Source organism: Neoarius graeffei, chromosome 2 (genome assembly GCF_027579695.1).
Source record: "Neoarius graeffei isolate fNeoGra1 chromosome 2, fNeoGra1.pri, whole genome shotgun sequence".
Lineage (NCBI taxonomy): Eukaryota > Metazoa > Chordata > Actinopteri > Siluriformes > Ariidae > Neoarius > Neoarius graeffei.
In genome coordinates this window covers 2,705,441-2,777,529 of record NC_083570.1, presented here as the reverse complement: position 1 = coordinate 2,777,529, position 72,089 = coordinate 2,705,441, and the positions used below count along the sequence as shown (strand labels likewise).

The 72,089-nt window shown below is 44.0% G+C and overlaps 4 protein-coding genes and 1 pseudogene across 4 annotated transcripts; 4 read left to right on the top strand and 1 right to left on the bottom strand.

The window, feature by feature from the left end:
• Window positions 1–11,357: 11,357 nt before the first annotated feature.
• On the bottom strand, window positions 11,358–12,705 carry LOC132876066 (trace amine-associated receptor 1-like; annotated as a pseudogene).
• Window positions 12,706–29,129: 16,424 nt separating this feature from the next.
• LOC132876060 (trace amine-associated receptor 1-like) lies at window positions 29,130–30,215 on the top strand. Its single transcript, XM_060913302.1, has 2 exons — window positions 29,130–29,448; window positions 29,521–30,215. The coding sequence occupies exons 1-2, from the start codon at window positions 29,130–29,132 to the stop codon at window positions 30,213–30,215; spliced, it is 1,014 nt and encodes a 337-aa protein (XP_060769285.1).
• A 6,010-nt stretch (window positions 30,216–36,225) lies between these two features.
• On the top strand, window positions 36,226–37,257 carry LOC132876054 (trace amine-associated receptor 1-like). Its single transcript, XM_060913292.1, has 2 exons — window positions 36,226–36,544; window positions 36,617–37,257. The coding sequence occupies exons 1-2, from the start codon at window positions 36,226–36,228 to the stop codon at window positions 37,255–37,257; spliced, it is 960 nt and encodes a 319-aa protein (XP_060769275.1).
• Window positions 37,258–44,096: 6,839 nt separating this feature from the next.
• On the top strand, window positions 44,097–45,128 carry LOC132876047 (trace amine-associated receptor 1-like). Its single transcript, XM_060913278.1, has 2 exons — window positions 44,097–44,415; window positions 44,488–45,128. Exons 1-2 carry the CDS (start codon window positions 44,097–44,099, stop codon window positions 45,126–45,128), a joined length of 960 nt encoding a protein of 319 aa, XP_060769261.1.
• A 19,228-nt stretch (window positions 45,129–64,356) lies between these two features.
• On the top strand, window positions 64,357–65,385 carry LOC132871540 (trace amine-associated receptor 1-like). The gene has a single exon (XM_060905785.1). It carries the CDS (start codon window positions 64,357–64,359, stop codon window positions 65,383–65,385), a length of 1,029 nt encoding a protein of 342 aa, XP_060761768.1.
• Window positions 65,386–72,089: the final 6,704 nt, after the last annotated feature.

Below are 72,089 nucleotides of genomic sequence, written 5' to 3'. Positions count from 1 at the left end.
TCGGAGTAGAGCTGCTGCTCCTTCATGTCGAAAGGAGTCAGCTGAGGTGGTTCGGGCATCTGATTAGGATGTCTCCTGTGTGCCTTCCTTTGGAGGTTTTCTGGGCACGTCCAACTGGGAGAAAACCTTGGAGTAGATGCAGAACATGCTGGAGAGATTATATATCTCATCTCATCTCATCTCATTATCTCTAGCCGCTTTATCCTTCTACAGGGTCGCAGGCAAGCTGGAGCCTATCCCAGCTGACTATGGGCGAAAGGCGGGGTACACCCTGGACAAGTCGCCAGGTCATCACAGGGCTGACACATAGACACAGACAACCATTCACACTCACATTCACACCTACAGTCAATTTAGAATCACCAGTTAACCTAACCTGCATGTCTTTGGACTGTGGGGAAAACCGGAGCACCCAGAGGAAACCCACGCGGACACGGGGAGAACATGCAAACTCCACACAGAAAGGCCCTCGCCGGCCCCGGGGCTTGAACCCAGGACCTTCTTGCTGTGAGGCGACAGCGCTAACCACTACACCACCGTGCCGCCCAAGATTTTATATATATATATATATATATATATCATCTGGCCTGGGAGCGCCTTGGGATCCACCAGGAGGAACTGGAAAGTGTTGCTGGGGAGAGGGACGCCTGGAATATCCTGTTTAGCCTGCAGCCACCATGACCTGACTTCAGATAAGCAGAAGAAAATGGATGAATGGATGGATTAAATCCATAGCAGTAGTCAAATGATAGGCCAATAGCATTATCACCATGCGGAGGCAGAAGTGGGATCGGGTGCTGGGCTGTGAACAGAGAGAGAATCTGCAGGAGGTGAGGAGGAAGGAGTTACACCTGTGACTATTAATGCTAACAAGCATGTTCTGTGTTGCAGTAAGTGGCCAAAGGCATAAAGGAGAGAGCTGAGAACTGTAGGGAAGCCAAGGCCTAATGGTTAGAGAAGCAGCTTTGTGGCCAAAAGGTCACTGGTTTGATTCCCTGGACCATAATGGCTGAAGTGCCCTTGAGAAAGGCACCTAACCCCCAACTGCTCCCCAGGCTGCTCTGCTCTAGGTATATTGTTCATTGGTCTGGATAAGAGCATCTGCTAAACACCTGTAATGTGAGAGAGGAGAGAACTGTACCGTATGTCAGTGTTGAGTGTGTTTTGTGCGAGTGTGTTTCAGACCAGGCCTTCAAAATAAAAAGAGAAATGCTGAACAATGATGCCAGTAGAGTTCCACCCACCTCTTCACTTTCCCAAGTCCAGGAAGTATTTTACACCACAATATCTGTTATCATAAGAGAACTAGCAGATCACGTTTTTCTAGACCAGAAAAACACAAAACTAGGATGCAATATAACACTTCAAAACTAAAGGCTAACTAATGTGATCAATGTATAATAAGACGTTGATACTTGTTGTGATCACTCAATTCAAATTCAATTCAATTCAAATGTCTTTCCTTCGTCGGATAAAAGTACATATCAGATGTAACAAATTAAGAGAGATGAAAAAGATAATGCACAATACTTACAATATTTGTAATGTTGAAAAATACTACAAAATCTAAAAAGGAAAGGAAAAAATATATAGCTAAATTATATTTAAATATTAACCTATTAAAAAAACCTATCCTTAAAATATTGTCTTTATCTTCGGCCTTCTATTTCTAAGGCACTCAGATGATTCTTTATAAATAGTGAAGAAGGATGATATACGATATGCCATATATATGATATCATGATGGTATATGATCCATGTATATGATATCATGACAGCACGGTGGTGTAGTGGTTAGCGATGTCGCCTCATGGCAAGAAGGTCCGGGTTCAAGCCCCGTGGCCAGCGAGGGCCTTTCTGTGCGGAGTTTGCATGTTCTCCCTGTGTCTGCGTGGGTTTCCTCCGGGTGCTCCGGTTTCCCCCACAGTCCAAAGACATGCAGGTTAGGTTAACTGGTGACTCTAAATTGACTGTGAGTGTGAATGGTTGTCTGTGTCTATGTATCAGCCCTGTGATGACCTGGTGACTTGTCCAGGGTGTACCCCGCCTTTTGCCCGTAGTCAGCTGGGATAGGCTCCAGCTTGCCTGCGACCCTGTGGAACAGGATAAAGTGGCTAGAGATAATGAGATGATATCATGACACTCATTTCCACAGTTGTCAAGGTGCATTCAGAGAGCAGGAAGCCATGACGGAGAACTTGGTGCTTCACTTTACAGGAAGCTCTTCATTGGCTTATAGCCTAAAGGTTAGTGAAACAGCTTTGGGAGCAAAAGGTCACTAGTTCAATCCCCTGGACCAGATGAAAAGGCTGAAGTGCCCTTGGGCAAGACATGTAACCTCAACTGCTCTGGGTATGTTGTATGTTGCTCTGGATAAGAGCATCTGTTAAATGCCATGAATGTAATGTAATACACCAAGTCACTATGTCCTTCATTAGCAAAGTGTCCTGTAACATGCAGTGAGTACTACTACCCAAATTCAGCCCCTCTAACACCCACCTACTGTTTGCTCTTCAGTCATTTCCCCTGTTTTTTCATGAGCTCTTTCATGTTTCTTCTAACCCCCAGGCAAAACAGGAAGACTGTGGACACCTTTTAGCTTCAGCGTGCACACTGATTAACTCGGGAAGGGTTGGGCCAGGATGATATATGGATGAGGGTCTCAATGATGGCAACTTTCTTAAGGTTTAATATGGAAAATTTTCAGATCCTGGTAACAAGAAGAAAGAAGGCATACTGCCCAGTGTAAAGGGGGGCTAAGATGGTGTTAAGCGTATTACAATCACAATCACAGTGTAGGCAAAAGCATTCATGCTGTTACAAAAGTGAATACTTGAGTTGTTTAAGTTTTCAGTTACCTGTTTTCAGCAATCTGAAGATCCTACACCTTGTACTGATTTATTTAGGAAAACAGAAACCTTTCGCTCATCTAAAAAACAAACCAAAACTAACAAAAAACTGTCAAAAACTCACCAACACATGAAGACCTTTACATAAAACTGGAACTAGACAATAATATTTAACACAAAAGAGGAAAATCTTTTCCACAACACATCAGCATGTACAAGGTGTTTTATTCATTTATTGCATTGATTCCATTTTACATCGTAGTTTGTTTGTTTGTAGATGTGAATTTTCCCAAAGTATTGCTGAGCATCTTACAGAACCAGACTCAGTTCTTTTCTTCTGGACTCTTTGACTCACGCTTGCTTCTTGTTTTTGCACAAAACCCAGCAGCCTTCATTTCACTGTCTGAAAAGTGTCTCTTATGGAACATGATGCTTTCTTTACTGACATGCAAACTTTTTTTCTGTAACATTTAATTCATGATTAAAAACTAATGTTTGGAATCTAAAATGTTTTTGTGCTGACTCGGATGATGAAGGAGAAGATGTAATAAAATAAAGATCTAAACAAAGTGAATACTAAAAACACAGCGCATACTGTAAATACGGCACAGTACTGTATATTATATATTATATTGAATTCTTTAGAAGATCATGTGTTGTACGGCATATCAGCTTCGTTTTTATAAAGTGATGCACCTTTTACTTCAACATGATAAAAACTTATACAACACCAAGGTAATTATTGTCCTCAAATAGTATAAATTTATATTTTTAAGGTTTTAGTATCATTCTTTCACATGTACAAATGGTTATAAAATAACAACTCAATTTAGATTTAGACTTTTGCACTTAATTTTATGTACAACCCTGATTCCAAAAAAGTTGGGACAAAGTACAAATTGTAAATAAAAATGGAATGCAATGATTTACAAATCTCAAAAACTGATATTGTATTCACAATAGAGCATAGACAACATATCAAATGTTGAAAGTGAGACATTTTGAAATTTCATGCCAAATATTGGCTCATTTGAAATTTCATGACAGCAACACATCTCAAAAAAGTTGGGACAGGGGCAATAAGAGGCTGGAAAAGTTAAAGGTACAAAAAAGGAACAGCTGGAGGACCAAATTGCAACTCATTAGGTCAATTGGCAATAGGTCATTAACATGACTGGGTATAAAAAGAGCATCTTGGAGTGGCAGCGGCTCTCAGAAGTAAAGATGGTGTTAGGGTTTTGCTGGGATTCAAACACAGTTTGCTGGTGTGATAATCCAGCAAACCCCCACTAGGCCACCAGGGTGATGACTCAAATGCAGAGGGGTGATGACTCAAATGCAGAGGCGTGAGGCGGAAGTAGAAAAAGTATCAAAAGGTTTATTTACAATATTTACACGCAAAAAATCCAAAAAGTATAATACAAAACGCTCAGAAGATATAAGGGAAAAAATAAAAAATCCAAAAGTTCAAAGTAAATACAAAAGCCAATAACCAGAAAAGAAGGGGTAAAAATCCAAACGCTCAGAAGATCCAAAAAGTCAAAAACAAAATCCACCAAGTCCAAAAGAAAGCAAAAATACAAAGAACACAAGGACATAGGTGAGGAAATAGGAACAGAGGTAACTGGAGCTAAACATAACAGCACAAAGACTCCATGACAAGAGGACTCAGGGGTATACATACACAAACTAAAATAGGACACAGGTGACACTAATGAGGACTAGGCGGGGCACAAGACACATGGAAAACAACAAACATAAAACACAGAAACAGTGGCGGCCTCTAGAGGCCAAAACAAACATGACAAGGAAATAACAGCGGCCTCTAGAGGCCAAAACAGTCCCAGTCCTAACAGGACCCCCCCCCCCCCCCCCCAGGAGCGTCTCCTGACGTTCCCAGGGCGATCCGGATGGGCCGAATGGAAGTCCTGACACAGTTCTTTATCTAAGACATCCCGAGCGGGAACCCAGCAGCGCTCCTCAGGACCATAGCCCTCCCAGTCCACTAGATATTGAAGCCCGCCGTGGACCCGGCGGGAGTCAAGCAGGTGATGCACGGTGAACACAGTCTGACCCTGGAAGATGCGGGGGGTTCCTAGGGGCAGGGGCATACGTGGACATCAGTACGGGCCGCAACAGGGAAACATGGAAAGTGGGGTTGATCCTCAGAGTCCGGGGCAACTGGAGCCGGTAGGTGACAGGGTTCACCCTGTGCACCACCTTGAAGGGGTCAATGTAGCGAGGAGCAAGCTTGCGGTTCTCCACCCGCAGCAGAAGGTCCTTAGTGGACAGCCAAACCTGCTGCCCAGGGTGGAAAGTGTGGGCAGGTCTTCTATGGCGGTTGGCCTGAGTCTGGTTGGTTCTGGAGGTCTGTATGAGGGTCTTCCTGACCTTGCTCCAGGTCTTGCGACACCGTCTCACATATTGGTTGACCGAGGGCACCCCCACGTCCTCCTCCTGGTCTGGGAACAGAGGTGGCTGGAACCCGAATTGGCACTGGAATGGCGACAGCTTGGTAGCTGATGACTGCAGGGTGTTGTGGGCGTACTCTGCCCATGGCAGCCAGGTGCTCCACGATGTTGGGTTATCCATAGCCAGGCCTTGCAGGGTGGTTTCCAGGTCCTGTTTGAGCCTCTCCGTCTGGCCATTGGACTGTGGGTGAAACCCAGAGGAGAGGCTGGCAGTGGCTCCGATGACCTTGCAGAACCCGTGCCACACTCAGGAGGAGAACTGGGGCCCTCAGTCTGAGACGATGTCCTGTGGGAGACCAAAGACTCAGAAGATATGATTAAAAATAAGTTTGGCTGTTTCAAGAGCAGAAGGGAGTTTGCATAGTGGTATGAAGCGGCAGGCCTTCGAGAATCTGTCGACTATAACCAAAATGACAGTGTTACCTTGAGACTCAGGGAGACCCGTGATGAAGTCGACTGCCACGTGGGACCAGGGATGCCGGGGAATGGTCAGAGGATGCAGGAGACCCTGGGGACGCTGTCATGGGTTCTTGGTTCTGGTGCAGACCTCACAGGACAGGACAAATGACTTTACTTCCTTCTCCATGTTAGGCCACCAGAAGCGTCTTTTCAGGAAGTCCAGGGTCCTCCAAGCTCCCAGGTGGGTGGTGAGAGGGGAAGAGTGACCCCACTGGAGAACCTTGGCCCGGGCTTGATGTGGGACGTACAAGAGGCCCGGTGGCCCCATCCCAGGACCGGGGTCCTGGCATTGGGCTCGTCGGACGGCCTCCTCAATACCCCAGCGGACAGGGGCCACAGTCTGGGACACAGGGATAATAGGCCCGACTTCACTCTCCCTGTTAGTGGCAGAGAACAGCCTGGACAGTGCGTCAGGTTTGTTGTTCTTGGAGCCGGGGCGGTACGAGAGGGTGAAGTCAAACCGACTGAAAAACAGGGCCCACCTAGCCTGTCGAGGGTTCAGTCTCTTGGCTTGCTGGAGGTACTCCAGGTTCTTGTGGTCCGTCCAAACCAGGAATGGATGTTGCGCTCCCTCCAGCCAGTGCGTCCACTCCTCAAGGGCCAGTTTGACCACTAGCAGTTCTCGATCTCCCACATCGTACCAGGACTCCACAGGACTCAGGCGGTGGGAGAAGTATGCGCAGGGGTGCAGCTTTCCTTCCGAACGTTGAGAGAGCACCGCGCCGACACCACTGTCTGAGGCGTCCACCTCCACGATGAATGGTTGGGAGGTGTCCGGGAGGACCAGAATGGGTGCCATGCAGAAGCGGTCCTTCAGGTCTTTGAACGCCTTTTCCGCCTGAGCAGACCAGACATAAGATCCACATGTCCCTTTGCTGAGGTCCAACATGGGTGCTGCTACAGAACTAAAGTTCCTGATAAATTTGCGGTAGAAGTTAGCAAATCCTAAGAACCGCTGAACCTCTTTGATGGACTTGGGAGTGGGCCAGTCCCGGACGGCCAGGGTCTTGGCTGGGTCAATTTGGAGTTGGCCTGTCCGTACAATAAAACCCAGAAAGGAGACCTCGGGAACATGAAATTCACATTTCTGGGCCTTGGCGAACAGATTGTTCTGTAGCAGCCTCTGGAGAACCTGGTGGACATGGTGGCGGTGCTCCTGCACAGTCTTGGAAAAGATAAGGATGTCGTCGAGGTAGACAAAAACGTACAAGTTAATCATGTCCCTCAAGACGTCGTTGATTAGTGCCTGAAAAACAGCTGGTGCATTGGTGAGTTCGAAGGGCATCACCTGGTATTCGTAGTGCCCAGATGGGGTGTTGAAGGCAGTCTTCCACTCATCTCCCTGTCGGATACGGATGAGGTGGTATGCGTTCCGTAGGTCCAACTTGGTGAAGACGGTGGTGCCTTGGAGCAGGTCGAATGCTGTGGACATCAGTGGAAGGGGATAGCGGTTGCACACAGTGATCTTGTTCAGGCCCCTGTAGTCAATACATGGTCGGAGCCCCCCATCCTTCTTGCCGACAAAGAAGAAGCCGGCACCAGCGGGTGAGGTGGAGGGTTGAATGAACCCAGAGACCAGGGCGTCTTTGAGGTATTCCTCCATGGCCTTGCGTTCTGGCTGAGAGAGGGAAAACAATCTGCCACGAGGAGGGGTAGTCCCAGGGAGCATGGCCTTGCGTTCTGGCTGAGAGAGGGAAAACAGTCTGCCACAAGGAGGGGTAGTCCCAGGGAGCAAGTCGATGGCACAGTCATAGGCATGGTGCAGAGGAAGAACGGCGGCCCTGCTCTTGCTGAAAACTTCCTTAAGATCCCAGTACTCTGTGGGAACCTGAGATAACTTGGTGAGATCAGGAGGCTCGGCAGGAGACACAGGAGAGCTAGAGAGCAGACAAGAGGCATAGCAAGCAGGACCCCACTCCACAACCTGGCTAGTGACCCAGTCTATATGGGGGTTGTGGCGGGTAAGCCAAGGGAGACCTAGAATAATTGGGAACTCAGGTGAAGGAATCAGGTGCAGGGATATTTCTTCCTTGTGACCTTGAGACTGGAGGAAGACTGGAGAAGTTACTTGGGTGACTCTTCCGTCACCTAAGGCTTAGCCATCCAGGGCAGACACAGACAGTGGGACTTCAAGAGGTGCAGTCGGGACATTGATACTTTGGGCGAAGTGAATATCCATAAAGTTTCCAGCCGCCCCTGAGTCTAACAAAGCTTGACAAGAGTGGACGGACTCACCCCAGGAGATGGAGACTGGGATGCAGATTCCTTGGCCAGGGAGTATGGGAGAGAGGGTGGGCCCCATCACAACCCTCCCTTGGCTGGACCTTTTCCCGAGAGTTTGGGACATAATGCTCGGAAGTGACCAGGCTTGCCACAGTACATGCAGCACTTGTCCCTCCTTCTGTGCTCCCTCTCAGATGTGGAGAGGCGAGTACGGCCCACTTGCATGGGTTCTGGACAGTCACTGGAGGAGGTAGACAGGCTCCAGGTAGAGGCAGGGGGGCCGGGGAGGCTCAGGACTTGGCGGCGTTCTCTCATTCTGTTGTCCAGACGAGTAGAATGTGGGATCAGTGTTTCGAGGTCACTAGAGCATGCAATAGAAGCCAGACCGTCTTTGATGGGGTCAGACAGACCATGGTGGAAGGCTGACACCAGGGCAGTCTCCTTCCATCCACTTACTGCTGCGAGCGTCCGGAACGAGATGGCGTAGTCTGCGACGCTTCCCCCTTGCCGGATGGACATGAGCTTTCTGGCTGCGTCTTTACTGATGTCTGCTTGATCGAAGACACGCAGCATCTCCTCAGTAAACAGCTGGAAATCAGAGCACTCAGGTCCCTGTCTCTGCCAGATAGCAGTAGCCCAGGCTCACGCCTTACCAGCTAACAGGGTTATCACAAAGGCAATCTTGCAGCGATCCGTAGTGTAGGTGGTAGGTTGAAGCTCAAAGGTGAGTTGACACTGGGTAAGGAACTCTCGACACTCACTCTGCTTGCCGTCATACCTCTGTGGTGCAGGAAGGCTGGGTTCGCGAGGTGAAGAAGGCAGCATGGCAGGAGGCACTGGAGTAGGAGCAGATGGTGGAGCAGGAGCAGAATCAGGTGGAGGAGATGGGGGCAGAGAAGTCAGCTGTGCCAGGGTTCTCCCAATCTGCTGAAGCAGTACCTCGTGGCAAGCAAGGGTCTCACATTGGCTTGCAAGAGTCTGTCCCTGAGTGTCCATGGTGGATCTGAGGCGTGTTAACGCAGCCATCATTCCCTGAAGGTTGGCCAGGTAGACAGATGAAGAAGCCTCTGCTGAGTCGGTCATGACGGAGTCTTTCTGTTAGGGTTTTGCTGGGATTCGAACCCGGTTCGCTGGTGTGATAATCAAGCAAACCCCCACTAGGCCACCAGGGGGATGACTCAAATGCAGAGGCGTGAGGCGGAAGTAGAAAAAGTATCAAAAGGTTTATTTACAATATTTACACACAAAAAATCCAAAAAGTATAATCCAAAAGGCTCAGAAGATATAAGGGAAAAAATTAAAAATCTAAAAGTTCAAAGTAAATACAAAAGCCAATAACCAGAAAAGAAGGGGTAAAAATCCAAATGCTCAGAAGATCCAAAAAGTCAAAAACAAAATCCACAAAGTCCAAAAGAAAGCAAAAATACAAAGAAATAGGCGAGGATATAGGAACAGAGGTAACTGGAGCTAAACATAACAGCACAAAGACTCCGTGACAAGAGGACTGAACTCAGGGGTATAAATACACAAACTAAAATAGGACACAGGTGACACTAATGAGGACTAGGCGGGGCACAAGACACATGGAAAACAACAAACATAAAACAGAAACAGTGGCGGCCTCTGGAGGCCAAAACAAACATGACAAGAAAAGGAAATAACAGTGGCCTCTAGAGGCCAAAACAGTCCCACTCCTAACAGATGGGAAGAGGATCACCAGTCCCCCTAATTCTGCGCCGATAAATAGTGGAGCATTATCAGAAAGGAGTTTGACAGTGTAAAATTGCAAAGAGTTTGAACATATCATGATCTACAGTGCATAATATCATCAAAAGATTCAGAGAATCTGGAAGAATCTCTGTGTGTAAGGGTCAAGGCCGGAAAACCATACTGGGTGCCCATGATCTTCGGGCCCTTAGACGGCACTGCATCACAGACAGGCATGCTTCTGTATTGGAAATCACAAAATGGGCTCAGGAATATTTCCAGAGAACATAATCTGTGAACACAATTCACCGTGCCATCCACCGTTGCCAGCTAAAACTCTATAGTTCAAAGAAGAAGCCGTATCTAAACACGATCCAGAAGCGCAGACGTCTTCTCTGGGCCAAGGCTCATTTAAAATGGACTGTGGCAAAGTGGAAAACTGTTCTGTGGTCAGACAAATCAAAATTTGAAGTTCTTTATGGAAATCAGGGACGCCGTGTCATTCGGACTAAAGAGGAGAAGGACGACCCGAGTTGTTATCAGCGCTCAGTTCAGAAGCCTGCATCTCTGATGGTCTGGGGTTGCATTAGTGCGTGTGGCATGGGCAGCTTACACATCTGGAAAGACACCATCAATGCTGAAAGGTATATCCAGGTTCTAGAGCAACATATGCTCCCATCCAGATGACATCTCTTTCAGGGAAGACCTTGCATTTTCCAACATGACAATGCCAAACCACATACTGCATCAATTACAGCATCATGGCTGCGTAGAAGAAGGGTCCGGGTACTGAACTGGCCAGCCTGCAGTCCAGATCTTTCACCCATAGAAAACATTTTGCGCATCATAAAATGGAAGATATGACAAAAAAGAACTAAGACAGTTGAGCAACTAGAATCCTACATTAGACAAGAATGGGTTAACATTCCTATCCCTAAACTTGAGCAACTTGTCTCCTCAGTCCCCAGACGTTTACAGACTGTTGTAAAGAGAAAAGGGGATGTCTCACAGTGGTAAACATGGCCTTGTCCCAACTTTTTTGAGATGTGTTGTTGTCATGAAATTTAAAATCACCTAATTTTTCTCTTTAAATGATACATTTTCTCAGTTTAAACATTTGATATGTCATCTATGTTCTATTCTGAATAAAATATGGAATTTTGAAATTCCACATCATTGCATTCCGTTTTTATTTACAATTTGTACTTTGTCCCAACTTTTTAGGAATCGGGGTTGTAGCTAAAATAAAAAAATGAGCAGAATATTAACACACATGCCGGATGTTTGAAGATTACACAGATTGTGACAATGCAGTTACAGTAGTTATGATTTTGCTTCACACGATGACTATTTTTTCTTTGTAAAGATAAATCTAATGCATGTAGGTCGTTGACTTGGAAGAAATTTACACATGATACAAATACAGTGTAAGAAAACCCCACAAAAATCATGTGTTACATTGGACAAGAGACAATTGTGTTCCTTGATTTTTGACAAATTTGCAAATATTATGTGAATAATTATGTTAATTCTGACTTTAACATGTTGAATAAATTATGCCAGAACAAACTTTATTTTTATATATTGACAAATATAATGATATAAAACATGTATTAAACATCAGCACATCACCATTAAAATATTTGACTCAATGTGAATAAAGATTAATTCTTGAAGAACCTGACTGAAATATTTTCCCAGATAAAACAGTCCACAGTGCTTTCCTAAACCACCTGTAGAAAAAAGTGTACACGATTGGGTTACAGGTCGAATTTAAATACCCAGTCCAAATTAGCATATTGAACAATCCAGGAGGAAGCATATAACCAGTAAAAGGATTAATAACATTGCAGATAAAAAATGGCATCCAAAGTGAGAGAAACACGCCCATAATCACCGCCAGAGTTTTTGTCGCCTTTTTCTCCTCTTTGCTTATCATCGATTGCACTTTGTTGAGTCCTGAATGGATTTGGCTTGTTTTTTGTGCAACACGGAATATTTTTTTTTATAAATGCTAAGCATGATGATACCTGGGAAATAAAAAGAGAGCAAAGACAAAGCTGTGCTTGAGGTGACGCTTAGGAACAAAATACAAGCACCTTCACAGACAACGTTTTCGTGATAAAAGTCTCCCATGCCCAGGATGTTGAGACCAAGAAATATTATTCCAAATCCAACTGCAAATGAAACGCTCCAGCAAATGGAAATCATAACCAATGTGACAAAAGGTGTAATTATGGTCTGATACAACAATGGATGGCACACAGCATAATATCGATCAACAGATATGAAACACAGGTTTATAATGGATGCGGTGCACAATGTAATATCAACACTGCTGTGAATTTTACAGAAGAGATTCCCCAAATACCAGCAAGACTCGACAGATAGAATCACGCTCAGAGGCATTACAAATCCTCCTAACAACAAATCCGTTACAGCCAAAGACAGGATGAGATAATTCGTTGGCATGTGGAGCTGTTTAAAATGAACAATGCTCAGGATGACAAAAAAGTTTCCGAATACCGTCAGAACCACCACCAAGCCGAAAAAGACATAGAGCGGCACTCTGAGGAGGAGCGGGTAAGCAACTTTTGGGCAGGAGCTGTTGGAAAATGCGTCGCAAAGTGGAATGTTGTCCAATGTCAGTATTTGGCTCGAGTTCATGTCAAAATCCATCTGCTGAGATGTTTTACTTCCTGCAAATAAATAATGAACAAGATACTGAACACAATGAAGGTACAATTTTCATCTATAACAACATTCAGAACACAGTCATCATATCTGTATCCGTAACTCACCATCAATCCTCCCTCACATGGACTGACCAGTCACTATGTCCTGCTTATAACCTTTATAAAAACACTCACACACCACTCTTTTTACCAACACATGTTTTAGTCCCAATGGCCAGTGAAAACCCAGACCAGGCCAGTATTCCCAGTCTAATTAGCTGTCATGGCTGAAAGGTTTTCTTCACCTCTTGCCCTCACCATCTCGAGATCAGTCCCCCTGTGTCACCCAGAGCTCTGGGGGTGAGTCGCGAAAGAAAGATAGGAACCCCATGAGTTCGCAATCTTTATTCACAAGTCCCCCATGAGACGAGAGAATACAGGAGGTTTTATATGTATTATCTATGTGGATGAAGTGACATCACTGTTTGATATCTGTCCATGTGTGTGTGTGTCTGTGTGGATATGCAGCTGTGGGTGTGTCTGACATCATTGCAGACCTTGGCGCTGTTCAGACACATTTCTGATCAATAATACACATTTCATATCAAAATAAGCAGAATGTTCTGATGATATGAAAGCACAGGGCTGTCCCTGATGCACAGCCTATTCTCATGATATGATAGCAATGTTCAGACAGACTGGAATTTTTAAACAAAGATACTGTGTCTAGCTGACCAGAAGGTCATTTTTAACTGAACAGAATAAATCCTTACAAAGGAATAAAACCTTACAATGGCTCATAATGTCCTCATTATTTTCTCTCCATGGATTAAAAACAAAAAGGCAGTAAATCAGGCCGATATGAGGAGCTGGACTTGCTTGTTGCCTCAGGAGGTACATATTTATTCTTTGGCACCATATTTTGAATCTTTTCTGCTCTAATATGTTCACTGATTCCAGTAAAGTAATGAAATCCTAGCAAGGCAAAAGAAAAAATGCATATGATGAACAGCATATTCTACCATGTGGCATCACCATGATGTTTTCTTTTCACTCAAATAACAGTGTCGCGTAAAAAAATCCACGCTTCAACTAGATGACATCATTACTGTGTTCAACTAGATAAACTGCAAGAAATGCTGGGAGAAATAAACACATTTTTCATGCATGTCCTGAAATTTTTGCATTCAGTGAAGTGGCTTTTCTGCTGCTTTCATCGATAAAGCAGAAAAGTTTAGCATTCAGGTGTCTCTTAACTATTGAATAAACTTCCCAATATCGTAAATGTGCAACTCCTAATGTTGTAGTCACAACCACCTAAACTGAGACCAAGTCATGACTGAGACCAGAGTAGATTGAGACCAAGACAAGACCAAGACTTTGAGGGGTTGAGATCAAGTCAAGACCAAAATCAAGGCAGGGCAAGACCAAGTCAATACCAGGACCAGACCAGGGTGTGTGAAGGGGGGTGGGAGAGGGGTGATAGCCATTAACAGAAAGAAACATTTCAAATTAGCAATGACTCACGTTATTGGTCACATTTGAAACAGGAAGTTTTACATACTTTTTTTTTGTTTGTTTCTGTTTCTGGTTGAGAGTACGTCGTGCGCGTTCTGGCTGCCGCTTCTCACCAGAGCTTTTTTTATTTTATTCCTTTTTCTATTTTCATTTTATTTATTTATTTATTTATTTATTTTCTGTGTGTTTGTGTAGTTTGATGTTTGTTTGAGTGTTTTGTCCGCCGGTTGTGGTGTAGCTCCGGACCTAGTTTTGGGCGTCGGTTCCCTCCAGGCCTTGGTTCGCTGTGGGTGATGCCTGCGCTCCCAGCTGTGGACTGCAGTGAGCCTGTTGCTCATTTTACATCATGGTTGTCCAGCGCTCTGTGCTTTAACGCTTGGCGTGATGTTCTGGGCGATGTTGCTCAGTGATGTCGCGGCGGCTGTGCAGGCGGTTTGGGACACACCAGCGATCTGCATGGTGGAGCTTCTCTGCTCGCTTTGTGGATCCATGGCGTGGTGTTCGAGCGATGTTGCTGACGGCGTCACGGCGGCGGTGCTGGAGATGTGGGACTCATTTTTGTGCGCCTTTTGGTGGGACTGTGGCTGCTACACCACTGGAATTACATCCTGACCCCTACTTGGTGGACTTTTTACTTTTTATTTTTTTATTTTTATTTTTTACTTATTATTTTGTTATTATTATTATTTTTTTCCTTGTCTATAATTGGAAAGCATCCTTGGGTTTCTTGAAAGGCGCTATATAAATTTAACTTATTATTATTATTATTATTATTATTATCCGATCACAGTAATGATGTTAATAAATAAATCAGACAATGCACAGGCAATTTAGGGAAATCCCTACATTTGTGGTTGTGACTGGCCTTGAAATGAAATCCTGAGCTCTCTATGTCTGAGACTAAGACAAGACCAAATAAAAATACAGTTGATTCCCACATGAGACCAAGACCTTCAAAAAGTAGTCTTGAGACCAGTCTCAAGTACTACAAAACTAGCAACTAGTATTGTTTCCAGTGACTGCTGCTCCATTTTTGGCTTTGTAGGAAAGCATGAGTGTTTTCATTCTGATACGGGCAGCTACCGGACGCCAATGGAGGGAACGTAGCAGTGGGGTAGTGTGGGAGAACTTAGGAAGGTTGAAAATAAGCCATGCAGCAGCATTTTGGATCAGTTGCAGAGGTTGAATGGTGCTGTTACACTTGTGATGTGGGTTCTTTTTTTTGTGTGCATGTCTCTTACGAGGTACTGCCCTCTCCCCTCCCTCTTCCTTACCATTGCAGTAAGTGATCAATTAAACACAGCTGTGCTGAATTTGCTCATCAGGACCTGGTGGTTAAAAGACTGGGAGAAACATGCAGATGGGGCCAGTGGGCAGCATTCAGGCTGTGTTTTGACTGTAACTCTTATTAACAGTGTTCAAGCTGTGTGTTGTGTGTAAGTGTCGAACCTTTAAGTGTGTTGTTCTGGAAATGATAACATTAAATTTAATTCCCTAGTGGAGGGAGGATGTCTGCCGGTGATGTGGTTGTGTTTAATTTCACATTTAATCTGTTGTATATATTTAATCAGTTTGGATTCTTTTCTTTTAAAATAGTTTCCTGTTGATTTATGTACAAAGTTTTAAGTTGTCAGTAAACTTTTGAGTTATTCATATTCTTCTGGTTACTTTATTCCTTTTCCCCAGGACTAACTTTAATTTGCTATATCCCTCACTCTCTGGACCTGCCAGGACTGAGTTGGAGCTCTGTCAGAACCACTATCATCAAGGAAAATTATTTACTGGTACATTGCAATATTTGCAACAAGTTGTATTTGGCAGGTGCATATGTGGAAAGACTTGGGGCAGGGAGAGCACACCTCCCTGCCCTACCATGTGCCTACATGGAAAGGCAAAAGCAGGGAGAGCCACAGCAAACCCCCCACCCCCACAGAGTACAGAACAGAGCAGGCATCAATGACAACAGAGATGACATTGATTAAGGTCAGAATATGGGACCTCCTTGCCCTTCCACATGCCTATGTGGAAAGCCTTGAGGCAGGGAGAGCACCTCCCTGCCCTATGTCCCTGCATGGAATGGCTAATGCTGGGAGGGTGGCAGCAGCAGAAATAGCATGGATTAGGGGACCTCCCTACCCTTCCATGCGCCTATGTGGAAAGTCTTGAGGCAGGGAGAGCACCTCCCTGCCCTTCCATGTGCCTGCAAGGAATGGCTAAAGCAGGGAGGGTGGCAGCAGCAGAAATGGCATGGATTAGGGGACCTCCCTACCCTTCCACATGCCTATGTGGAAAGCCTTGAGGCATGGAGAGCACCTCCCTGCCCTTCTATGTCCCTGCCTGGAATGGCTAATGCAGGGAGGGTGGCAGCAGCAGAAATGGCATAGATTAGGGGACCTCCCTGCCCTTCTGTGTGCCTATATGGAAAGCCTTGAGGCTGGAAGAGCACATCTCCCTGCCCTTCCATGTGCCTGCAAGGAATGGCTAAAGCAGGGAGGGAGGCAGCAGTGGAAATGGAATGGATTAAGGGACCTCCCTACCCTTCCATGTGCCTATGTGGAAAGCCTTGAGGCAGGGAGTGCACCTCCCTGCCCATTTATGTCCCTGCATGGAATGGCTAATGCAGAGAGGGTGGCAGCAGCAGAAATGGCATGGATTAGGGGACCTCCCTGCCCTTCTGTGTGCCTACATGGAAAGCCATGAGGCAGGGAGAGCACCTCCCTGCCCTTTCATGTGTATGCATGGAATGGCTAAAGCAGGGAGGGTGGCAGCAATGAAAATGCATGGACCTTAGCCTCTATGACAAGGGCCAAATGCAATGGTTAGATGACTGGGTCAACACATCTCCAAATTGTAGGTCATGGGGGTGTTCCTAGGATGCAGTGATTATCATCATCTATCAGAAAGTGGTCCAAGGAAGGACAATCAGTGAACCACAGAAGAACACCTGCACAACTGCTGAAAAATTAATGTTTGCGAGGATCGGTGTTAGAACACAGTGCATCACAGCTTGCTTGTATGGGCTGAGGAAGTGCAGACTGGTCAGGGTGCTCATGCTGATTCCTGTCTGCCAAGGAAAGTGCCTACAATAGACATGTGAGTATCAAAACTGGACCATATGTTACCACAAACAGGTGTGTCTTTGACCTACTATATCAACACAACAACCAGGGAGCAAACCAAACCAAACAAAGACCAGAGACAAGAAAAGGTTAAGTTGTAAAAAAAAAAAAAGTACACTTTATTAATAATTACAAAACTTAGTTAAAATTGACCACGAGTCCAATGTCCCAATATTCAGTCCAGTCCAGAGGTTGCCCCACCCTCCCTCCAAAGATGGTCTACACAGTTCCTGAAAACCGGAGAGAGACAGATGTTAAGGCACACTTATGGACAACCCTCCACACTCAGCCAGTATAAACAAAGCACCCTCCAAACATGCAAACCCCAGGTCACTACCCAGCACACAGTCAATTCAATAAATAGTCACTGCAACGATCCTTATCACACGAGTATGGATGGCTCTCACAATGCATGCGGGTTGAGGTCACACAGTCTAATGTCCACAGCGCACAAAAGCACTAAATGCTAGTGCAGTACCACACAATGTCCAAAAAGACCAAGGGAGGGGGGCTTCCAAAGGTGACTAATTACAGTCTATAAGAGTCTTTACTCCACAGCCAGCAAGTGGAGCTGTAAGATGGAGGGGAAGGAATTTCTGGACAGGGCTGACACAGGTAAAACACAATGGAGGAGTACTTAACGTGTACAAGGGAGGGCATGTCTACTCCTTCTCAGTCTCCACAGCAAGAGCATGGTTTGGCCCAAAGATGGTAGCTGGCCCAGGTGGGGGGGGTCTTCACCACGTGGGGTTCTCCAGGAATCCAGTAGAGCAGATGCCTTTAAGAAGGGTAAACAATTCCACCCCTCAAACTTCCCAGCACCTTGTCCCACCTCAATGTTACTGCCCCATCTGCAAAGCTGCGTTGCCCCCACACGCGCTGGTTGCTAGTGAAAGAGAGGGAAGCGTAGAGGATGACACAGGTTGAGACTTACACTGCAGCTCAATCTCCCAAAGGAAGTTACACAGGTAGTGTTTTGGTACTCCAACAATTCAAACCAAATGGCCACTTATCTGCTGGAGGGGTAGATGATTCTACCCCTCAGTTGTTCCACAGCACCTTCACAAAGACACCACAGTGGCTCCCACAGGGTCTCAGTTGAGTCTTCCACCACTCTGCTCCAGCTCTCTCTCTGTGGTAGTCTTCTCCCCAGCCACAGCGGCTCCCATAGGGTCTCGGTTGAGTCTTCCACCACTCTGCTCCAACTCCCTCTCTGTGGTAATCTTCACAAAGACACCACAGCAGCTCCCATAGGGTATCGGTTGAGTCTCCCACTGCTCTGTTCCAGCTCCCTCTCTGTGGTAGTCTTCACCAAGACTCCACAGCGGCTCCCATAGGGTCTCGGTTGAGTCTCCCACCGCTCTGTTCCAGCTCCCTCTCTGTGATAGTCTCCCCCCCCCCAGCAACCGCTCTACCACCAAGTGAACTGCCTTTATGTAGCCCAACCAATCATCAGTCCCCAATCCGGCTACACCACTAATTAACTGAGACAGCTGAAATGAAATCGTTAACACTAATCTGTTGAGGAATGCCCCAATCATCATACACCATTGTGATTGACACAGCTGAAGTCAATTGTTAACCCAACATCCACTAACTGGCAGCCATCTTGGTACACCTAAAAAAAATGGTTACCACTAAGAATTGTGACACTCCCCACTAAAATTCCAATACAGTTTTAACCACCCTGTGACACATAGAACAATGGAAGAAGGTAGCCTTGATTGGGTTGTCAGCTGGCATCAATGATACAGAAATGACATTGATTAAAGTGAGACAGCATGAAAGGGGAGAAGGTGGGGTGGGGTGAAGGTGGGTTGCAAAATGGTTTGCAGAGGAAGCAGCAAAGGTAGGTAGGTTAAAGCAGCTTAAATAAGGTGCTCTATGAGATATTTGCCATTAGAATGTGTAGAAGGGAATCAGCTGAGCTGACAGCTGCTTTGGGCTGGCTTGAGATCAGCTGCAGTCAGCTGATATAGCTGGGATTGAGGGCTAAGCTTGACTTTGTGGCCTGCCAGAACTACACTACACCCAATTAGTACAAGCCCAAAATTACTTGCAGAGGAAGGGACTTAACAAGCACCTGAGTGTCCTGTGTGGATAGAAATGGACAAAACCTTCTGATGTTGTAAAGGAGAAATCAACATGTACATAACACATTAGCAAGGTGAGAGAAAAAGGTCAGTTAATTGTCCATGGTTACCCCAAGGTTCATACACGTCAACCTATACGGATTGTCTGGAAATTATACGGATTTTAGCTCATTTCAAGGGCGTACGGGTGTATAAACAAAGTCTTACGGATTTTCAGTATTTTCTGACCTAAATTTATTTTGTGTATCTTACTTGAACATCATCAGCTGATCGTTGCAAAAACATACAAAAGCTTGATTTATAGACAAAGAACAGTGTGTATGCAGGGGCAGATAACCCAGACTATGTGAAACCGGATGTTTATTCCTCAAGCCTCGTGCAGTATCGCGACTGCGAGACTTCACTCGTTCCAGTCATGTGCACGATCTGTATTTAAACACGCCAAACGGTCATTGTTCGAACGATTTTCTCATTGTGCAGAGCGACATTGTTTACACCTGAGAGATTTTGAATAGCATCTGCTGAGTGAAAGAATGGGAACACTGAGAAAGAAAATGAGATACGGTGGGCGGTATCTTCCTGAATGGAAGGAGACATTTAATGGTGTCATTGTTCAGGCGAAAAATGAGGAGTACGCGCACTGCACAGTTTGTGTGCGAGATATAAAAGTTGCGGCGTCTGGAGTTTACGACGTGAGGGAACACATGAGGTCCAAACTACATCAGCGAAATTTGCACCAGAAACAGAATCAGCCGCAAATGATGATGTTTGCAAAGCCTAAGACCGATGATCAACCAACAAGTGTAATAAGAGCAGAAGTTACGATCTGTAATTTTATTGCTCAGCCCAATTTGCCGCTAGCCGTTGCGGACCACCTGACAACTGTTGCCGTGAATTTGCACGGACAGTACAATTGCGAAATCTATCAGCTGTAGGTGCACCAAAACAACAAAAATAATCAAAAAGAGCTTGGCCCCCGAAGCAACACCACCGATCATCCAGCACTGCCAGACATTGCCATTTTCCTTGATGATCGACGAATCCAATGACAAAAAGACGGACAAGCGACTGGCCGTTTTGGTGCGGATCTTCAACATAAACAGAGGGGCGAAGTCAAGAATCATAGACATGCCCGTGTGCAATATCGGCACGGGCAAGGTGATTTTCGACATGCTGGACGAAGTTCTCAGGCAAGTTATATTTACTTATTTATTTATTAAGTTTGGTGCGATTCGAAGGCTATAAGGATTTTATGTTGATTTTATGGATTTCTTCCTCTGATACTACAGGTGGACGCCCAAAGGGCTTGACATGTATGAAGGTTGCATGCAGTGACCAAAGGTGAGATCAGAGAGTTTTCCAGGGAGATCACAAGATCCTAATGTGAGTATGAATAACCAGGGATGAACAGCAGTTCAGTTTTGATTGGATTAAATTTCAGATGAGTTCTCATCCATGATGAGCTGTCTGCCCGACATGCTGAGATCTGACTGATACACATGATTGTCTGAGGGAGGGAAGGAGAGGATGAGTTGAGTGTCATCTGAAGAGCAGCGGTATGAAAACATGTGAGGATATGACCTCACCAAGAGATCGAGTACATAGAGGGGATGGGAGAGGACCAAGTACTGAGCCTTGTGGGATACCAGTGTCCCATAAGTAGTCTGCATGCTGCAGGTGTGGATCTCCTCCACATCATCTGATATGACTGACCTTCCAGCTAGGAAGCAAACCATTGCCATGCTGTGCCATGAATTCCAAGACTCATAAGGATGAACAAGAGAGTCTTGTGGTTTACTGTGTCAAATGCTGATGAAAGGTTGAGGATAAAGACTGATGACAGTTTGAATGATCTAGCAGGATGTAAATTCTCAATGATTGCCAGAAGGGCAGTCTTTATGGAATGTGCCACTTTGATGCCAGACAACTGATGACAGTGCATTTGTGGATTTTAGAAATAAATGAGAAGTGATACGAGTTGGTAGTTGCTGATGTCTAAGGGATCCAATGGGCATCAATGGGATTGGATCCAATGGGCAGGTGTTAGGACTGTAGGAAAGATGACTTGCATGATCTACTCTGTTGTTAGATTAAAAAAATGTGCCAGTAAAAGAGAAGGGGAATCCTGAATGTGTAATGTAGGAGTGGGGTTGGAGTGAAAGTGGCAATTTTTTTCAGCAGTCAGGCAGGATGGTGCAAGAGGAGCCAGTGGGTTAAATAGTGAATAAAATATTATGTACCTTGTCAGGTTCTTGTGAAGAAGGTTCCATCTTTTCCTTGTAGGAGGCAGTCATAGCAGAAGTCACTTCAGATGATAATTTGGACAGGAAAGGATTATAAGATGAAGATTATGTTGTGATTTCTTCCACTTTCACTCTGCTGTTCTTAATTCTCTCTGATTGCTGCAGAGCCCATCCAATAGTCAAAGAGCAGGGCAAGAAATCTTCCTGGGTTGAGAAGATACAAGGAAGAGGAGAATCATGGATAAGAAAAGTGAGGAGAGGAGAGTATCTGTGGCTTACTCCAATGGTAGGGAGGAAAATCAGTCAGGGTTTGGAAGGGATGATATGGTGTAGGAAATTACAGATGGGGGTATAGAGTGGAGGTTTTGGTGAGTGGGAAAGAAATACTGATAGCTGATTTTAGGCAAGATAGGGAGGGTGATGATGAAATATACTAAGTATTGATCAAAGATGGTGGGCGGCACGGTGGTGTAGTGGTTAGCGCTGTCGCCTCACAGCAAGAAGGTCCTGGGTTCGAGCCCCGGGGCCGGCGAGGGCCTTTCTGTGTGGAGTTTGCATGTTCTCCCCGTGTCCGCATGGGTTTGCTCCGGTTTCCCCCACAGTCCAAAGACATGCAGGTTAGGTTAACTGGTGACTCGAAATTGACCGTAGGTGTGAATGTGAATGGTTGTCTGTGTCTATGTGTCAGCCCTGTGATGACCTGGTGACTTGTCCAGGGTGTACCCCGCCTTTCGCCCGTAGTCAGCTGGGATAGGCTCCAGCTTGCCTGCGACCCTGTAGAAGGATAAAGCGGCTAGAGATAATGAGATGAGATGAGATGATCAGAGATGTGGACCAGGTCTTGGGCATTTCCTCCCTTGTGTGTGGGAGGGCAGCTATTCAGTATCAGGGAGAAGGAGTGCAGAAAAGGGAGAAGACAAGAGGCCTGGAACTTGTCAGAGGGGAGGGAGAAGTTTCAGAGGACAGTGAGAGGGGTGCTGTCTGTAGGGAAAAGACTGAGGATTATATCCATTTCTTCAAGAAAATCTCCTAGGGGCCCAGGAGGGCAGTAGATGACAATAATGAGAAGGTTGATCAGACAGGTAACTGTAACTGCATGGAATTCAAAGGATGAGATTTTGAGATGACAAGCACCATCATTTGGCGTGAAGCACCATCTCTGACACAACTGTAGACTTGTACCACCATCCCTGCCAGAATCTCGTTGATTGTGAGAGAAAGAATAAGCAGAGGACAGAGCAGCCAGTGTAGCTGAGTTCTATGGTGATATCCAGGTCTCAGTTAGTGCCAGAAAGTCAAAAGAACAATGGGAAGCTAAAGCTGGGATGAAACTAGCTTTCTTCACAGCAGATTGGCAGTTCTGGAGCCCACCTACCATCACTATTTGAGGCTGGGACAATAGTGAAGGGTAGATGAGGTTATTGGTATTTCAGCATCTGGTTTATGGATGAGAGCTTCTGGGTCTGTGAGATGTGATGACAGAGATAGGTTTGAGGCACATGTCCACAGCCTAGTCAGGAGTGAGGTCAATGAATTTAAGTAAGGGTGAGAGGAAACTGGTAACTGTAACTGAACAAGAAGTGGAAACAAACACCATTAACTTAACACTTTTGATCCAAAATTTTGCTTCTATTCATTGCAGAATATGCTTTTGACCATGACAGACAGCAGATAACCTCAAAGATATCTTAGTAAGACCTGCCCACAATTCACACCATAAGAGAGACTGAAACTACTCTTGATTAGCCACCTGAGAGAACTAATTAGGATAGACCACTTTCAAACAACACTATAGAATCAACAATACTATATCTATCTATCTATCTATCTATCTATCTATCTATCTATCTATCTATCTATCTATCTATCAGTCAAGTCAAGTTTATTTGTATAGCGCTTTTAACAATAAACATTGTCACAAAGCAGCTTTACACAATTTGAACGACTTAAAACATGAGCTAATTTTATCCCTAATCTATCCCCAATGAGCAAGCCTGTGGCAACGGTGGCAAGGAAAAACTCCCTCAGATGACATGAGGAAGAAACCTTGAGAGGAACCAGACTCAAAAGGGAACCCATCCTCATTTGGGCAACAACAGACAGCATGACTATAATATTAACAGTTTTAACAAGAAGTCAGTTTTGTTGATGTTATAAACTCTTCATTGATGGAAACTTGAGTGCAAAACTGTTCATGACAACTGCAGTCCTAAAGTTAGCAAGTCAACTGTAGTCCTCAGCCATAAAAGCATTACTGTAAGAGTCCAGAGCATCCTCCAGGTGTGACTTTCAACTGTCCTCATGGGGCCATCCTCCACAGAAGTGATGCGATGAGACTCCAACCAGACACAGGGCACCAGGATGGATCAGGCAGGTCCGAGGAGCAGAAGAGGTTCAACATCTCGATCCCAGGATCAACATGTAACTCAGAGGGACAGATTTGGGGGGGGAGAGAGAGGGAGAGAAAACACAGGTTGTTAGGTATGCCTTCTTGTCCATGCTCTCGCGGAAGGCGGTCGCATTCTCTGTCTCTCCCTTCCCTTATCTTTCCTGCTTCTGCTTCTTCTGTCTCGTCTGTCTAGTATCTAAACTTTTGAGAGACTCTCTCCAACATGTAACTCAGAGGGACAGATTTGGGGGGGAGAGAGAGGGAGAGAAAACACAGGTTGTTAGGTATGCCTTCTTGTCCATGCTCTCGCGGAAGGCGGTCGCATTCTCTGTCTCTCCCTTCCCTTATCTTTCCTGCTTCTGCTTCTTCTGTCTCATCTGTCTAGTATCTAAACTTTTGAGAGACTCTCTCTGCACTGCTCTCCAAACTAAAAACCATGGAATTGATAAACTGGTCTCTTCACGCAATTGACACAATCTTCTTGACGAGAAGCCTGGGTTCGGGGGAACCAGCCTGTCCTGCCGGAACGTTCGCAGCTAGCTACACGATGGATGCGTGGGAGTGGTGGCGGGTCGTGTGCCTGGTGGTTCTTTCTGTGGAGGACATTGAAGACATCTACCTATTCGGAACCATGATTACAGGACTTTTGGTGATTGGATTAGGCATTGCCCTGGTTTATCGAGGAAATCAGAAAACAGTGACAGCTGTTCAAAGCCCCATAAAGCTGCCCGACATGATTGAAGCAGTGGGCAGAGCTGTTGGCACTCAGACTGTGGCTATTCAGAACTTGAACTGCAACATGGATAACATCATGGAGAAGCTTTCAGCTTTGCAGAGAAAAATGGATTTGAGAGATCAGAATAGACAATCAGAGTAGTCATGTAAAGGAATGTGTCTGCTCAACCCAAGACCAAACAAGCCCAATCTTATCTGCTTTCGGCTCCCTCAGACAGCACTGGCCTTGGCCAAGGCCATTACTGGGAAAACAATTCCCCCCAGAGGTCACTGCTGTTAGACTCTCTCGTATTCCTCCCCCCTCTTCCCGCAGTCGCTGCTTCACCCCCAGTGTGACAAGTGGGTGCGTGACCAGCACCATCATGGCTACAGGAGTGGATGGCTGCTTGCTTGTGCTGGGTTACCTCTACCTCCTGACTGATACATTTCATGGATGTTATTCCTATGTAAATATGAGCATAACTGCTGTGCCACAGCTTTTTCAAGGATCTTGGAGATAAAGGGGAGGTTTGATATTGGCTGATAATTGGACAGCTGACAGGGATCAAGGTCAGGTTTTTTAATCAGGGGTTTGATAACTGCTAGTTTAAAGGATTTGGGTACATAGCCAATCGTAAGAGAAGAATTTATTATTTTTAGACGCGGTTCAACTACTTCAGGTATTATCTGTTTGAATAGACATGTAGGTAAGGGATCTAGTATGCAAGTTGAGGCTTTTGATGCTGAGATTAATGAAAGTAATTCAGTTTCTCTAAGGGCAGTAAAACATTCTAATTGCTGATCTGATACAGTTATATTGTTAACTACAGGGTCACTTACATTGTCTGACCTTAAATTAGTAGTTTGAATTTTTTGTCAGATATTCTCAATTTTGTCATTAAAAAAATTAATGAAGTCATTGCTACTACATACTACAGGTGTGCATGTGTCTATAGTGGACTTATTCCTGTTTAATTTTGCAACAGTATTAAATAGGAAACTAGGATTATTTTTGTTATCTTCTATTAGGGAGGAGAGATATGTTGATCTTGCAGCACTAAGAGCTTTTCTATACTTCAGGAAGCTCTCCTTCCACGCTAATTTGAACACTACCAATTTTGTTTGACACCATTTACATTCCAATTTTCGAGTGGTCTGTTTTAATGTGCAAGTGTCATCATTATACCAGGGTGCTAATTTTTTGTCTCTGACCATTTTCCTTTTAAGGGGAGCTACATTATCTAAGGTATGGCAGAATGTTGACTCTAAGCATTCAGTTGCCTGATCAAGTTCTGCAGGGGCTGACAGTGACCCAATCAAAGTTTGATAACTCTGGGAGATCATTTATAAAGCTCTGTGCAGTAGTTGATGCGAATGTACGTTTAATACAGTAGCGTGGTGAGGTGCATATATTATTACTCAGACATAGTTTGAATGAGATGAGATGAGATGATGATCTGAGATAACTTCAGACTGTGGAAGTATGACTATATTGTCTATGTTTAACCCGAATGTTAGTATTAGATCGAGGGTGTGACCACCATTATGGGTCGGTCCGATGACATTCTGATTAATCCCTACTGACTCTAAAATGGACACAAACACTGTTTTTAAAGGGTCTTCTGGGTTATCGAAATGAATATTAAAATCTCCGACAACTAAAGTTTTGTCTAAGGAAATAACCAGATCTGAGATAAAATCTGCAAATTCAGAAAGAAACTCAGAATATGGCCTGTAAATAATAAGTAATGGAATTAACTGGGTAGACTTATTTTTTGAGGCTACATACATTATATGAGTATGAAGAACTTCAAATGTATTAAATTTATAACCAGGTTTTTGTGTTACACCTAGATAATCATTATAAATAACCATAACGCCTCCTCCTCTGCCAGTTAGACGAGGCTGGTGTATATAACTGTATCCAGGAGGACTCGCTTCATTTAATGCTATATATTCATTTGGCTTAATCCATGTTTCAGTTAAACACAGTACATTAAACTCCTGATCAGTAATGAGTTCATTAACCATTAGCGCTTTAGATGTAAGAGATCTAATATTTAATAGGCCCACTTTTAGATCAAAGGTGCTGGCAGCAGCTGTACAGTCAGTATGATCTAATTTTATACTGATTAGGTTACTGGAAAAAAACTCTCTGAATATTTCTACCATTTTGTTTAGCTCAGGGAACAGACACAGTCTCGATGTAGTGGACCCTGAGTGACGACTCTGTGCAGCTAGCAGACAGTCAGTTTAGCCTGTTCATCTGCTCCCTGGCCTTGGCTCTGGATTGTCAGGAATTAACTAGGCCTGTTCTGAGACTATGACCTATGCTGCAGGAAATGAGAGCAGCACCTTCCCGAGTGGGATGGATCCCGTCCCGCCCTAACAGGCCAGCAGTGCCCTCAAAATTAGCCCAATTATCTATAAAGCCCACACTGTTTTCAGAGTACCACCTGGACAGCCAGCAGTTCAGCGACCATAACCTGCTGTAAGCTATATCGCTATGCTGCATTGGGATGGGGCCAGAGCATACTACAGCATCGGACATCACCTTTGCTAATTTAAACACCTCTACAAAGTTACTCTTAATAACCTCAGACTGACGAAGGCATATATCATTAGCTCCTGCATGGATAACTATCTTTGAGAACCTGTGCTTGCCTAGGACCCTATAAGATTGCCTGTTATGTCTGGCACCCTGGCTCCTGGTATACACCTGACTAAAGCTGCTGGTGGACCTAAAGGCTGAGCTAATTTCACGTGCCGTATGATAGAGTCCCCTATAACCAGAGCTTTTTTCAGGTTTCTCAGTGGGTGCATCACTAAAGAGAGCAAACCTGTTCGACACGTGACACAGAGAGGAGTGGTGCTCCAGTGGGCGAGCCTCAGCGGTAGCTTTGGCTCTATGCTTATGCCGCCGAGCCGTCACCCATTCGCCCCGCTGTAAGAGCTCTAATGCTGGAGTTGGGGGATTACTAACTCCACCTCAGGCATCCAGACTTTCCTCTACAGAAACTACACTGTTCTCACATTCACTGGCCTTTTCTAAAGTCTGGACATGCGCTTCTAGCACTGTAATCTTCTCCGTCAGAGAGCTAACTAATCTGCACTTATCACAAATAAAGCTATTGCTAGCGACGGAGGAAGAATGACTAAACATCCTGCACTCAGCACACTGAACAGGCTGAAGGTGTTCAATAATGAAAGGATTCACGTACCTTAATCGAAGATCTGTCGATATTAAAGCAGATCTGATGCGGATGGCCTCCGCTTGTGGTCTTTACGCAGGAGGAGAAAAAAAGAAAAAGAAAGCTTCTGGTCTCAGCGTTCTTCCGAAAAAAGAAAAAAACGGAAAAAGGAAAGCGAAAGTGGAAAGTACAAAAAGGAAACCGACAGTACAATAAAAATGAAGATGATACTGATATCTATCTATCTATCTATCTATCTATCTATCTATCTATCTATCTATCTATCTATCTATCATATCACTACAGTGTCATGGCCACTCAGACAACTGCAGCCATCAAAGTTTCTAGGGAAGAATTACAGTAGTGTTTTCCGTTTGCCTTTTGCTGCATTATTATATAGGATTTCTCCTCTCAACCATTCACACACATGGGCAGTTTAGAGTAGCCAGTTAACCTAACCACGTGTCTTTGGACAGTGGGGTAAACCGGAGCACCTGGAGGAAACCCATGCATACACAGGGAGAACATGCAAACTCTATACAGAAGGGCCCCAGTTGGCTATGAGGTTTGAACCCGGAACCTTCTTGGTGTGAGGTGACAGTGCTAACCCCTGCACTGCCCCTTCAACAATACTAGTGGCAAGAATCTAGATCTAACTGAGTCAAGTAGATAGTACACAAAGGTCTCAATCCTACCTTACTAGTAGCAAAGAAATTCAAAATAGAACACTTTAAAGCACACTTGAAGACTTCCATTAAGCTCAACTTCTGTTACAGAGATATTAGTGTGGGAATACAGGTATTGATATGGGAAGACTGTGTATGACTGTGTATTTCTCCCATTAAGTCCAAGCCTGGGTTTCAGTGTTCCACTGTGATTCCTAGTTTCCTAGACCTTTGCCTGTTACTTGCTTTAGAATTGGGAATATCCTGGTGATCACCCAGTCTGCCTGTGTTTTGAGCACCACTATGAATTCTGACACTGATTTCTGGATTTTCCCGAGTAAATTCAACTGTGAATTGATGCATTTGTGTCTGTCCTCAACTCACTACATTACACCCTGTGTGTATGTGTGTATGTGTGTGTGTGTGTGTAAGTGAGTGAGTGAGTGAGTGAGAAAGAGAGAGATTGATTCTTCAATTAATTTTGTTTGCTGAGCTGTTTTTTGTTCTTCTTCCTCTATCATGTCCCATCAGGGATTCATTTGACAGACGATTGGCTAAGATGGACTATAAATGCAGATGTTCTTTTCTTTTGTTAACTTTCCTCTACATGGTACACAGTGAGGTATGATGAATTATAAATGCAGTCAGTCGCATTCTACACTATTAGAGTGCTTACGTATAATACATCTGTCAAAGTTGTTGGACTGTATGATATAATGCGATTTATTATATTATGTGAATGATGTGGTAATAGCACAGTTTTACCTTGATATTAATTTTCTCCAGATCTGGAAGACATTGTGAAATCTGTAGATGGACGATATCATCAGTTTGGATTTATCAGAGGAGCCTTCACTTTGTTTCAGTTCATTTAACACCTCGTGTTTGAAGATTGATTATCCTGTGCAAGTCCGGGTTTTGCTCTACATCCTCTTTAGCACTTCTTCTCTTCTCACTGTATTTGGAAACCTGCTTGTGATTATAACTGTTGTACATTTCAGACAATTACGCACATCAACTAATTACCTCATTCTCTCTCTGGCTGTTTCTGATCTGCTTGTAGGAGGAATAGTGATGCCTCCCAGCATGATACGCTCTGTGGAAACCTGCTGGTATTTAGGAAACACCTTTTGTAAAATACACAACAGTTTGGATGTCACTGTGAGCACTGCATCCATTTTTAACCTGTGTGTTATTTCTTTAGACCGATATTATGCTGTGTGTCATCCGCTTCTGTATCACAGTAAAATTACTCCTAATACTGTTAGATTAATGATCATAGTGTGTTGGGGCTTTTCTGCAGCACTCGGGTTTGGGATGATATTTCTGGAGCTCAATATTCTTGGAAATGAAGAGTTTTATTACAATAACTTCCTTTGTGAAGGTGCATGCATGATTTTTCAAGCTAAAGCCGCAGCTGTGGTGTTTCCTATGTTCTGCTTTTACATCCCTGCAGTAATCATGCTCTGTGTGTATGGGAAAATCTTTCGCACTGCACGAAGACAAGCTCATGCAATTCAATCCACAAATGCACAGATGAAGACAGCTGAGGGAAAAGCCAGTGTGAGCAAGTCAGAAAAGAAGGCCACAAAAACATTAGCCATAATCATGGGAGTTTTCCTGATTTCATGGTTGCCATTTTTTATCTGTAATTGCTTAGATCCATTTACAGGATATTCAGTTCCTTCAGTTGTGTATGATGTATTACTCTGGGTGTCATATTTCAATTCAGCATGCAATCCGATAGTGTATGCATTTTTCTACAGCTGGTTCAGACATGCATTTAAAGTCATTTTGTCTGGTGAAGTATTCCTGGCTTCTTCTTCACACACCATTTTTTTACAATTGCTTGTTTTAAATGAAACTTTTTGTTTGGCTAATTATCATTTTCACAGGTGAAACAAATCTGTCAGGTATTTAAACATCTGAGGCAAAAAGATATAATCGGCTGTACAAACATGCAAAGGTAATATGTAGTATGTTTTGCAGATAATAATGTAAAATCACAATAAAGAGTAATACAAGCTGGGTGTGATGTTTCATCATTTTTTTAAGTGGAAATTAATTGTTTATATATTTTCACAAAGGCTATTTATGGAACTCTAGCTGAAGATTTATTATTTTGTATTTATCATAACTTGTCATAATTGAGCTGAATAGAGGAGGGTTAATGTCCTTGCTCACAGACCAAAGCCTGACAGCTTGGTGGTACCAGGATTCAAACTCACAACCATATAATTCACAACTCAGTCTGCTGAGCTCGTACTGCCCTAGGCATACAGTACATCCTAACGATCAAAACCGATGTGACATTAGCAAGCAAAAGCACCTGTGTATAATGTTGAAATTGTGAATATACAGGCCCACACCCTCTGTAGGTTTTTGAAGGTTTAAACCACACCTTATCACCCCAACAACTGCAGAATCTGTAATCGTTTAATTATAGTATTCCAGTAATTATATGTAAAGTATTTACAGTGGTGCATGAAAGTTTGTGAACCCTTTAGAATTTTCTATATTTCTGCATAAATATGACCTAAAACATCATCAGATTTTCACACAAGTCCTAAAAATAGATAAAGAGAACCCAGTTAAACAAATGAGACAAAAATATTATACTTGGTCATTTATTTATTGAGGAAAATGATCCAATATTACATATCTGTGAGTGGCAAAAATATGTGAACCTTTGCTTTCAGTATCTGGTGTGATTGCAATAATTGCAACTAAATGTTTCTGGTAACTTTTGATCAGTCCTGCACACCGGCTTGGAGGAATTTTAGCCCGTTCCTCTGTACAGAACAGCTTCAACTCTGGGATGTTGGTGGGTTTCCTCACATGAACTGCTCGCTTCAGGTCCTTTCACAACATTTCCATTGGATTAAGGTCAGGACTTTGACTTGGCCATTCCAAAACATTCACTTTATTCTTCTTTAACCATTCTTTGGTAGAACGACTTGTGTGCTTAGGGTCGTTGTCTTGCTGCATGACCCACCTTCTCTTGAGATTCAGTTCATGGACAGATGTCCTGACATTTTCCTTTAGAATTTGCTGGTATAATTCAGAATTCATTGTTCCATCAATGATGGCAAGCCGTCCTGGCCCAGATGCAGCAAAACAGGCCCAAACCATGATACTACCACCACCATGTTTCACAGATGGGATAAAGTTCTTATGCTGGAATGCAGTTGTGGCAGCCGGGGCATGGTCAAGCATCAGTCTGTGAATGGAGGGTGGAGTCAGGGAAGGTAAGTGGCGGAATCACTGCACCTGATGGGAATTAACCTGTGTTTGTGTGTCTTCCCCAGTGACCGCACCCTATAAGAGGAGAGGGAGAGTGGAGGAAGGGGGCTTCTCCCCAATCTTGATATTGATATGCGTGCATGCGTGCGTGTGAGAGAAATAGTAAGCTGAAACGCTGTAATAAAGGAGTCTGTTGAGAACTCAGTTCTGGCCTGCCGTGCTTCTGTGCTCCACCCACTTAGACACTTGTTACAGTGGTGCCGAAACCCGGGACGGAGCGCAGGAGAGGACAACCCCATGGAGTCCTCCCCCTTCAAGGACCTGATCCAGGCCCTCGCCACGGCCCAACAGAGCCAGCACCAGGCACTGGTCGCCCTCTGGAAAGAACAGGAACAAAGGTTCGAGGCCCTGGTGCTGGCGCAGCAGGAAGATCTTCAGGCATTCCGGCACCTACTTGTGTCAGCGGGGTCCACCACCTCCACCACCGCGGGCCCTTCCCACCTCACCCTAACGAAGATGGGCCCGTACGACGACCCTGAGGCCTTCCTTGCTCTCTTTGAGCAGGCAGCAGAGGTGTGGGGTTGGCCGGTGGAACAGCGCACAGCGTGCCTCCTCCCCCTGCTCACAGGCGAGGTGCAGCTGGCCGCACTACAGCTCCCTGCCGACAGCTGGCTGGTCTACACGGACCTCCACAGGGCCGTCCTCCAGCGCATGGGTCGCACTCCGGAGCAGCAGTGGCAGTGCTTCCGCACACTGTGCCTGGAGGAGGTCGGCTGGCCATTCAAGTTTGGCCAGCAACTCCGGGACACCTGCCGCCTGTGGCTGAGGGCCGACAACCGCGATGCAGAGGAGATCATCAATCTGGTGGCGCTGGAGCAGTTCGTCACTCGACTTCCAGAAGGAACCACGGAGTGGGTCCAGTGCCATCGCCCGGCGTCGCTGGATCAGGCCATTGAGCTGGCGGAGGACCATATGGCGGCCATTCCAATGGCAGGACAGTGTGTCTCCCCTTCTCCCCTCCCCTCTCCCTCTCGCTCCCCTTCTGTTCCTCTCCCTCGCCCCATTCCCCCACCACGGAGGTGGGGGCTGGCTCCACCCCAGCCGGCCTGCTGCACCCGCAGTGTCCTACCATTTCCTACTTCCGTGTCTGTGTCTTCCCCCCCTTCAGGTGAGTGATATCCGGAACACCGGTGCAGAGAGAGAGCCTGGGCCGGTGTGCTGGCACTGCGGGGAGCCCAAACTCTTTAGAGATGGTTTTGTAACCTTTTCCAGCCTGATGAGCATCAACAATGCTTTTTCTGAGGTCCGCAGAAATCTCCTTTGTCCATGCCATGATACACTTCCACAAACATGTGTTGTGAAGATCAGACTTTGATAGATCCCTGTTCTTTAAATAAAACAGGGTGCCCACTCACACCTGATTGTCATCCCATTGATTGAGAACACCTGACTCTAATTTCACCTTCAAATTAACTGCTAATCCTAGAGGTTCACATACTTTTGCCACTCACAGATATGTAATATTGGATCATTTTCCTCAATAAATAAATGACCAAGTATAATATTTTTGTCTAATTTGTTTAACTGGGTTCTCTTTATCTACTTTTTGGACTTGTGTAAAATCTGATGATGTTTTAGGTCACATTTATTCAGAAATATAGAAAATTCTAAAGGGTTCACAAACTTTCAAGCACCACTGTAGCACACATTTAACAAGGGAAACTTGCTGAGGTGTTATTTAGTAACTGTTGAAAAATGTGCTGTCACTGTAGTACAAATGAACAATGATTCAAAACTCCTATTAAGCTAAAACTCTGTGAATGACATGTTTGTTTGGGAGTACATACAGTATATTAAAACAATACAATTTATTTCCCCTCAATTTTGCCCTCAATTAGGTTTAGCATTCACTCAAGTGCTTGGTAAAGAGGTTGGACTTCAGTCTTTGTTTGAAAACAATTATCGTGCAGCACGATAATTTCACTAGTATTAAGTCTTTTTCTCCTCCAATTCATTTTTTTTTTTGCAGTGATGGTTACACAGTTGTACTTTGACTTGATAGGACACAGTTATAGAAGCAAGTTATTTATAATTACGCTATCCGTTATCACCCAGATCAGGATGGGTTCCCTTTTGAGTCTGGTTCCACTCAAAGTTTCTTCCTCATGTCATCCGAGGGAGTTTTTCCTTGCTACCATTACCTCAGGCTTGCTCATCAGGGATAAATTTATTAGAGAGGAAATTTAGCTCAGGACGGCATGGTGGTGTAGTGGTTAGCGCTGTTGCCTCCCAGCAAGAAGGTCCAGGTTCGAGCCCTGTGGCCGGCGAGGGCCTTTCTGTGAGGAGTTTGCATGTTCTCCCTGTGTGCGCATGGGTTTCCTCTGGGTGCTCCGTTTTCCCCCCACAGTCCAAAGACATGTAGGTTAGGTTAACTGGTGACTCTAATGGCCCTTTTTCAGCTCACTTCAGCCCGACATGGCTCGCGTTTCGACTACCAAAAACCAGCACGACTCAGCTCGCTTCAGCCCTGCTTAGCCCCTAAAACTCGCATCGTTTTGGAGTGGGGCTGAAGCGAGCCAAACCGTGCCGAGTGAGGTTGGGGGCGTGAGCAGACACTCCCCTGTGCACTGATTGGTGAGGAGGCGTGTCCTCACACGCCCCGCGAGCACGCTGGGATCTGTAAACACCGCAAACCCGGAAGAATAATAATTACGAATTACGAGAATTTCTGAAGCCTTATGCGCCTCGCCTCATCTATACGCTCTTGCCAGTATCTGTTGGCGTTGTCGGTGACAACAAGCCACAGCACCAAGACCAGCAACACTAACGACTCCATGTCCTCCATGTTTATTGTTTACTATTCGGGTCGTGAGACTACTGCTTAAAAGCTCACTGAATCAGTGACATACAGAGCATCGTGGACGAGTTTTGTGGAGCGCAAGGCTCGTCGTATGCCCTTCAAATAATGCGCGCAGTAGGCTATTGATGTTTTATTATGAGCCATGTACAGTATGTCACCTAATGTTTTTTTGTTTCTGAGTTACATGTTCGTTTGAAGGACTTAATGTACAAAATAACATAGTTGCACCCCGTAGTGTTGAAATTGGTAAACACAGTGCATTCAGTGAGGTTTGCACCGCCCTCCTTTTATTTCTGACTCTTCCTGTCACCGTTGCAACCTCTGAGCGCTCATTCGTATGCCCTTCAAATAATGTGCGCAGTATAGGCTATTGATGTTTTATTATGAGCCATGTACAGTATCCTAATGTTTTTTGTTTCTGAGTTACATGTTCGTTTGAAGGACTTGATGTACTAAATAACATAGTTGCACCCGGTAGTGTTGAAATTGGTAAACACCGCAGTTGCGGACATTTTGTAGCCTAAAATGATGTTATGATAAGCTTTAATAAAGGGCCCGGTCATTTGCCCCGGCCCGGCTCTGACTTGTTCCGCCAGTGTCACTGATGTCACTGTTTGCGCTGCTTAACGACATCACGTGACGTCCACCTACTTTCGCTAACTCCACCCAATGTGTCCACCCACTTCCAGCCAGCACGGTTCAGCGCGGTTGTAGTCGAAATGCAACTCCAACAGCCCCGCTCAGCTCGACTCAGCACGGCACGACTCAGCCGCGTTTGTAGTGGAAAAGCGGCATAAATTGACCGTAGGTGTGAATGTGAGTGTGAATGGTTGTCTGTGTCTGTGTCAGCCCTGTGATGACCTGGTGATTTGTCCAGGGTGTACCCTGCCTTTTGCCCGTAGTCAGCTGGGATAGGCTCCAGCTTGCCTGCGACCCTATAGAACAGGATAAAGCGGCTAGAGGAGATGAGAATGAGAAAATTAGCTCATATATTTAAAGTCTTTAATTTTCTGTAAAGCTACTTTGAGACAATGTCTGTTGTTGAAAGCGCAATATAAATAAACTGACTTGACTTGGATAAGGGCATTTGACAAATGTTGTAAATATTTTATGAGTTTTGCATACTCTAACAGAGCAAACAAAAGACACACTTCCATGGAGACAGCTGGGTTTTTTTTTTCTTCCACTTCGTTCACCAGATATGGTGAGGTGAGAAATAACAGTACAACTTGCAAATTACCACCACAAATGCAGCATAAGCTAGTTGTTGGGGATGGACAAACATAAATTGGAGAAAAAGAAAATTGGTTAAAAGAATTTTCAGGTGTTTAAAAATATGGCTGGTGGATTGTATTTTTATTTTTGGTCTGTGTTTTACTCTAGGCAGAGCATGTGTAATCTGGCTCAAGTGAGACAACAGTGAATGAAACCACATAAATTTTAAAGTTACGGACTGGATCACAACATTATGATATCATGTTCTGAACCTAATTCCCATGGTTTTAAAAATGGAAACAAATGGAATAAGTTAGTGAATCATTCAGTTTCATCATTCACCACCAGGGATTAATCTGGCGTACTACTATCGGCTAAGACAGACTATAAATTCAGAATTTCTTCTCCTTAGTTCACATACATGATGCATGGAGTGGTAAGAAGGATTCTTAAAAAAAAGGATTGTTTAGAATGTAATATATTTGCAAGTTTTTATAAAAGCAATACATCATGGTCCTTTGATGAATATGACTCATTATCTCATTACCTTGTTAATTTTCTCAGATCTGCAAGACATTGTGAAAGCAGTCAATGGACGATATCATCAGTTTGGATTTATCGGAGGAGCCTTTACTTTGTTTCAGTTCACTTAATACCTCGTGTTTGAAGATTGATTATCCTTTACAAGTCCGGGTTTTGCTCTACATCCTCTTTAGCACTTCTTCTCTTCTCACTGTATTTGGAAACCTTCTTGTGATTATAACTGTTGTACATTTCAGACAATTACACACATCAACTAATTACCTCATTCTCTCTCTGGCTGTTTCTGATCTGCTTGTAGGAGGAATAGTGATGCCTCCCAGCATGATACGCTCTGTGGAAACCTGCTGGTATTTAGGAAACACCTTTTGTAAAATTCACAGCAGTTTGGATGTCACTGTGTGCACTGCCTCCATTTTTAACCTGTGTATTATTTCTTTAGACCGATATTATGCTGTGTGTCATCCGCTTCTGTATCACAGTAAAATGACTCTGACTACCGTTAGATTAATGATCATAGTGTGTTGGGGCTTTTCTGCTGCACTCGGGTTTGGGATTATGTATCTGGAGCTCAATATTCTTGAAAATGACGACTTTTATCACAATCACTTCCTTTGTGAAGGTGCATGTATCATTTTACAAGCTAAATCAGCAGCTGTGGTGTTTCCTATGATCTACTTTTACATCCCTGCAGTAATCATGCTCTGTGTGTATGGGAAAATCTTTCGCACTGCACAAAGACAAGCTCGTGCAATTCAATCCACAAATGCACAGATGAAGACAGCCAAAGAAAAAGCCAGTGTGAGCAAGTCAGAAAAGAAGGCCACAAAAACATTAGCCCTCATCATGGGAGTTTTTCTGACTTCATGGGTACCGTTTTTTATCTGTAACTGCTTAGATCTATTTACAGGACATTCAATTCCTCCAGTTCTGTTTGATTTATTCCTCTGGGTTGGCTATTTCAATTCAATGTGTAATCCGATAGTCTATGCCTTTTTCTACAGCTGGTTCAGACACGCTTTCAGAGTCATTCTGTCTGGGGGAATATTTCGAGCCAATTCATCAGACATGAGATTGTTTTGATTGCATTTTTCAAGCTGAAAGCCAATGTTCTTTAGTTTTAATTAACACTGTCATGAAATAAAATGGCACAAAGATTTAGCAGTGAAAAGGGGGATGGCAATAGCTTTCCCATTCCTTTTCTTTCTTATTTCTACTCCTGCCTATTCCACACTACTTTAAGTCTGAAACCTGATCATGAAAATGGATCCCCCTTTTGACGATCAATAATTTTGTTTTTGTTGTTATAAAATCTGAGATTAATATTTAGCTAAATATCAAGATGTGCATTTTGAAATCAACCCAGTAAAGCCTCCTTACTTCAGCTTTCATTATGACTTCATGCTAGACTCATAATATTCCTCACTGGATCTTAGTGATGAGAAAATCAATCTATCATTTTTTTTTTAAATTGAAATTCTGTTTGATTTATTCATCTGGGTCAGATATTTCAATTCAACATGTACAGTATTCCGATAGTATGTGCATTTTTCTCCAGCTGGTTCAGACATGCTTTTAGAGTCATTTTGTTTGGTGAAATATTCCTGGCTGATTCTTCTTACACCATTTCTTTTTAATTGCTTGATTGAAAATAAACTTTTTGCTTGGCTAATTATCATTTTCACTGCTGAAACAAACCTGTTTAAAAATGACTGGTGGTTATAAATCTGAGGCAAATGGGTAATGTTTGCAGCCTAAACTTGCTCCATTCCATATTTACATGTTCACCCTCCCACCTCTGCACAATCATGCAAACGGTGTTGCATCAACTCTGTTAATAATTGATGAAGATGATAGATGAAGATGATATATACATCGTATGATTTGCGTAGAATAAAACACATATAAACACAAAAGAATAAATATAATTCAACCTGGTTGGATATTTCATAATTTTTATTTCAGCTGAACTTCACTGCATAGGACCTTTAATAACAGACAAGGTGGATTTACAGAAATACAGCTGGAGACTTCCATTAATTAATTTGGCAGATGCATTTTTCAAGAAGCACCTTGTGATTGAGCCGAATAGTTGAAGATTAAGGGCCTTGCTCAAGAGTTCAAGTGCAACAGCATGGTGGTACCAGGATTCAAGTGTACAACCTTAAGATTCAGTAATACATAGTCATATCTGCTGAGCCACCACTGTGACATTAGCAAGGAAAAATACCTGGATATACCTGGATATTTCATCAAAAGTCAGGTACAAGAAGTGCTGAACTTCTAGAGAAGACATTTCTAGTGCCAACTGAACAAGTGACAGAATAACACTTAGTATAATATTTTGTTGAAGTATCAGCAATCAGCCAAGGAAAACAAAACAATTCAACCATAAAAATGAGCTGACAAAGTACAACTCAATAGAGAAAAATAAAACCCCAATGGCTAACATCAGGCTGGACAGTACACAGCCTGGGTGAATCAAGTGATTATGTGATGACACAGTGGGCAGAGAAGCAGGGGAGAGGTGCAGCCTGAAGAGGTGAATCTTCAGTCTGCACTGAAGACAGCATGAAGGTGGTCAGGGAGTCAACAGTTCTTATTCAACACTGGATCTTAGTGATGAGGAAATCAATCTATCAGTTTTTTAAAATTGAAATTCTGTTTGATTTATTCATCTAGGTCAGATATTTCAATTCAACATGTATTCTGATAGTGTATGCATTATTCTACAGCTGGTTCAGACATGCTTTTAGAGTCATTTTGTCTGGTGAAATATTCCTGGCTGATTCTTCCTACACCATTTTTTTAATTGCTTGATTGAAAATAATTTTTTTGCTTGGCTAATTATCATTTTCACTGCTGAAACAAACCTGTTTAAAAATGACTGGTGGTTATAAATCTGAGGCAAATGGGTAATGTTTGCAGCCTAAACTTGCTCCATTCCATATTTACATGTTCACCCTCCCACCTCTGCACAATCATGCAAAGGGTGTTGCATCAAATCTGTTAATAATTGATGATGATATATACATTGTATGATTTGGGTAGAATAAAACACATATAAACACAAAAGAATAAACATAATTGAACCTGGTTGGATATTTCATAATTTTTATTTCAGCTGAACTTCACTGCACAGGGCCTTTAATAACAGACATAGTCACAAAGCCGATTTACAGAAACAGAACTGGAGATTTACATTTATTAATTTGGCAGATGCATTTGTGACTCAGCTGAAAAGATGAAGGTTAAGTTCTGTGCTCAAGAGCAACAGTATGGTGGTACCAGGATTCAAACTTACAACCTTAAGATTCAGTAATACATAGCCATATCTGCTGAGCCACCATTGTGACATTAGCGAGGAAATATTCCCCTGTAGAATTTAATGAATAAAATCCCACTTTTGAGTATTTCAACAGGTGTACACTCTCTCTGGGTGTTGTAGGGTTTAAACCATTACATTTCAGGCATTTATCAGACACTCTTATCCAGAGTGATGTACAACAATTGCAAAAGTCAGGTACAAGAAGTGCTGAACTTCAAGACAAGGAATTTCTAGTGCCAACTGAACATGTGACAGAATAACACTTAGTGTAACATTCTGTTGAAGTATGAAGAATCAGCAATCAGCAAAGGGAAAAAAAAAACAATTCATTGATACAAATAAGCTGACAAAGTACAACTGAATAAAGAAAAATAAAACCCCAATGGGCCCTGTGATGACCTGGCGACTTGTCCAGGGTGTACCCCGCCTTTCGCCCGTAGTCAGCTGGGATAGGCTCCAGCTTGCCTGCGACCCTGTAGAAGGATAAAGCGGCTAGAGATAATGAGATGAGATGAGAAAACCCCAATGGCTAACAACAGGCTCGACAGTACACAGCCTGGGTTGGCCAAGACAGCTATGTGATTACACAGTGGATAGGGAAGCAGGGCAGAGTTGCAGCCTGAAGAGGTGAATCTTCAGTCTGCACTTGAAGGTGGTCAGGGAGTCAACAGTTCTAACCACAGTGTGAAGGTCACCAGTGGGGAGTCAGGAGAGACTTGAGTGGGTTGGGGAGGAGCAGAGAGGAGGAGCAGAGCATAGGGTTCTGGCTAGTGTGTAGAGTTGGATCAGCCTCTGGATGTATGCTGGACCTGACCCCTTGACTGCCTGGTAACCTAGCACCTATGTCTTAAATTTGATTTAAGCTGTGACAGGTAGCCATTAAAGGGTGGTACACAGAATGGTAATGTGGGAGGAATGAGGGAGGTTGTAGACCAGGCAGGCTGCAGTGTTCTGGATGAGCTGCAGGAACCTGATGGCAGATGCTGGAAGGCTAGCAAAGAGGTAGTTGCAGTAGTACAAGTGTGAGAGGATCAGCACTTGGACCAGGAGCTGAGTAGAGTGGGTGGTGAGGAAGGGGTAGATAATTCAGATGTTGTAGAAGAGAAATCTACATGTCTGGATCACTGCAGCTTTGTCTGCTGAGGGGGAAAGTCTGTCAGTGAACACCACCCCTAGGTTCTTCACACTGGGTGAAGGTGACATAGAGATGTCCTCCAGAGAGATGACGAAGTCTGGGGGTGGAGAGAATGGAGTGGGAATGTAGATCACCTCCATCTTGCCTGAGTTGACCTTCAGGTGATATTTGTCCATCAAGTTCTGTATGTCATGCAGGTAAGCAGAGATGCAAGCAGAGACCTGTGTGTCAGATGGAGGAAAAGAGAGAAAAAATTGAGTGCCACCAGCATAGCAGTGGTAGGATAGACCATGAGCAGAGATAATTGTCCAAGAGACTGGGTGTAGAGGGACAAGAGAAGTGGACCAAGGACTGAACCTTGAGGGACAACAGTGATAAGTGACCATAGTACTGATACAGTACCAGACCAGGTAACCTGGAAGGAGTGACCAGAGGTACAGGAGTTGAACCAATCCAGGCCTGTCCTGCAGATCCCCAGAGCTGATAGATATGACAGGAGGATATGGTGCTCAACATTGTTAAATGTAGCTGAAACATCTAGGAGGATCAGGACAGAGGAGAAGGAGGTGACACTTGCTGCATGAAGTGCCTCACTGATGGAGAAATGTGCAGTTTTGTTGAGTGTCCAGCTTGGAAATCAGACTGGTTAGGATCCAGGAGGTTGTTCTGAGAGAGAAAAGAGGAAAGTTGGTTAGCAACAGCACATTCAAGCATCTTTGATCGGAAGGGGGGGAAAATAAACTGGGTGGTAGATCTAGATGACAGAGGAGTAAAGGGAGTTTTGTTTTATTTTCAACAGAGGGGTGATGTAGGCCCATTTGAAAAATTGAGGGAAAATATCCAGAGGATAAGCAGGGGTTGACAAAGGAGTTGATAAATGGAAGATTTTCAGGAGTGATAGTTTGGAGGAGAGATGAGGGGACCACTCCTCGTCATCCATGTACTCTGAAACACTAAGTTTTTGACTCACTCTCCTGATAATGCCTGAGAAAATGCACCTGAGCCCCCCTCGTTGGGCTTAGTATCTGCCAGGTTGTGAAAATATAGCTCACTCAGAAGAATACATCTGTTGAAGGAAACCCTGAAGCCATCATATTGGTGATGGAATTTCATGTGACTGTTTGTTTTCAAGCACAGACTGAACTTCCATGTCTTTTAGTCACTGAAGTGTTACTAAAAATCTGGAACTTCAGTCTTTGAAGTCTCACCTGAATCATGGACTTGCCACTCTGTCTTGTGGACCTGCCAGCATGCCTGATGGACACCAGACAAACATGAGCTGTAAACACCAGGACAAAAGGAAAATTGGGTTCATAGGTCATCACAGAGCTTAAATTATATCATACAGTGGTGCATGAAAGTTTGTGAACCCTTTAAAATTTTCTATATTTCTGCATAATATGACCCAAAACATCATCAGATTTTCATACAAGTCCCGAAAAGTAGATAAAGAGAACCGAGTTAAACAAATGAGACAAAAATATTATACTTGGTCATTTATTTATTGAAGTAAATGATCCAATATTACATATCTGTGAGTGGCAAAAGTATATGAACCTTTGCTTTCAGTAACTGGTGTGACCCCCTTGTGCAGCAATAACTGTAACTAAACATTTCCGGTAACTGTTGATCAGTCCTGCACACAGGCTTGGAGGAATTTTAGCCCGTTCCTCCGTACAGAACAGCTTCAACTCTGGGATGTTGGTGGGATTCATACATGAACTGCTCACTTCAGGTCCTTCCACAACATTTCCATTGGATTAAGGTCAGGACTTTGACTTGGCCATTCCAAAACATTAACTTTATTCTTCTTTAACCATTCTTTGGTAGAACGACTTGTGTGCTTAGGGTCATTGTCTTGCTGCATGACCCACCTTCTCTTGAGATTCAGTTCATGGACAGATGTCCTGACATTTCCCTTTAGAATTTGCTGGTATAATTCAGAATTCATTGTTCCATCAATGATGGCAAGCCATCCTGGCCCAGATGCAGCAAAACAGGCCCAAACCATGATACTACCATCACCATGTTTCACAGATGGGATAAGGTTCTTACGCTGGAATGCAGTGTTTTCCTTTCTCCAAACATATCACTTCTCATTTAAACCAAAAAGTTCTATTTTGGTCTTATCTGTCCACAAAACATTTTTCCAACAGCCTTCTGGCTTGTCCACATAATCTTTCGCAAACAGCAGATAAGCAGCAATGTTCTTTTTGGAGAGCAGTGGCTTTCTCCTTGGAACCCTGCCATGCACACCATTGTTGTTCAGTGTCCTCCTGATGGTGGACTCATGAACATTAACATTAGCCAATGTGAGAGAGGCCTTCAGTTGCTTAGAAGCTACCCCGGGGTCCTTTGTGACCTCGCTGACTATTACACGCCTTGCTCTTGGAGTGATCCTTGTTGGTCGACCACTCCTGGGGAGGCTAACAATGGTCTTGAATTTCCTCCATTTGTACACAATCTGTCTGACTGTGGATTGGTGGAGTCCAAACCCTTTAGAGATGGTTTTGTAACCTTTTCCAGCCTGATGAGCATCAACAACGCTTTTTCTGAGGTCCTCAGAAATCTCCTTTGTTCATGCTGTGATACACTTCCACAAACATGTGCTGTGAAGATCAGACTTTGATAGATCCCTGTTATTTAAATAAAACAGGGTGCCCACTCACACCTGATTGTCATCCCATTGATTGAAAACACCTGTCTCTAATTTCACCTTCAAATTACCTGCTAATCCTAGAGGTTTACATACTTTTGCCACACACAGATATGTAATATCAGATCATTTTCCTCAATAAATAAATGACCAAGTATAATATTTTTGGGTTCTCTTTATTATTAGTTCTCTAATAATAACTGGGTTCTCTTTATCTACTTTTAGGACCTGTGTGAAAATCTGATGATGTTTTAGGTCATATTTGTGCAGAAATATAGAAAATTCTAAAGGGTTCACAAACTTTCAAGCACCACTGTGTGTTTGTGTCTATTTTGTGTTTTACTCAAGACAGTGCATGTGTAATCTGCCTAAAGTGGATGAAACCACATAACTTTTAAAGTTCTAGAATGGGTCACAATGATATAGCATTATATTTTGAACTCTTTTCCCATGATTTTAAAAATTGAAATAAATGGAATAAATCAGTGAATAATTCTGTTTCATCATTTACCACCAGGGATTAATCTGGCATACTGCTATTGGATAAGACAGACTATAAATTAAAAATTTCTTCTCCTTGGTTTAGTTCACATACCTGGTGCATGGAGAGGTATGAAGGATTATTTAAAAAAAAAAAGGATTGTTTAGAATGTAATACATTTGCAAGGTTTTTTATAAAAGCAATACATCATGGTCATTGGATTATTATTATTATTATTATTATTATTATTATTATTATTATTATTATTCCCTCATTACCTTATTAATTTTCTCAGATCTGGATGACATTGTGAAAGCAGTCGATGGACAATATCATCAGTTTGGATTTATCGGAGGAGCCTTCACTTTGTTTCACTTCACTTAACACCTCGTGTTTGAAGATTGATTATCCTTTACAAGTTCGGGTTTTGCTCTACATCCTCTTTAGCACTTCTTCTCTTCTCACTGTATTTGGAAACCTTCTTGTGATTATAACTGTTGTACATTTCAGACAATTACACACATCAACTAATTACCTCATTCTCTCTCTGGCTGTTGCTGATCTGCTTGTAGGAGGAATAGTGATGCCTCCCAGCATGATACGCTCTGTGGAAACCTGCTGGTATTTAGGAAACACCTTTTGTAAAATTCACAGCAGTTTGGATGTCACTCTGTGCAATGCATCCATTTTTAACCTGTGTGTTATTTCTTTAGACCGATATTATGCTGTGTGTCATCCACTTCTGTATCACAGTAAAATGACTCCAACTACCATTAGATTAATGATCATAGTGTGTTGGGGCTTTTCTTCAGCAATCGGGTCTGGGATGATATTTCTGGGGCTCAATATTCTTGGAAATGAAGAGTTTTATTACAATAACTTCCTTTGTGAAGGTGCATGTATGATTTTACAAGATAAAGCAGCAGCTGTGGTGTTTTCTATGCTCTGCTTTTACATCCCTGCAGTAATCATGCTCTGTGTGTATGGGAAAATCTTTCGCACTGCACAAAGACAAGCTCGTGCAATTCAATCCACAAATGCACAGGTGAAGACAGCTGAGGAAAAAGCCAGTGTGAGCAAGTCAGAAAAGAAGGCCACGAAAACATTAGCCATAATCATGGGAGTTTTCCTGATTTCATGGTTGCCATTTTTTATCTGTAATTGCTTAGATCCATTTACAGGATATTCAGTTCCTCCGATTCTGTTTGATTTATTCTTTTGGTGCGGATATTTAAATTCAATGGCTAATCCGATCGTGTATACCTTTTTCTACAGCTGGTTCAGACACGCTTTCAGAGTCATTCTGTCTGGGGGAATATTTCGAGCCAATTCATCGCACACCAGATTGTTTTGATTGCTTTCTTCAAAATGTTATTCAGTGTTCTTTAGTTTTAATTAACACTGTGATGCCGTAAAGATTTAGCAGTGAAAAGAGGGATGGCAATAGCTTTCCCATTCCTTTCCTTTCTAATTTCTACTCCTGCCTATTCCACACTGCTTTAAGTTGGAAACCTGATCATAGAAATGGATCCCCATTTTGAGGATCAACAATTAATAATTTTGTTCCTGTTGTTATAAAATCTGAGAAAATGATCAAAGGGACATGCTAATGTGTTCATATTTAGCTAAATATCAAGGTGTGCATTTTGAACTAAACCCAATAAAGCATCTTAGCTTCAGCTTTCATTATGACTTCATGTTAGACTCATAATATTCAACACTGGATCTTAGTGATAAGGAAATCAATCTATCAGTTTTTTAAAATTGAAATTCTGTTTGATTTATTCATCTAGGTCATATATTTCAATTCAACATGTATTCTGATAGTGTATGCATTATTCTCCAGCTGGTTCAGACATGCTTTGAGAGTCATTTTGTCTGGTGAAATATTCCTGGCTAATTCTTCCTACACCATTTTTTTAATTGCTTGATTGAAAATAAACTTTTTGCTTGGCTAATTATCATTTTCACTGCTGAAACAAGCCTGTTTAAAAATGACTGGTGGTTATAAATCTGAGACAAATGGGTAATGTTTGCACCCTAAACTTGCTCCATTTCATATTTACATGTTCACCCTCCCACCTCTACACAATCATGCAAAGGGTGTTGCATCAAATCTGTTAATAATTGATAAAGATGATATATACATTTTTAGATTCGGATAGAATAAAACACATATAAACACAAAAGAATAAACATAATTGAACCTGGTTGGATATTTCATAATTTTTATTTCAGCTGAACTTCACTGCATAGGACCTTTAATAACAGACATAGTCACAAAGCCGATTTACAGAAATGCAACTGGAGCTTTACATTTATTAATTTGGCAGATGCATTTGTGACTCAGCTGAAGAGATGAAGGTTAAGGGCTGTGCTCAAGAGCAACAGTATGGTGGTCTCATCTCATTATCTGTAGCCGCTTTATCCTGTCCTACTGGTTCGCAGGCAAGCTGGAGCCTATCCCAGCTGACTATGGGTGAAAGGCGGGGTACGCCCTGGACAAGTCGCCAGGTCATCACAGGGCTGACACATAGACACAGACAACCATTCACACTCACATTCACACGTATGGTCAATTGAGAGTCATCAGTTAACCTAACCTGCATGTTTTTGGACGTTGGGGGAAACCGGAGCACCCGGAGGAAACCCACGTGGACACGGGGAGAACATGTGTCAGAACCAGAGCCATCCATGTTTGTAGTCCCAGGAGCACAAGTCAAACAGAGTTTAAAAAAAAATAAACAGTTTATTAAATTCACAAAAATAAAAAGACAGAGAAATTGGGCACCTTGAATATTTACATAATAACTAAGAATAAATAACCATTCTCCACACACTACAACCCATGCAGAGTTAGTATACCAGCCAAATAGTATAAATAGCAAAACCAAAATACTACAGACTACTTTCCTTATAACACTAGCATAAATATCTTTCGATTATGTTCATTATGTCTTATATTAAATATAGTTAGTTTTTTTTTCTTTTTTCTTTTTTATCAGACATCTAATTTTTGGGTTTGTTTACCTGACATGTTTCGACGTACAACTTCCATCTTCCTCAGAGTGTCACCGGATGTTAATTGGTGACGCATCTTTTATCAGCTGCTGTTTCTGAAGGCGTGGCCTTCCTGTCTGGTTTGACAGGTCGGTCACGCCTTATACTGTCTGTTCGTCCCCTGCAAGATGTCACTCCAGGTATGGGAGAGCATGTATGCTCCCTCATCCCGGTTGATGGTCCTCGGGCTTCGCTTACGGATCTCTATGGCCTCCCTGATCCAGCGCTGATGTTTGTTATCGTCTGTGCGGATGACTCTGGCATTCCCCCAGTCCATAATGTGATTTTCCCTTTTACAGTGATCTGTTATAGCTGACTTATAATTTTCCTGTTGTGCCTTTTCTTTTATTGTTCGGGTTTGTCTTGTAGCTGTCTCCTTTTCGCACTCTTTCTTATGTTCATGTTTTCTTGTGTTGAAACTCCTTCCTGTCTCCCCAATATAAGTTTTATTGCATAATTTACATGGAATCTCATATATGGTGTTGCATCTGTTGTCCGGATGTATTCTGTCTTTGGGATGAACCAGGATCTGACGGAGTGTTGTGTGTGGTTTGACAGGTGTGTTAACATTGTGTTTCCTCATTACTCTTTGAATGCGTTCAGTTATTCCCCTGATGTATGGTAATGTAACTACTCCCCTGTGTTCTTGTTTGTTAGTTTGTTTTTTCTCTTTCTTCTGTGTTTTGTTGTTCTTAACCTGTTCCACCCCTTTGGATATTGCCCATTGTGGATATTGACATGCCTTCAGTGCGTGTTGTATATGTTGTTCCTCCTGTTCTTTGTCCTGTGGATCTGTAATTATTGCTGTGCGTTCATGTAATGTTCTAACTACGGATATTTTGTGCATTATGGGGTGTTCGGAAGTCCAGTTTAAATATTGGTCGGTGTGTGTGGGTTTTCTGTGTACTTTTATTTTGATGTCCCCATCTTCTGTGTGTTGTATTTTTAAATCCAAAAATGCTATTGACTGCTCCGTTTCTTCTTCATGTGTGAATTTTATATTGCCGGTATTGTCTATGGTGTTAAGATGGTCGGTGAGTTGTTGAGTGTGTCCCCTCTTTACTTTTTCCAATATGTCGTCCACATACCGTTTCCAGAGTGTTGGTCTGTATTCCGCTGGTATTGTAGTGAGTGCTTTCTGCTCCAGATCCTCCATGAAAAAGCCGCACATGATGGCTGATAGTGGGTCTCCCATGGCAAAACCTTCCTTCTGTCTGTAGATTGTATTCCTGAACTGAAAGTATGTGGATGTGGCGATGAATTGAAGGAGCTGAGTGATGTCTTGTACGGTGAGGTTTGTGCGTTTCTTGAGCGTTCTGTCTGTTTTTAATTTGTCTTGTACTATCTGTATGGTGGCTTCCGTGGGTGTTCTGGTGAAAAGAGATATGACATCATGTGAAATGAAAACTTCATCTTGCTGCATTTTGATGTTTTTTAGTTCTTCTGCCAGATGTTTGGAGTTTTTGCAGTGTTGGTCTGTGAGTCCTAGTAATGGTTTAATTATTCTGGTGAGTGCTTTTGATAAGTTGTATGTGACCGAACCAATGCTATCTACTATGGGGCGTAATGGTGTTCCTGGTTTGTGTATTTTTGGTGTACCGTAAATCCTGGGGATGACATTGGCTGTGGGTACTAAATGATTGTAATCCTGCTTATCTATTTTATTTTCATCGAGTAGTGGTTTTAGTAGTGCTTTAAGTTTCTTTTTCTTGTCTTCTGTTGGGTCTTTTTTTAATATTTCAAATGCGTTGTCGCTGAGTAATTCATTCATTTTTCGTTCATATTCATCAGTGTCCATAATAACTGTTGTTCTGCCTTTATCTGCTGGGAGGATTGTGATATCTTTATTTTTAGCTAATGTTCTCATGGCTTTGGCTTCCTGTTTTGTGATGTTACTGGGTGGTGGTTTGGCCGTTTTCAATATACCAGCTATTGCGTTTCTTAGTGCTGCTTTTTGTCCGTGATCCTGTATTTTCTCACATGCTAATTCAGTTGCCAGAATGAATTCGTCGTGTGGTATATGGTTCGATGTGACAGCGTAGTTGAGTCCTTTTGCTAGTATACTGCGTTCTGCTTGTGAGAGTTTGTACCTTGATATGTTATGAATCCATTTGTCGTTGATGTGTGCGTGCTCCGGTTCTGCCTTCTTTTTCTGTGCGATGAGTTTGTCCAGTTTTCGTATTTGTCGGGTTTTTGTCTCTGTGAATTCCTGTTCATGTATGTCTGCCAAGTGTCCGTGTATTGCCATTTCCATTTCCTTGTTCTGGGGAAACCGGCGTTTGAAAGTTTCCGTCTCTCTGTGTAGTTCGCTGTTGATATTATTTAATTTATCCGTTGTGCACCGTATCTGTTCTTTTACCAGAGTCATCTGCACTTTCCTGATCATCTTTTCCGCGTTTCTGGTTGGAATCGGGTTCTTGATGTTCAGGCTGGCCGGTACGACTTCCTCATCCCGGCAGCGCAGATTGAATCTCAGGTGATTCCTGTAGCGTGCCCGTTTCCGTGTCAATCGCTCTAGGCGGCGAAACTCCTTGATGCTTTCGTCTCCGTAACTATTTCTTAATCTTTCGATTACGTTCATTATGTCTTATATTAAATATAGTTAGTTTTTTTTTTCTTTTTTATCAGACATCTAATTTTTGGGTTTGTTTACCTGACATGTTTCGACGTACAACTTCCGTCTTCCTCAGAGTGTCACCGGATGTTAATTGGTGACGCATCTTTTATCAGCTGCTGTTTCTGAAGGCGTGGCCTTCCTGTCTGGTTTGACAGGTCGGTCACGCCTTATACTGTCTGTACAGTCTGTACTGGCTTTTTCATGGAGGATCTGGAGCAGAAAGCACTCACTACAATACCAGCGGAATACAGACCAACACTCTGGAAACGGTATGTGGACGACATATTGGAAAAAGTAAAGAGGGGACACACTCAACAACTCACCGACCATCTCAACACCATAGACAATACCGGCAATATAAAATTCACACATGAAGAAGAAACGGAGCAGTCAATAGCATTTTTGGATTTAAAAATACAACACACAGAAGATGGGGACATCAAAATAAAAGTACACAGAAAACCCACACACACCGACCAATATTTAAACTGGACTTCCGAACACCCCATAATGCACAAAATATCTGTAGTTAGAACATTACATGAACGCACAGCAATAATTACAGATCCACAGGACAAAGAACAGGAGGAACAACATATACAACACGCACTGAAGGCATGTCAATATCCACAATGGGCAATATCCAAAGGGGTGGAACAGGTTAAGAACAACAAAACACAGAAGAAAGAGAAAAAACAAACTAACAAACAAGAACACAGGGGAGTAGTTACATTACCATACATCAGGGGAATAACTGAACGCATTCAAAGAGTAATGAGGAAACACAATGTTAACACACCTGTCAAACCACACACAACACTCCGTCAGATCCTGGTTCATCCCAAAGACAGAATACATCCGGACAACAGATGCAACACCATATATGAGATTCCATGTAAATTATGCAATAAAACTTATATTGGGGAGACAGGAAGGAGTTTCAACACAAGAAAACATGAACATAAGAAAGAATGCGAAAAGGAGACAGCTACAAGACAAACCCAAACAATAAAAGAAAAGGCACAACAGGAAAATTATAAGCCAGCTATAACAGATCACTGTAAAAGGGAAAATCACATTATGGACTGGGGGAATGCCAGAGTCATCCGCACAGAAGATAACAAACATCAGCGCTGGATCAGGGAGGCCATAGAGATCCGTAAGCGAAGCCCGAGGACCATCAACCGGGACGAGGGAGCATACATGCTCTCCCATACCTGGAGTGACATCTTGCAGGGGACGAACAGACAGTATAAGGCGTGACCGACCTGTCAAACCAGACAGGAAGGCCACGCCTTCAGAAACAGCAGCTGATAAAAGATGCGTCACCAATTAACATCCGGTGACACTCTGAGGAAGACGGAAGTTGTACGTCGAAACATGTCAGGTAAACAAACCCAAAAATTAGATGTCTGATAAAAAAGAAAAAAAAAAACTAACTAGCATAAATAGTAAAATGCACACAATACTACATACTACGGTCACAATAGGTTAGTTGAAAATAGAGTGTTCACCACAAATCCAATCTGGACAATTAATACAACTCAAAACAAAAAGATAATAATAAAAATCTCCATGATATAACCAGTCTCGGTCACCACGCACAGCCACAGTTAACGCATCTTTTCCCGGTAGTCCAAAGGGGGCATAGGCAATGCAGGAATTCCCCTCCGGAAGCAGGCGTTGCAACTGAGGTGACAGTGACGACACGAGGGCTCCCGGAAACCAAAAGGGGGTGTGGTCAACACAGGAATTCCCTTCCAAGGGCGGGCATTGCAGCTGAGGTAAGAGTGACGACACGAAGGCTCCCGGAAACCGCTCCAATCGCTGGACCTCGGGCAAATGACAGACCAGGAATTAACAACAGGCCAGGAACTTACAGAATACAATGCTCTATCAACTTCACACTGTACTTCAAGGTACCCAAAACAAAAACAAACACTCACTATGGTGACATTAACTGTAACTGAGTTGCCCCATCTGACATTTACCCCCCCACTTTAACTATAGTCATCCCGACTATGTCCCTGCCTGGTACCTCAGCAGCCGTAGGCCCTGTGTGCTGCACTGGGAGCAACGGAGTCCTGGAGCTTCAGCCGGTTCCTCCATCACATCAGTGGCTTCATGAGGTCCATCAGGTACTGATTGGCTTGTCTCTGCATCATGGGTAGAGCTACTGGCCTGTGAGGCTGGCAGTGTCAAGTTACTGGGTTGTGCACAGGCTACCGGAACTTGAGTATTTGGGCCTGCCCCTTCAGACACAGAGGTGAGGGGGCTGCTCCAGAACACCAAGGGTCGGTACCTGGTGGTGTCCCACTGCCCGCCTGTCTGGGGCTGACTCGATTCTGTTGCAACAGGCCCCTGGTCATTGCAAGTATCCTGTGGGAAAGATAATGGACATACACACAAATTATTCCTATGGGCAGTACAAACAGGACCTTCCTCACCTTCTGGCCTTATCAGGTAAACTGGTTGCTCCGGGCGCAGGCAGGAAACCACCACATACGGGGTCCATTGCCATCATGGGGCAAGCTTCCCCAAGGCCCGATGGTGAAAGTGGCAAAGAAGAACTCGCTCCCCCACCTGCAGTTCTATGGCATTAGCTCGTCGATCCCGACGGCTTTTGTCCTCCTGTTGCTTCCGTCTGGTGTGCTGCTGAACAGCTTGCCAGGTCTGACTTAACACTTGATGGTGGGAGCGGACCCAACCATTGAGGGTGTGTTGGTCAGTGGAAGGCCCAGCCTCGTGTATCCAGTCGACAGGGAGCCGAGCATGTCTGCCGAATACTATATAATAGGGCGTTAGACCAGTGGTACTGTGTGGCGTATTGTTATAAGCTTGTATTAAGGCCAGCAGCCTGCTAGGCCAATGCATCTGTGTCTCTTTGGCCAAAGTTCCCAAGAGTTTTAGAAGGGTTTGTTTAAAATGTTCACAGGCGCCATTACCTTGCGGGTGGTATGCCGTGGTTCTTTTCTTCCGGCAGCCATAGAGCAAGCAAAGCTGCTGGAAGAGTTCCGACTCAAAAGCGCCACCACAGTCAGACAGGATGTATTCTGGGCTCCCATACACCTGGAACAGGTTCTCCCATACTGCTTTTGCAGTTGTCGTGGCTGTCTGGTCCTTGGTGGGGACTGCAATAGCAAACTTGGAGAACAGATCTGTCATTACTAAGACATAAGGTTAAGTGTCTCCCAAACAGCCTAGTGACAAAGTCAATACCAACCATATGGAAGGGGTAGAAAGTCTCAATTGGCACCAATGGTGCCCTTGCTTCAGGTCCCGCTTCATACAGCACACACCGAGGGCAGTCACGGGCCCAAGCAGCTGAGTCACGTCTCATTCCAGGCCAGAAGTAGCATTTCTGGAGAATAGCAATGGTCCTATCGGCACTTGGCTACCCTCCTTTCTCGTGGTACTCTCGCCACAAGGTCTCGGCAGACGCCTTTGGGATCAGGATTTGGCTACAGGACTCAACATGTCCTGCTGTCCGGGCTTCCCTCCGTAGAATCTGTTGTACCAGGGAAATCTTATCCCAGTCCTGCAAAAGCTGCTGTAGGTCTGAGCTAGCGTGGGTGACCTCTGCAGGGGGAGGGGCGCATCCCTGCTGCTTCCATGACATCAGCTGGGCCAGGTCAGGATCTTCCTTTTGTCCAGAGTGCCAATGCAGGAGTTCACTGGCAGCCTTAATCTCCCCCAGCCCCGCATCCACCACTCGAGTAACGGCATCGGCTTGTTCTCTTGGGATTCGGGACAAAACGTCAGCATTACGGTTGGCAGCTCCTGGTCGATACCGAATGGTATATCTGAAGTTGGCCAGTTGGGCAGCCCACCGTTGCTCAACAGCTCCGAGCTTGGCTGTCTGCAAGTGTACTAAGGGGTTGTTATCTGTGAAGACCTCCACCTCCATCCCCCACAGATACTCTTGGAATTTCTCAGTCATAGCCCATTTAAGAGCCAACAGCTCGAGCTTGAAAGAGCTATAGTTCTGGTCATTTTTATCAGCAGGGTGTAAACTCCGACTGGCATATGCAATAACATGCTTCTTGCCCTCCTGTACCTGAGCCAATACTGCACCCAGACCATCCAGGCTAGCATCAGTGTACAGTCGGAAAGGCAACTGGAAATCAGCATATGCCAAAATGGGTGGGCTCACCAGAGCAGCCTTCAACTTCTGTAATGCCTGTTCACATGCTGGGGTCCAGTGGATGGGCGCGGTCTTGGAAACTGTCGCAGTACCCTGTAGTAATCCATGAAGTGGTGCAGCGATCCTCGCAAAGCCCGGGATATACCGGCGGTAGTATCCCACCAGACCAAGAAATGACCTAACCTGGCGGACATTCTGCGGGGCTATCCAGGACTGAATAACTGTGATCTTCCTGGGGTCCGTGGCCACTCCCTCCGCACTCACGACATGGCCCAAATTGGAGACCTAGTGCTGGAACAGCTTGCATTTCCGGGGTTGCAACTTTAACCCATGCCCATGCAGCTGCTGAAAGACTTGGTCCAGATCTTGAAGGTGTTGGTCGAAGCTGGACGAGTATACTATGACATCATCAAGATATAGTAACAGGGACTCGTTGAGGAATTCCCCTAGGCACTGCTGCATAAGTCTTTGGAAGGTTGCAGGCGTGTTGCAGAGGCCAAACGGCATGCGTTCAAATTTGTACAGTCCTAACGGTGTTACAAACACCATCTTCTCTCAGTCACGCTCGTCCACCTCCACCTGCCAGTAACCACTGGCCAAGTCCAGTGTGGAGTACCACTGGGCACCCTTCAAGCTGGTCAGTGATTCCTCAATGCGGGGGAGGGGGTATGCATCCTTGTGGGTGACTGCGTTAAGCCTCCGGTAATCTGCGCAGAAGCACCACAAACCATCCTTTTTCTTGACCAGTACAATCGGCGCTGCCCACAGACTGGAGCTCTCCCTGATAACCCCGCCTTCAGGCATGTTCTTGAGCAGGCTCTTGAGCTCCGGATACAGCGTCAGTGACACTGGTCGGTAGCATTCACGACTAGGGGGCGCCGTTCCCGTGGGGATCTGGTGTTTCACTGCGCTGGTCTGCCCGAAATCTTTGTCATGTTGAGCAAAAATGCCCTCCCATTTCTGCAAGAGTTGATGTAGCCACTGATGTTGGTCATGGCTCAGGGTCATCCCTTGATCTTCCACCAATGATGGTATGGCTGAGGGGCTGGCCTTGACAATGCTAACACCAACTTCCACCACCCCCGGGCTGCCTGGTGTCAGGACAAGGTCTCAGTGTCCTGCAATGTCCTCTGATCCTACTGGGGCGGCTGTAGCAAGTGGCCGACATTGGGGGACCTCCACCGGAAATGGATTGGGGATGCACAGTCTTACTGGTACTCGTCCATCTTGCACTTTGACCAGAATATGGGCTGCTCTCCAGCTGAACTCCCCCTCCGTCAGTGGTTCAATCAGCATGGCATGGTTGGACCTTGAGGTGGCATTGCTCACCTGGCACCACAACATCATCTCAGTCTGTGGGGGTATAATCACAGAGGATTGTCTAGTTAGTTTCACTACCCCACTTTCCCAGGACATTGGTGGCCTCTGCTGTACTTGTCTACATACTGCAAAGGCCCTCTCCCAGAGGCTACCTGCTTCAGGAGCAACAGCAGCACGGAAAGCCACAACCCCCTGATGGACCCCCTCCATCAATTTCTTCCAACATTCAGTTATCACATTCATTCCCAAAACTGCCTGGTCACTGCCCAAACACCCATCATCCACAATTATGGCACCTTTATTTGGAATATGTACTCCTCCTACCTTAAAATCCAAGATGGCATAGCCGATGTAGGGGATCTGGAGTCCATTGGCAGCCTTCAGCGTCAGCCAACTGGGTTTGTCGATGGTATTGACGGTCAGGTCTTGGAGTCGATTCTTGAACAGGCTCTCACTAAAGAGTGTTACTTGTGAGCCTGTATCTAAGAGACATTGGATAGTTTTGCCATTGACCTCCACCTCTACTCCTGGACACCTATCAACTAGATTGGGCTTGGAAGCTGGGTCACGATCAGACACCTTCACCCCTGTCACGCCTTCCCCCATGACAGGGGTTGCTAAAAACCCTGGCGCTGTCGACATTTAGGGCAGTGTCACTGCACGTGGTCGGCCTCTCCACAGTCCAAGCATATTGGATGGCCCTGGGCATCCCATTGGTATGGCCTAGCCGATGGGCCTGCTCGGCCACCTGGTCCAGCAAGGGGGTTGTGTTGCATCCTAGAACCGGTAGGTGGAATGGTTGATGGTGCACTGTAGCATGGCTGGGCCCGCAGTTCCTCCACTATCTGGCTGCTCATGGTCTTCAGCTGTGCTGCTAGCTCATTGCAGAGTTCCATCTTCAGGCTTTCTCTGAGTTCCTCCAGGTCAAATTGGCACTCACTCCTTGGGGGTGGGGCTACGAACTTGCTGCTCACAGCCTGGACTTGGGCTTCCATGGCACAGCCATCCAGCTCTTTCTCCAGTGCTTGAGCCTCCTTTATAGCCACCTGGAAGGTGAGGTCTTCATCTCGTCGTAGCAGCCACTGTAATTCTTGCCGGATAGGTCCAGCCTGAAGACCAAGCACAAATTGGTCACGTAATAGTGAGTCTTCATCTCTGCCGGCCTCTTGGTCTGTAGCACACCACCAGGCATGGCACTCATGCAGACGGAGGCCAAAGGAACTGGCAGTCTCATCTCCATTTTGTCGGCATTTGTAAAAAACAATTCATTGCTGTGCATTAGAAGCAGTATCTCCAAAGACTTTCACCAGGGCCTTGATGACTTTTTCACCATCCACACAATCTGCATCCGAAAGGAGGGCAGCTTCCCTTCTGGCATCCCCATCCAATGTGCTCAGGACAAAGTCCACTTGTTGTTGGCCATTCAGTGGTTGTGCGCGTAGCATAGCTCTCGTCTGCATTTCCCGCTCTCTGAACTTCTGTCGCTCCCCAGCAAACTTTGGCACCCATGGCATGCTGAAAACCCAGGGCATCATTAGTGGGGACACAAGCGGAACATCACCCCCCACATTACCCTGATTACCCACATTCTGTTGACTTGTGCCGGTGGGAATCCTGCTGGCTACGCCATTTAGAGAGGTGTCAGAACCAGAGCCATCCATGTTTGTAGTCCCAGGAGCACAACTCAAACAGAGTTTAAAAAAAAATAAACAGTTTATTAAGTTCACAAAAATAAAAAGACAGAGAAATTGGGCAACTTGAATACTTACATAATAACTAAGAATAAATAACCATTCTCCACACACTACAACCCATGCAGAGTTAGTATACCAGCCAAATAGTATAAATAGCAAAAACAAAATACTACAGACTACTTTCCTTATAAAACTAGCATAAATAGTAAAATGCACACAATACTACATACTACAGTCACAATAGGTTAGTCGAAAATAGCACTGTTCACCACAAAAACAATCTGGACAATAAACACAACTCAAAACAAAAGGATAATAATAAAAATCTCCATAATATAACCAGTCTTGGTCACCACGCACAGCCACAGTTAACGCATCTTTTCCCGGTAGTCCAAAGGGGGCGTAGTCAATGCAGGAATTCCCCTCTGGAAGCAGGCATTGCAACTGAGGTGAGAGTGACGACAGGAGGGCTCCCAGAAACCGAAAGGGGGCATGGTCAACACAGGAATTCCCCTCCGAGGGTGGGCATTGCAGCTGAGGTAAGAGTGATGACACGAAGGCTCCCGGAAACCGCTCCAATCGCTGGACCTCGGGCAAATGAGAGACCAGGAATTAACAACAGGCCAGGAACTTATAGAATTCAATGCTACACACAAACACTCAATGAAATGTACTCTGAAACACTGTTTTTGGCTCACTCTCCTAATAATGCCTGAGAAAATGCACCTGACCCCCGTTGGGCTTAGTATCTGCCAGGTTGTGAAAATACAGCTCACTCAGGAGAATAAATCTGTTGAAGGAAACCCTGAAGCCATCATATTGGTGATGGAATTTCATGTGACTGTTTGTTTTCAAGCACAGACTGAACTTCCATGTCTTTTAGTCACTGAAGTGTTAGTAAAAATCTGGAACTTCAGTCTTTGAAGTCTCACCTGGATCATGGACTTGCCACTCTGTCTTGTGGACCTGCCAGCGTGCCTGATGGACACCAGACAAACATGAGCTGTAAACACCAGGATAAAAGGAAAATTGGGTTCACTCTGATATACAGTTAGGTCCATATATATTTGGACACTGACACAAATTTTGTTTTTTACCTGTTTACTGAAACATATTCAAGTTATAGTTATATAATGGACATGGACATAAAGTCCATACTTTCAGCTTTCATTTGAGGGTATCCACATTAAAATTGGATGAAGGGTTTAGGAGTTTCAGCTCCTTAACATGTGCTACCCTGTTTTTAAAGGGGCCAAAAGTAATTGGACAATTGACTCAAAGGCTATTTCATGGGCAGGTGTGGGAAATTCTTTCGTTATGTCATTCTCAATTAAGCAGATAAAAGGCCTGGAGTTGATTTGAGGTGTGGTGCTTGCATTTGGAAGATTTTGCTGTGAAGAAAACATGCGATCAAAGGAGCTCTTCATGCAGGTGAAACAAGCCATCCTTAAGCTGCAAAAACAGAAGAAAAAACATCCAAGAAATTGCTCCAATATTAGGAGTGGCAAAATCTACAGTTTGGTACATCCTGAGAAAGAAAGAAAGCACTGGTGAACTATTCAATGCAAAAAGACCTGGACACTCACAGAAGACAACAGTGGTGGATGATTGCAGAATAATTTCCATGGTGAAGAGAAACCCCTTCACAACAGCCAACCAAGTGAACAACACTCTCCAGGAGGTAGGCGTATCAATATTCAAATCTACCATAAAGAGAAGACTGCATGAAAGTAAATACAGAGGGTTCACTGCATGGCGCAAGCCACTCATAAGCCTCAAGAATAAAAAGGCTAGATTGGACTTTGCTAAAAAACATCTAAAAAAGCCAGCACAGTTCTGGAAGAACATTCTTTGGACAGATGAAACCAAGATCAACCTCTACCAGAATGATGGAAAGAAAAAAGTATGGCGAAGGTGTGGTACAGCTCATGATCCAAAGCATACCACATCATCTGTAAAACACGGCGGAGGCAGTGTGATGGCTTGGGCATGCATGGCTGCCAGTGGCACTGGGTCACTAGTGTTTATTGATGATGTGACACAGGACAGAAGCAGCCGGATGAATTCTGAGGTATTCGGAGACATACTGTGTGCTCAAATCCAGCCAAACTGATTGGTCGGCGTTTCATAATACAGATGGACAATGACCCAAAACATAAAGCCAAAGCAACCCAGGAATTTATTAAAGCAAAGAAGTGGAATATTCTTGAATGGAAAAGTCAGTCACCTGATCTCAACCCAATTGAGCAGCATTTCACTTGTTAAATACTAAACTTCAGACAGAAAGGCCCACAAACAAACAGCAACTGAAAACTGCTGCAGTAAAGGCCTGGCAGAGCATTAAAAAGGAGGAAACACAGCATCTGGTGATGTCCATGAGTTCAAGACTTCAGGCAGTCATTGCCAACAAAAGGTTTTCATCCAAGTATTAGAAATGAACATTTTATTTACAATTATTTAATTTGTCCAATTACTTTTGAGCCCCTGAAATGAAGGGATTGTGTTTAAAAAAATGCTTTAGTTCCTCACATTTTTATGCAATCATTTTGTTCAACCCACTGAATTAAAGCTCAAAGTCTGAACTTCAACTGCATCTGAATTGTTTTGTTCACAATTCATTGTGGTAATGTACAGAACCAAAATTAGAAAAATGTTGCCTCTGTCCAAATATTTATGGACCTAACTGTAAGTCTTAGTTGTGGTCATGAACTAGATGAACAGTCTGATAAAATGAGGTGTGAACACTCAGGATTGGGTTGGCACTGAGATGACAGTCAGATTCTAAGATTGGTATCCATCATCTGCCTACTGCTAATCATCAGACTCCATTGCTTTACAGTGAGCAGCATGAACTCCCCTCCATGCTCATTTATACCTCCCGCCATGGTCTTTGCAGAGGATCAGTGGGCCCCACCCTGTGGCCACACTGCTTCTGGCTGTCCAAAACAATGATCCCAGATGTGTTCCTGTCATGGTCCTACCTGTGGTTTTCCTCTCTTCAGGTAACATTTCCACTCCTCTCCACTCAGTATTACCTACCACGCCCACATACTCCTCCTCTTATTAACTTTCAGTAGCTGTCATTAGCTGTTGCCTATTGCCTGCTCCTCCTCTGTGGGTATTTAAACTGCAGTCCTCCCGAGCTTCAGTGTCAGATCACCTTCAAGGCATTAACTTGACAAGGTGACTACTCTGACAACGGCTGATCTCAGAAGCTAAGTAGGGCCAAGCCTGGTTAGTACCCGGATGGGAGACCGCAGACATCACCACCATGCTCCCACCAGCCATCCCTGCCTCTCAGTCCTCTGGCCACTGAACTTCACACACGCACATCCTCCCAACTCCCTTTCCCCTGCTATCAATAAAACTCAACATTTAACTTGCGCTCTTGGGTCCTCGTCGGTTTATCCTGACAGTTCCAATGTCTCATAAATGATGTCCTATGGGACATGCTTGGGAAATTGATCATTGCATACATCAACGATATCTGAATATACTCCCCTGACTTAACCACACATGTCCAACAAGCTCCAGGTTCCTTGAACACCAAATTTATATCAAGGGGTAGAAGTGCAAATTTCATATGTACATAAAATTCTTGAGGATTTAGTATCATAGCATCCCCATTGACAGACTTGCTGAAAAAGAGAAGCAAATGTTTACAGTGGACACCTATAGAATAACTTTGTACCCTCTGCTTTCCACAACATGCTAATCACATGGACCCACACCTCTTCCTCCATGGGACACCCTGGCACTCACAAACTGATACTAAATAACTGATATAAGTCTGTGCCAGCAGGGGCATGGCCAAGCATCAGTTTGTGAATGGAGGGTGGGGCCAGGGAAGGAGAGAGGCAAAGTCGATTAATGTTGTTGATTAATGTGGTCTGTGTTTTACAGTGACAACGGAGGATAGAAAAGGAGGGAGAGAGTGAAGAAAGGGGCTCTCTCCCAACCAGAGCACATATATATGTGTGTGTGTGTGTGTGTGTGTGTGTGTGTGTGTGTGTGTGAGAGAGAGAGAGAACAAACGAACGAACGAGAGTAGTAAAAATGAAAAGCAAGCATGATCGTCAAAAATTAAGTCTGTGTTGACATCAGTCTCTGCCTATGGCAAGTCAGTATTTCACCCACATCAGGAACATACAACAGCAGTGGCACAACCCGGGATACTGAAGGGAACAACCCCAAGGAGTCCTCCCCACTTAAAGACTTAATTCATGCCCTTGCTGCCACCCAACAGAGCCAGCAACCAAGCACTGATTGCCCTCCAGAAGGAGCAGGAACAACAGTTTGAAGCCTTGCTGCTGGCCCAGCAGGAAGATCACCAGGTGTCCTGGCACCTGCTCATGTTGGCGGGGTCCTTGACTGCCACCACTGCGCACCCACCCCACGTCACACTAATGAAGATGGAGCTGCACGACAATCTGGAGGCATTCATCACGCTCTTCAAGCATGTGGCCAAAGCAAAGGGATGGCTGGTCAAGCAACGTGCAGCCCATCTATTACTGCTGGTGATGGGAGAGGCACAGTCTACCTTGCAACAGCTCCCTGCCAACAGCCAGCTTGTCTACGCTGACTTGAAGCAAGCCATCCTGAAGTGTGTCAGCCGCTCCCCAGAACAACACAGCCAGCTCTTCTGCATGTTGACACTGGAGGAAGTTGGCTGACCATGTGCGTTCAGCCAACAGCTCCGGGATACCTGCCGGCAGTGGCTGAGGGCAGATGACCATGATGCCAAGGTCAACATGGTGACACTGGAACAATTCATCGTGCACCTTTTGGAAGGAACAGTGGAGTGGATCCAGTGCCACCACCTGGCATCGCTGGATCAAGCCATTGAGTTGGTGGAGGACCATTTGGCAGCAGTTCCGGTGGCAGGCAGACATTCCATCTCTTGTCTTTTACTCTCTCCTTCTCCTTCCTCCTTTCATACCTCTTCCCATCCCCACCCCGTTCCCCCACCACAGTGGCAGGGCCAGCCACACCCAGCCAGCTCACCACACCCGTGGGTCCCCCACCTTCTGTTTCTGTATCTTCTCCCCCCCCATTTGAGTGACTCCCATACTGACAGTGCAGAGGTGAAGCCTGAGCCAGTATGCTGGTGCTGCAGGGTACCCAGGCATCTCTAGGGCCAGTGCTCTGCAATGGTGGTGGGAGCTGTGGTCTGGATCCCCGACATGCCAGAGACAGCCCTCAATCATGCCAGAGCATATTGTATACCAGTGAGTAGCCAACCTGCCACTGCTGGGATCTTGAACAAGGCCCTTCATCCTCAACTGCTCAGTTGTATAAATGAGATAAATATAAGTCGCTCTGGATAATGGCATCTGCCAAATACTGTAAATGTTTCATGAGCTTTGCGTGCTCTGACAGAACAAACAAAAGACACACTTCCATGGAGGCATCTGTTTTTTCCACTTCATTCACTGAATGTGCTGAGGAGAGAAATGACATTATTATAATGTGTAAATTACCACCACAGAGGCACCACAAATGCAGTATAAGCTAGTTGGTGGGAATGGACAAGCACAAATTGGCGAAAAAATTTTTGAAGTTTGGTTAAGAGAATTTTCAGGTCTGAAAAGATGTTAAAAATATGGCAGGTTGATATATATATACAGTGGTGCTTGAAAGTTTGTGAACCCTTTAAAATTTTCTATATTTCTGCACAAATATGACATAAAACATCATCAGATTTTCATACAAATCCCTAAAAGTAGATAAAGAAAACCCAGTTAAACAAATGAGACAAAAATATTATACTTGGTCATTTATTTATTGAGGTAAATGATCCAATATTACATATCTGTGAGTGGCAAAAGTATGTGAACCTTTGCTTTCAGTAACTGGTGTGACCCCCTTGTGCAGCAATAACTGTGACTAAACATTTCTGGTAATGGTTGATCAGTCCTGCACACCGACCTGGAGGAATTTTAGCCAATTCCTCCATACAGAACAGCTTCAACTCTGGGATGTTGGTGAGTTTCCTCACATGAACTGCTCGCTTCAGGTCCTTCCACAACATTTCGATTGGATTAAGGTCAGGAGTTTGACTTGGCCATTCCAAGACATTAACTTTATTCTTCTTTAACCATTCTTTGGTAGAACGACTTGTGTGCTTAGGGTCGTTGTCTTGCTGCATGACCCACCTTCTCTTGAGATTCAGTTCATGGACAGATGTCCTGACATTTCCCTTTAGAATTTGCTGGTATAATTCAGAATTCATTGTTACATCAATGATGGCAAGCTGTCCTGGCCCAGATGCAGCAAAACAGGTCCAAACCATGATACTACCATCACCATGTTTCATAGATGGGATAAGGTTCTTATGCTGGAATGCAGTGTTTTCCTTTCTCCAAACACATCACTTCTCATTTAAACCAAAAATTCTATTTTGGTCTTATCTGTCCACAAAACATTTTTCCAATAACCTTCTGGCTTGTCCACATAATCTTTCGCAAACAGCAGATAAGCAGCAATGTTCTTTTTGGAGAGCAGTGGCTTTCTCCTTGGAACCCTGCCATGCACACCATTGTTGTTCAGTGTCCTCCTGATGGTGGACTCATGAACATTAACATTAGCCAATGTGAGAGAGGCCTTTAGTTGCTTAGAAGCTACCCCGGGGTCCTTTGTGACCTTGCCGACTATTACACGCCTTACTCTTGGAGTGATACTTGTTGTTCGACCACTCCTGGGGAAGGTAACAATGGTCTTGACTTTCCTCCATTTGTACACAATCTGTCTGACTGTGGATTGGTGGAGTCCAAACTCTTTAGAGATGGTTTTGTAACCTTTTCCAGCCTGATAAGCATCAACAACACTTTTTCTGAGGTCCTCAGAAATCTCCTTTGTTCATGCCATGATACACTTCCACAAACATGTGCTGTGAAGATCAGACTTTGATAGATCCCTGTTCTTTAAATAAAACAGGGTGCCCACTCACACCTGATTGTCATCCCATTGATTGAAAACACCTGACTCTAATTTCACCTTCAAATTAACTGCTAATCCTAGAGGTTCACATACTTTTGCCACTCACAGATATGTAATATTGGATCATTTTTCTCAATAAATAAATGACCAAGTAAAATATTTTTGGGTTCTCTTTATTATTAGTTCTCTAATAATAACTGGGTTCTCTTTATCTACTTTTAGGACCTGTGTGAAAATCTGATGATGTTTTAGGTCATATTTGTGCAGAAATATAGAAAATTCTAAAGGGTTCACAAACTTTCAAGCACCACTTTGTGTTTGTGTCTATTTTGCGTTTTACTCAAGACAGTGCATGTGTAATCTGCCTAATGTGAGACAACAGTGGGTGAAACCACATAACTTTTTAAAGTTCTAGAATGGGTCACAATGATATAGCATTATATTTTGAACTCTTTTCCCATGGTTTGAAAAATTGAAATAAATGGAATAAATCAGTGAATAATTCTGTTTCATCATTCACCACCAGGGATTAATCTGGCATACTGCTATTGGATAAGACAGACTATAAATTAAAAATTTCTTCTCCTTGGTTTAGTTCACATACATGGTGCATGGAGAGGTATGAAGGATTATTTAAAAAAAAGGATTGTTTAGAATGTAATACATTTGCAAGGTTTTTATAAAAGCAATACATCATGGTCATTGGATTATTATTATTATTATTATTATTATTATTATTATTATTATTATTATTCCCTCATTACCTTGTTAATTTTCTCAGATCTGGATGAGATTGTGAAAGCAGTCGATGGACAATATCATCAGTTTGGATTCATTGGAGGAGCCTTTACGTTGTTTCAGTTCACTTAATACCTCGTGTTTGAAGATTGATTATCCTTTACATGTTCGGGTTTTGCTCTACATCCTCTTTAGCACTTCTTCTCTTCTCACTATATTTGGAAACCTGCTTGTGATTATAACTGTTGTACATTTCAGACAATTACACACATCAACTAATTACCTCATTCTCTCTCTGGCTGTTGCTGATCTGCTTGTAGGAGGAATAGTGATGCCTCCCAGCATGATACGCTCTGTGGAAACCTGCTGGTATTTAGGAAACACCTTTTGTAAAATTCACACCAGTTTGGATGTCACTCTGTGCACTGCATCCATTTTTAACTTGTGTATTATTTCTTTAGACCGATATTATGTTGTGTGTCATCCGCTTCTGTATCACAGTAAAATGACTCCAACTGCCATTAGATTAATGATCATAGTGTGTTGGGGCTTTTCTTCAGCAATCGGGTCTGGGATGATATTTCTGGAGCTCAATATTCTTGGAAATGAGTTTTATTACAATAACTTCCTTTGTGAAGGTGCATGTATGATTTTACAAGATAAAGCAGCAGCTGTGCTGTTTCCTATGTTCTGCTTTTACATCCCTGCAGTAATCATGCTCTGTGTGTATGGGAAAATCTTTTGCACTGCACAAAGACAAGCTCGTGCAATTCAATCCACAGATTCACAGATGACGACAGCCAAAGAAAAAGCCAGTGTGAGCAAGTTAGAAAAGAAGGCCACGAAAACATTAGCCATAATCATGGGAGTTTTTCTGACCTCCTGGTTGCCATTTATCGTCTGTAACTGCTTCAATCCATTTATAGGATATTCAATTCCTCCGATTCTGTTTGATTTATTCTTCTGGTGCGGATATTTAAATTCAATGTCTAATCCGATCGTGTATGCCTTTTTCTACAGCTGGTTCAGACACGCTTTCAGAGTCATTCTGTCTGGGGGAATATTTCGAGCCAATTCATCGCACACCAGATTGTTTTGATTGCTTTCTTCAAAATGTTATTCAGTGTTCTTTAGTTTAAATTAACACTGTGATGCCGTAAAGATTTAGCAGTGAAAAGAGGGATGGCAATAGCTTTCCCATTCCTTTCCTTTCTAATTTCTACTCCTACCTATTCCACACTGCTTTAAGTTGGAAACCTGATCATAGGAATGGATCCCCATTTTGAGGATCAACAATTAATAATTTTGTTCCTGTTGTTATAAAATCTGAGAAAATGATCAAAGGGACATGCTAATGTGTTCATATTTAGCTAAATATCAAGGTGTGCATTTTGAACTAAACCCAATAAAGCATCTTAGCTTCAGCTTTCATTATGACTTCATGTTAGACTCATAATATTCAACACTGGATCTTAGTGATGAGGAAATCAATCTATCATTTTTTTTTTAATTGAAATTCTGTTTGATTTATTCATCTAGGTCAGATATTTCAATTCAACTCCTGGATGATTCTTCCTACACCATTTTTTTAATTGCTTGATTGAAAATAAACTTTTTGCTTGGCTAATTATCATTTTCACTGCTGAAACAAACCTGTTTAAAAATGACTGGTGGTTATAAATCTGAGGGAATTGGGTAATGTTTGCAGCCTAAACTTGCTCCATTCCATATTTACATGTTCACCCTCCCACCTCTGCACAATCATGCAAAGGGTGTTGCATCAAATCTGTTAATAATTGATAAAGATGATATATACATTTTTAGATTCGGGTAGAATAAAACACATATAAACACAAAAGAATAAACATAATTCAACCTGGTTGGATATTTCATAATTTTTATTTCAGCTGAACTTCACTGCATAGGACCTTTAATTACAGACATAGACACAAAGCCGATTTACAGAAATGCAACTGGAGATTTACATTTATTAATTTGGCAGATGAATTTGTGACTCAGCTGAATAGATGAAGGTTAAGGGCTGTGCTCAAGAGCAACAGTATGGTGGTCTCATCTCATCTCATTATCTGTAGCTGCTTTATCCTGTTCTACAGGGTCGCAGGCAAGCTGGATCCTATCCCAGCTGACTACGGGTGAAAGGCGGGGTACGCCCTGGAGAAGTCGCCAGGTCATCACAGGGCTGACACATAGACACAGACAACCATTCACACTCACATTCACACCTACGCTCAATTTAGAGTCACCAGTTAACCTAACCTGCATGTTTTTGGACCTTGGGGGAAACCGGAGCACCCGGAGGAAACCCACGCGGACACGGGGAGAACATGTGTCAGAACCAGAGCCATCCATGTTTGTAGTCCCAGGAGCACAACTCAAACAGAGTTTAAAAAAAAACAAACAATTTATTAAATTCACAAAAATAAAAAGACAGAGAAATTGGGCACCTTGAATATTTACATAATAACTAAGAATAAATAACCATTCTCCACACACTACAACCCATGCAGAGTTAGTATACCAGCCAAATAGTATAAATAGCAAAACCAAAATACTACAGACTACTTTCCTTATAACACTAGCATAAATAGTAAAATGCACACAATACTACATACTACGGTCACAATAGGTTAGTCGAAAATAGCACTGTTCACCAGAAATACAATCTGGACAATTAATACGACTCAAAACAAAAAGATAATAATAAAAATCTCCATCTCCACCTAATGATTATGCCCCCCTTGAATGTCTCTACCAGTGTATCGATCAAATCAATAGCTGGATGTCACAAAATTTTCTTCAGCTGAACACAGATAAAACAGAAGTAATTCTATTTGGAAAAAAAGATGAAAGACTCAGGATTACCACTATTCTTGACACAAAAGGGATGAAAACTAAAGAAATGGTTAAAAATCTTGGTGTTTTCATTGACAGCGAGCTAAACTTTGACAGTCACATGAAAGCAATCACTAAAACGGCATTTTATCACCTAAAAAACATTTCCAAACTAAGAGGACTTATGTCAAAAAATGATCTGGAAAAACTAATACATGCCTTCATCTCTAGTAGGGTTGATTACTGCAGTGGCCTTTTCACAGGCCTGCCAAAAAAGACCATCAAACGACTTCAGCTGGTTCAAAATGCAGCGGCTAGGGTTCTCACACGAACAAAAAGAACAGAGCACATTACTCCAATTCTAAGGTCCCTTCACTGGCTTCCAGTAAGCTACAGAATTGACTTTAAAGTATTGCTGCTGGTATACAAATCTCTAAATGGTACAGGGCCCAATTACCTCTCTGATATGTTGCAGCGGCCTAACCCAATCAGATCTACCAGATCGCAACAGAAAAATTTACTATTAAAACCAGTTGTTAAAACAAAGTGTGGTGAAGCAGCTTTTAGCTACTATGCAGTACAGCTATGGAACCAACTGCCAGAGGACATTAAAAATGCTCCTGCTGTTGGCAGCTTCAAATCTAGGTTAAAGACCAAGCTGTTTTCAGATGCTTTCTGTTAAATAATTAATATTGTCTTCTTTACATTTTTTATAATCTTTACTTTCTCTGCATGTTTTAAATTTACTTTAACTTTATTCTATTTTATTCTTTATTCTATATTTTTTTCTCATCCTATTTGAACTACTACTTCATTTAATTATTTTATTTTTACTATTGTTTAATTCTTATTATTTTCTTTTAATTCTTTTAATTAATTGTTTTAGAATAAAAATAAAATTATTTTATGTAATTTTATTTCTCTATTGTTTACTGTTTTTGTTTTTACTTCTGTAAAGCACATTCAACTGCCATTGTGTATGAAATGTGCTATATAAATAAACTTGCCTTGCCTTGCCATGATATAACCAGTCTCGGTCACCACGCACAGCCACAGTTAACACATCTTTTCCCGGTAGTCCAAAGGGGGCGTAGGCAATGCAGGAATTCCCCTATGGAAGCAGGCGTTGCAACTGAGGTGAGAGTGACGACACGAGGGCTCCCGGAAACCAAAAGGGGGCGTGGTCAACACAGGAATTCCCCTCCGAGGGCGGGCATTGCAGCTGAGGTAAGAGTGATGACACGAAGGCTCCCGGAAACCACTCCAATTGCTGGACCTCGGGCAAATGAGAGACCAGGAATTAACAACAGGCCAGGAACTTACAGAATACAATGCTACACACAAACACTCAATGAAACGGGTACTTTCCTTCACAAAAGTTGTGGATTGCCATATAGAAAAACCCCGCCGCGTGGACTCAGAAGCACTCCCGACTTGGACAGGTCTTCCTCTGGCTACCCCTCGGCATAGTGTTCCGGTCCGGTTGCGTGCGTCGTATGTAAATCAGGGCAGCCAAAGAACGGAGCCTCCAGTCATCCACAATGGAAGGATGGTGAAATCCACAGCCGAAGTGAGGAAGCCAGCGCTCGATTTCCGGGGAACCGCGCCGAAGTAAGTCTCTGTGCCTTTTTAAATCAGTCAGTAATCTCATGGATTGGATGATTAGGAGGTGTGGTCATTATTCAATTCACGGGAATCACCTGCTGCAGTTCTTAGTCACCTCCCCACCAATGTAAACAAACACACATGTGGAATAACAGCACAGCAAATCGTGTTAGCAAAACAAAAACACACGTGCAATATATCACAGCAATACTCTATCAACTTCACACTGTACTTCAAGGTACCCAAAACAAAAACAAACACCCACTATGGTGACATTAACTGTAACTGAGTTGCCCCATCTGACATTTATCCCCCCACTTTAACTATAGTCATCCTGACTATGTCCCTGCCTGGTACCTCAGCGGCCGTAGGCCCTGTGTGCTGCGCTGGGAGCGACGGAGTCCTGGAGCTTCAGCTGGTTCCTCCATCACATCAGTGGCTTCATGAGGTCCATCAGGTACTGATTGGCTTGTCTCTGCATCGTGGGTAGAGCTACTGGCCTGTGAGGCTGGCGGTGGCAAGTTACTGGGTTGGGCATGGGCTTCCAGAACTTGAGTATTTGGGCCTGCCCCTTCAGACACAGAGGTGAGGGGGCTCCTCCAGAACAGCAAGGGTCGGTACCTGGTGGTGTCCCACTGCCCGCCTGTCTGGGGCTGACTCGATTCTGTTGCAACAGGCCCCTGGTCATTGCAAGTATCCTGTGGGAAAGATAATGGACATACATGCAAATTATTCCTATGGGCAGTACGAACAGGACCTTCCTCACCTTCTGGCCGTATCAGGGAAACTGGTTGCTCTGGGCGCAGGCAGGAAACCACCACATACGGGGTCCATTTCCATCATGGGGCAAGCTTCCCCAAGGCCCGATGGTGAAAGTGGCAAAGAAGAACTCGCTCCCCCACCTGCAGTTCTATGGCATTAGCTCGTCGATCCCGACGGCTTTTGTCCTCCTGTTGCTTCCGTCTGGTGTGCTGCTGAACAGCTTGCCAGGTCTGACTTAACACTTGATGGTGGGAGTGGACCCAACCATTGAGGGTGTGTTGGTCAGTGGAAGGCCCAGCCTCGTGTATCCAGTCGACAGGGAGCCGAGCATGTCTGCCGAATACTAAATAATAGGGCGTTAGACCAGTGGTACTGTGTGGCATATTGTCATAAGCTTGTATTATGGCCAGCAGCCTGCTAGGCCAATGCATCTGTGTCTCTTCAGCCAAAGTTCCCAAGAGTTTTAGAAGGGTTTGATTAAAACGTTCACATGCGCCATTACCTTGCGGGTGGTATGCCGTGGTTCTTTTCTTCCGGCAGCCATAGAGCAAGCAAAGCTGCTGGAAGAGTTCTGACTCAAAAGTGCCACCACGGTCAGACAGGATGTATTCTGGGCTCCCATACACCTGGAACAGGTTCTTCCATACTGCTTTGCAGTTGTCGTGGCTGTCTGGTCCTTGGTGGGGACTGCAATAGCAAACTTGGAGAACAGATCTGTCATTACTAAGACATAAGGGTAAGTGTCTCCCAAACAGCCTAGTGACAAAGTCAATACCAACCATATGGAAGGGGTAGAAAGTCTCAATTGGCACCAAAGGTGCCCTTGCTTCAGGTCCCGCTTTATACAGCACACACCGAGGGCAGTCACTGGCCCAAGCAGCTGAGTCACGTCTCATTCCAGGCCAGAAGTAGCGTTTCTGGAAAATAGCAATGGTCCTGTCGGCACTTGGGTACCCTCCTTTCTCGTGGTACTCTCGCCACAAGGTCTCGGCAGACGCCTTTGGGATCAGGATTTGGCTACAGGACTCAACATCTCCTGCTGTCTGGGCTTCCCTTTGTAGAATCTGCTGTACCAGGGAAATCTTATCCCAGTCCTGCAAAAGCTGCTGTAGGTCTGAGCTAGCGTGGGCAACCTCTGCAGGGGGAGGGGCACATCCCTGCTGCTTCCATGACCTCAGTTGGGCCAGGTCAGGATCTTCCTTTTGTCCAGAGTGCCAATGCTGGAGTTCACTGGCAGCCTCAATCTCCCCCGGTCCCACATCCACCACTCGAGTAACAGCATCGGCTTGTTCTCTTTGGATTCAGGACAAAACGTCAGCATTACGGTTGGCAGCTCCTGGTCGATACCGAATGGTATATCTGAAGTTGGCCAGTTGGGCAGCCCACCATTGCTCAACAGCTCCGAGCTTGGCTGTCTGCAAGTGTACTAAGGGGTTGTTATCTGTGAAGACCTCCACCTCCATCCCCCACAGATACTCTTGGAATTTCTCAGTCATAGCCCATTTAAGAGCCAACAGCTCGAGCTTGAAAGAGCTATAGTTCTGGTCATTTTTCTCAGCAGGGTGTAAACTCCGACTGGCATACGCAATAACACGCTTCTTGCCCTCCTGTACCTGAGCCAATACTGCACCCAGACCATCCAGGCTAGCATCAGTGTACAGTCGGAAAGGCAACTGGAAATCAGCATATGCCAAAATGGGTGGGCTCACCAGAGCAGCCTTCAACTTCTGGAATGCCTGTTCACATGCTGGGGTCCAGTGGATGGGCGTGGTCTTGGAAACTGTCACAGTACTCTGTAATAAGCCATGAAGTGGTGCAGCGATCCTTGCAAAGCCCGGGATATACCAGCGGTAGTATCCCATCAGGCCAAGAAATGACCTAACCTGGCGGACGTTCTGCGGGGCTATCCAGGACTGAATAACTGCGATCTTCCCAGGGTCCGTGGCCACTCCCTCCACACTCACGACATGGCCCAAATAGGAGACCTTGCGCTGGAACAGCTTGCATTTCCGGGGTTGCAACTTTAACCCATGCCCATGCAACTGCTGAAAGACTTGGTCCAGACCTTGAAGGTGTTGGTCGAAGCTGGACGAGTATACTATGACATCATCAAGATATATTAACAGGGACTCATTGAGGAATTCCCCTAGGCACTGCTGCATAAGACTTTGGAAGGTTGCAGGCGCATTGCAGAGGCCAAACGGCATGCGTTCAAATTCATACAGTCCTAACGGTGTTACAAACACCATCTTCTCTCAGTCGTGCTCGTCCACCTCCACCTGCCAGTAACCACTGGCCAAGTCCAGTGTGGAGTACCACTGGGCACCCTTCAAGCTGGTCAGTGATTCCTCAATGCGGGGGAGGGGGTATGCATCCTTGTGGGTGACTGCATTAAGCCTCCGGTAATCTGCGCAGAAGCGCCACAAACCATCTTTTTTCTTGACTAGTACAATTGGCGCTGCCCACGGACTGGAGCTCTCCCTGATAACCCCGCCTTCCAGCATGTTCTTGAGCAGGCTCTTGAGCTCTGGATACAGCATCAGTGGCACTGGTTCATAGCATTCACGACTAGGGGGCGCTGTT

Coding starts and splice junctions, on each gene's coding strand:
- LOC132876060 (XM_060913302.1), top strand. CDS start 29,130: ATGGACGATATCATCAGTTTGGATTTATCAGAGGAGCCTTCACTTTGT. Junction 29,449..29,520: donor GTATTTAGGAAACACCTTTT/GTAAAATACACA, acceptor TTATTTCTTTAG/ACCGATATTATGCTGTGTGT.
- LOC132876047 (XM_060913278.1), top strand. CDS start 44,097: ATGGACAATATCATCAGTTTGGATTTATCGGAGGAGCCTTCACTTTGT. Junction 44,416..44,487: donor GTATTTAGGAAACACCTTTT/GTAAAATTCACA, acceptor TTATTTCTTTAG/ACCGATATTATGCTGTGTGT.
- LOC132876054 (XM_060913292.1), top strand. CDS start 36,226: ATGGACGATATCATCAGTTTGGATTTATCGGAGGAGCCTTTACTTTGT. Junction 36,545..36,616: donor GTATTTAGGAAACACCTTTT/GTAAAATTCACA, acceptor TTATTTCTTTAG/ACCGATATTATGCTGTGTGT.
- LOC132871540 (XM_060905785.1), top strand. CDS start 64,357: ATGGACAATATCATCAGTTTGGATTCATTGGAGGAGCCTTTACGTTGT.